Source organism: Patiria miniata, unplaced genomic scaffold (assembly GCF_015706575.1).
Source record: "Patiria miniata isolate m_02_andy unplaced genomic scaffold, ASM1570657v1 HiC_scaffold_2, whole genome shotgun sequence".
In the NCBI taxonomy this organism is placed as follows: domain Eukaryota; kingdom Metazoa; phylum Echinodermata; class Asteroidea; order Valvatida; family Asterinidae; genus Patiria; species Patiria miniata.
This window is the reverse complement of record NW_024037058.1, coordinates 6,452,303-6,510,935: the sequence shown is the minus strand read 5'-3', so window position 1 is coordinate 6,510,935 and position 58,633 is coordinate 6,452,303. Positions and strand designations below refer to the sequence as shown.

Genomic DNA, 58,633 nt, shown 5'->3' with positions numbered 1-58,633 from the left:
ATCCCCTCTAGAAGGACCAAGACCGCGTGGTCAGCTACACCCGAGATGTGACACATGATGCTCACCAGACCGGCCAAGGTTGGTGCTTATTGGGTCAGTCACTACCGAACACCATTACCACACTGCAAAAACAGATAGACAAGCAAGACCCTGTGGAGGAATTCAAGCTGACTTTGGGGTAAAAGTTTGGCTCAGTGATATTTCAAGAACTCACAACTTTAAAAGTCTCAAAAAATTGCATGAATTTCTGTAGTCTCTTGGAGGAAGAGTACACATTTAAAGGAATGCATCTTCTATTACAAACTCGTAGATGCCAGATATATAGGGACAGGAAAAAGTGGACCCCAAATTCATAGAATGTTCCAAAATGCATCTTGTAATGTTAGTAAATAAACAATCACATATGAGAAGGCAGAAAAAAAAATTCAATTTACAAATGTACATCCATCATACTAACAACATTTACAAACATCCATGTATCATTGCATTATAAAGTACAAGGTTTCCATTTTCAACTGGGTTGTAGATGTAATGAAACTGACATTTATTTGATGAGGCACTCAGAAAGCACTGTGAAAGAGACAACCAAGGGATTGCATATGATTTACTATCACACATATTATCCAGTTGCTTTTGAGTATTTACTTTTGTCTCGTGTTCACGTAGGGGCAAAATCTTTCTCAAAAATTCATTTAAATGTAACAATTTTTCCAATAATTGTAAAATTGAAAACAAATTTAAGGGAATGTTTACATTTTATATAGTAGTAGGGTTATCATGCAATAAATTCAGAATATGAGTTAAACAAACTTTGGCATATCTCTTTTCTGGACAGACTGTTTCGTACCATAAGGCACTCATCAGCAGGGTTATTTATATATATAAGAGAGAGATTTACTCGGCCTCCGAGACGATGTTTGCTCCTGAAAGGATCCGAGACTGCGGGCTCCCGCGGCGCCAAAATCGCATCACGTCCGTGGAAAAATACAGAGGGTGTCTGCCGCCGCTACCGGGTCGGACACTTCGGGTCGTCCTCATTTTCCGGTACGGACCGGCGATTCGTTTCGCACAGGAATTTGCCGTCGTGTGCGCTTTCACCTTGACTGCCTGGCTGCCCCCTGTGCTGGCTTTTCTGCAAGTCTAGACTGAGCGAAGTCAACGTAGGGGTTTCCGTTCACGTGTTCTACTCGGCCGTTCTGCAAATGGGTTCACCAAACGGTAGTATGGGGTGACCTTGGCAAAATATTTTTTCTCCATGGTGTGTGCCACCAAGTGTCCCTATTCTTTCCTGTGCTTTGCTTGCCGCCCTTGCGCCGAGTGCAATGAATACTCAGAAGGACTACACATTAGTATGCCTTGCGTGGTCTGACCAATCGAAAGTCTACACTGCGTAGTACTTCCCGGCTATGCGTAAAACTACACTGCGTAGTACTTCCTGGCTATGCGTAAAACCGTCGATGGCAACGCGTACTGCAGCCTGCTCCATACCCTGGAAACAAGGTTGGGTCTACGGTGCTTGCTATTTGAAGCGCAAGCATGTGACGTGATATAGTGCCCTGTTGCTTTCATCATGTCCATCATGTGTTTATAGCTCCTTGTTCCACCAAGGCTGAGCGTTGTGAGTTCACTGCCCGCCACGTATAATTCAGTGTCGTGTTATAATTTCGGAGGCCTGTTTGGGATCAACGAAGGATCGATGCATTGCTTCAAATATCGCGATCTTAAAACGCAGTCACAAAAAAATCGACGCAAAAGTGTCCGACCTGGCGGAAGACAGCCTCCACATTATTCCACGGACGTGGAGCCATTTTGGCGTCACAGGAGACCGCGATCTCGGATCCTTTCAGGAGCAAACATTTCTGGGAGGCCGAGTACTTGAACTTTCTCAATGGTTGAACAAACTTGAATAAAAGTTGAATCAACTTTTTCCTTGCAGACAGTCTCGAAAATTGTAAGAAGTTCAAGTTTACGTTTGTTGAAGAGTCCAATACTTAAACTTAATTATGACCTTCGTCCATACTAATTCAGACCGTTTGTAATTTTATGGTAACACTCAACATTTTCATTTCAAATGACACCTTCACGTTTTATTGCATTATGATTTATAGCCACAATTGTACAATCAGTTTTGACAATCAATGAAGCGGGGGACATTGTTTAGTCCCCCACACTTTTTCTTCCCCGAATAAAAATTGTAGCCTACAATAATGATCCTATTGCTCAGAATACATGTAGCTGATTCAATTACTCCAAACTCAAAACTTTAACAGATGATCTTTTGCTGAAATTGGTTTTAGTGGTCAGAAATTGCCTCAGATCACACCACAGAAATTGCTTTTCTATAACTGCATGTCTCCTCAACTAGATCCCCCATTTACATTTAACTCCCCACATTTTCATCCCCAACACTACGCCCTACCCGATCTATGATCGGGTGAATCAGCTTGTATCTTACACTTGGAAAACACATCATGCATTGACTTTACATTTACTGAGATGAATCTGAGAAAATTGAATTGCCCTCTTTTGGTAATACTTTCCCTCGCATTTGTAATGTTTTTAAAATGTGCACTCTGCGCTATTTGCAAACAATGTGAAGGGTCATTCCCTTGCTGTCATTATTTGGCCACCAGATCTGTGATTTTATAGGAAGTAGCAAGTGGAGTTGGTGTTGAAGTCCAAGATTTTCCCGAGGGGAAGTGGTTGAGGTATTAGAGCCAACACATACACAGACCAAAGACCTTAGCAATAAACCAAATATGCAGTATTGTAGAATGTTTTTTGAGGGAATGAACTTTCAAGTTTTTTGTCAGTGATAACAATGTTCAATGTCTGATGGAAGTGGTTGGTGGATACACCGGATAGCCCCAGTTGAATTAATCTGTCCTTACACTCGATGATGGACCATTACAGACTGTCCTGCAGCCACTACCAGATCACCACCTGATGTGAATGTGATGCCATGTGGATCACCACATCCCTTGATCACACATCCAATGTACTTGCCATCAGGACTGTAATGCAGAACTTCACCTTTTGGGTGCACAACAACATAGATGCTGCAATCACTGTCACAGCACACACCAGCAGGGCCCCAAACCAGGTGTATTTTGCTGGTCATGTCTACTAAGAATACACTGGCACCATAGTAGTCTACACATACCAACCTTTTGTTCCTGCCTGTTGTGTAGATAAGGAGATGATTGTACATTGTCAGATAACCTGCAATCATTGGAGCAGGCAGTCTCCTGAAGAGGGATCCATTTAGGTTGTGTAGAGATATCTCATCATCACCTTCATAACCCACTGCTATCATATTGCTGTCATCCACTGCAAGGCATGCTGGTCGGCTGTCTGACCCTCTACCTGGTGTGAACTGATGGAGGAGCTGATGTTGCTTGTTGAAGACCTTGACTACTTGACCATCTAGGACAAGGAGCTTGTCATCCTTGCTCACTGCAATACACCTTACATCATCAGTGAGGCCATTGATTTGTAGCCTTTGTGGGATAGGAGGTGGCCCATGTTGACTATTGGTCAGTGATACTGTGAATAGTGTTTCACATTTTCCAAGAAATGTTTTGGATAGTGCAAGTATTATATTGTTAGAGAGTGCTGCAATATTAAGTGATATGAATGATAATGCACTTAATCCAAAGTTCTTGATTTCAGTCTTCAGTTCCCATTTCTCCTTCACACATGATCTTGCAGGTCTTGGTGATTGCGTTGCTGCAGCCTTTGGCTCTTCCTCCAGAATGAGTCTCCCAAGTGACCTGTCACCTTCTTCAAAGTCCATGAAAGTCAACTTGTCAGGAACTTGCTGTGGCTGTTTACCTGTCAATTCATTGAGGTTATGCAAAAGCTTCTGCTGAAGTTCAAGAATCTCATAGCAACCTGTTTGATTCATAAGTTGTTTGACCTCCTCCAGCTTGTGCTCTGTCTGTGTCACCTCTTTGCTGTTGTTTACTTGTGCAGCTTCAAACGTTGTGACTCTCTCTTTATAAATCCTGTCAGTCTCTTTTAACAGTTTCTGCTCCTCCTGTCGGATCATGGCAACCTCTTGGTCAGCTTTTTCTGAGATTTTCTTCTTGGTGTTTGCAAACATGGTGTCAAGTTTCTTGCGAGTTGTGCAAGTCTTCTCTATGGTGGTGTTCAGTTCTGTTTTACTCTTACTAACTTTCGAGACAAGTTCTTCAACTTTTTTCTTAAACTTTCCAAAAGCCTCAGATAGGCCGATGAGGGAATGTTTTGGATTCCCATGATCAAGAACAGTACACATGAGGCATATGACTTGCTCACATGTGTCGCAGTAGACATTGAGATTCTGATCTGGATGCTTGCCACATTTGGGAACTTCTTCTCTTAGTTTACTCTTGTAGACAATCTCTCCTGATCGAAGTTGGGCCAGTGTGTAGATTTTGTGAGATTTCATTAGGGTTAGACGTTCATGAGCCTTTTGACATTCTTGACAGAGGAAATGATCACAGTCCGTGCATCTTGACACAGCCTGATTCTCCTCATCACAGGCTTGGCATTTGATCTTTGACCCTTGACCTTCCAGTAGCTTTTCCTGCATTGTAACTTCCTCCACCAGAGCACTGAATGCAAAGTTATTAGGGAGATCAGCAACCCCAGACCCTTTCAACATGGTTTCACGTCTGCACAGAGGACATGTCAGCTTTGTACCACTAGGATCTTGGCTCTGTCTGAGCTCTTGAAGGCATTGCAGGCAAAAACTATGCAAACAGTCCAGCAGTTTGGGCTGCCTGAAACGGTTGGTGCAGATGGAGCATTCCAGATGATCCACACTAATCTTCTCCAACACTGATTGAGCTGTAACATTAGATGCCATCTTCACTGTTGGGATTGGTGTGATAGTATGACCTTTAACCTACAAATGAAGCATATTAAGTAAAAGGTTTTGGAATTACATGTATTTCAAATGATCATTTGGTTGAAATATGCTACATGTAAAGTTTAAAACATTTTGTCAAGTACAGTATTCATAAACTTGAAGGTTTATTCACATACTATGCGCTTGATTCAAAGCTGATGTTACATGTAGTTATTTTTTTTCAAAAGAAAATAGCAATTTGTATAATAGGGTGGCCATGTTTATGAAAGAGCATACTTTGTCCTGAAAATGTAACATTAAAGAATTCCTTTCAGCTGTTATCTGGGACAATTTCTGCACCTAATGTAAGTTGTAATAAAGTTCATAACAAGTCCAAACAAAAGTAGGTCGCAAGTAAAAAGGTTTTCAATGGCAAAAAAATGCTTTTGGCACAGTTTGTTTTATGAATAGTTTGTGAGTTGACCTGACAAAGAATGACTTTTCATTGACTTGATGAGGACGTGGCTACAGGTCTGAATGAAACTTTCACAACAAAATTGAAATTTTTTCTAACACTGGGTTTTGCCCTAAAAACTGTGTACTCAGTGTAAAAAGTTTGTAAAAATAGCAGTCGCACATCCCTCTGTAAAAATGACCTCCATAAAATAGAAAATTAAGGTTAAGGGTGCTTTTCAAACTGCATGATCATAGACAATTATGTGGCACTTTTCAGGGTGGAACAATTGGCGATGGTCGCGCGAAATTCCAAAAAGGGCACTCATAAAAGGCCGCTGGTAACAAAAAGGGCACTTGTTTTAAAGAAAAGGGCACTCTTTACAAATACGGGGGGGGGGGGGGGGTAAACGCTGGTGTAAAACGGGGGATTGTATACAAAAGGGCACTCTTATTGTTACTCAGGTGGGACTCGAACCCAGTACCTCCTGTTTAGTGCAGGCGTTTTATCACTCCACCTCTAAGCTTGCTTGGGTCAGCTGGGTGGTTTGAGTACTCTAGGTAGCAGGAGTTAATGCAACCAAATATAGTCTGCACCAAAGAAAAAAAATTTCAAATACTTTAACTGGCTCATATTTCAAATCATAGACTCAAAGTCCACTTTCCTCAAAGAAATTTCATAAAAAATACATTTACCTTCACATCGGTTTATATATTTTTCTGTTTTATTATTATTTTGTGATTGACTAAGCTACGTCTGTGACGAATCTTCTTGGAGGTCTAACACTTGTTTGTAAAACAACAGGTAAGTACAAACAATGCATGTCACTTATTTCCGTCGTGAATATAAGGAGATTCATGTATTCCACATGTCTATTCTAACAGGTTTGATTGATCCATCTTATATGAGATAATGTGATGCTGCTGATTTATATCAGATGTACAGACAGACTTACAGGTAGACCCACTAAATAAAACTCTTACCTTCAGGTACACATGAAATGAGCCACTGCTATCTTCCCATTCTGATGTCACTTACGGCAATGGTAGAAATGAACAAAGATGGCGATCTATGTATACGCCCCTCTGTATCAACACGGACCATGTCACATGATTTTGAGTTCAGTTATTTGCAGTCCCTGGATTCCACTTGTGTATTAAATTTTTTTTTTTGGGGGGGGGGGTAAACACTGATGTAAAAAGGGCACTTGTATATGAAAGGGCAGTCTTACTGTTACTCAGGTGGGGCTCCAACCCAGTAGCTCCAGTTTAGTGTACAGACGTCTTATCACTCAACCTCTGAACTTGCCTGGGTCAGCTGGGTGGTTTGACTCGAGGTGAGCAGGAGTCTGCAACCAAATATTGTGTGCACCGAAGAAAAAAATATTTAAGTACTTTAACTGGCCAATATTTTAATGCATAGACTTGTCCCAAAAAGTCCACTTTTATTTAGGAAAAGTGCCCTAATTTCATAAAAAAGACTTAAGGCCTATCTTCACATCAGTTTTACCTTTTGCTGTTTTAGTATTATTATTTTGTGATTCACTAAGGCCAAAAAAAAAAAAATGGTGTGTTTACGGTAACGGTCTGAAAAAAATCCAGGTAGGTAGGTAGGGAAATAATTTTATTTTCTAATTTTTTGTTATTTCAGTTCTGCATGCTCATGTGTATTCTTTCCGAAAATATTTCTATAAAAACATTATTCAAGTATTCAAGATATTTGAATACCCCTATTTTTGTAATTAAAGAAAAAAAAATCAAAATTGTTAACTTTAATAAAAAATCTACATTGCACAAACTGTGTTAAAGCTTCCCGTGAACTAGAAAAGTATAGATTACATTTACAAGTAAGTTTCAAATTAAGAAATTAAGGTGAAGAAAAAAATCTTTTTGCTTCCAATTACATGCCTTTCAAAATAGCATCAATAGGTCGGAAAACTTATTTCGCCAATTTTTTTTGAGTGCTGATTAATGGAGCGTCATAATAATATTAGTATAGAGCAAGGAATCATGTTTATTTTGTGCCTGGATTATTTTCATTTGCACCATGAAAATGATCAAGACCGGCCATCAAAAGTGATTAAAACTTGCCTCAAATAATTAAAAATATTTTTGAGGTGGGTGATTCTACGCTTAATCACGGCCGCTGGCGCCGCCGACTTTCAGTCTGGCCGGCCGTACATCGCGCCGTGCTCACAGCGTAGTATTACATGCATTACTGCTCTGTGTACGGCCCATCCCACGTGGCCAAAAATCTTGCCCTACTGCAGAAACACGCTATGATGTTACGTCACAAGTTCAAGCTTTGCAGTCTCGTCATTTTATTGGAAAACACATACACAGAAAATAAAGATCACGTTCTTAGAATTAATTTGCAGAAATTCTCTTTCTCCATCGATGTTTGTTTGGTATTTTTACGATCCAACTTCGGTCGATGGCACTACATCATCATCATGCATGGTATCGGTACGACGTTTGTATAGGCAGTAGTCACTGGTTCTGGTCCTTCATCATAGCATTGATTCCGTTAGCACGCGAAGGGAACCAGTGTACCATGCTGTATGCGCTGCATGCCTGTCAGCTGGCGGTCGACAGAACCCGTCATCGTGTGCATTTTGATCACACATGCATCAGAAAAACAGGATTTTGTCAAGATTTGCATGTAAAGATGAAACAATGGCGTACTTAAAGATTATATTGTGCATTTTAATGGTGTGTATAATAATTGTATTGTGTGTATCGGGGGCTGAAAAATGAGACCGTCATTTTTGTCGGGCCGATTTGCAGTACGCACGTTTGTACGTGGGGAGAACCTTGCCGGCCATCGGCCAGGTGTACCAGTTCACCCCGATGCGTTTGTGCAAAAGTAATCGTACTTCATGTAAGTTGAGAATTCAAGTTTGAGATCGTCGCGATTCGATTTACGCACGTTTAACACAGGTATGTTTGTGTCAAATCATGGTCAGTTCCAAGTGTGGAAAATGGGTTATGTTCGTGGCAAATAATTAAAAGTACTTGAAATGTTTGAAATTTGTTCATTTAAAATGATCAATATCAACCTTCAAAATGGCAATAAAAAGTTTGAGGTCGGCAATTTGGCCGAAAAAATTCCAGGTCGGTCGAGTTACCGTAAACACACCATTTTTTTTGGTTTGGCCAAAGCTATACCTGTGTAGAATCTTCTTAAAGGTCTAACACTTGTTTTGTAAGACTACATGTAAACTTGAACAAGCAATGCGCATCACTTATTTCTGTCGTGAATTCAAGAAGGCTTTAGGCCTATGTATTCCACAACACATTTGACGGATCCACCTGAATTTCCAGTAAATATGTGCACTTGTAATTGGCAAATACTGAGTTTGCATGTACATAGATGTACTTCATACGAGATAATGTGATGCTGTTGATTTGTAACAAATAGACTTACAGGTAGACCCATTAAAAATCTTACCTACGGCAATGGTTGAAATGAACAAAGATGGCGATCTACTGTACATATACGCCCCTCTGTATCAACACGGACCATGTCACATGATTTTGAGTTCAGTCATTTGCAGTCCCTGGATTCCACTTATGTAGCGCTTTGGTACGTGCTGTACGAGTAAAATCAAACACAGCATGCGACTGTTTTCTACATCTAACGGATCCAAAGGTCTATACGCTGTTAATATTAACAATTTGACACTGTTTTTGCATAGTTTATCTAAGTTATATTCATCATGACTAATTTTTTTATTTCTTTCAGTGTTTCAGCATCTGTGCTTCGTTACAAAATTTCCAAAACTCGCATTTTTAAAGCTTTCTCTTTTATCAATAAGCTACATGCATCCCAATTATTAAGTTCATGCAGCACTAAATATAATATTTATTCATATATTTTGCCTTCCCATAGGCTGATTGGTCCATTGCTGAGATGAATGCTGAGATTGGGGATATCGAGCCACGCCCACCTCTACACATCACAGACTGATGAACAGGTAACACAACATCAATGTGGTGTCAGTCTATTTGAAATCTGTATATGGTTGCTCAAGATGGGCAGGGCGTTCATGCCAGTTTTCAGGATATAGCCTGAAGTCAGGCTTTTTGCATATTTTGGAAAAACAAACTCAGGCAATCCGTCCCTTCACAGGCCAGAAAAAAAAATCATCAATGCCATGCTATAGCTCGATACATGATTGTATGAATTGTAAGTTCAAAGTAGACATACATATCATGTACACATGTGTGGTATTGCAATGTGTTTACAATGTGTTGGCATTCCTTTGTTATTGTTCAACCCCTGTTACCTGTGACTGAACTTGTAAAGGGACTTGTGATTTACTAATAAAAGGACATGTGATCTTGCTTGTAATCTTGCTTGTAATTGAGGGTCGAGTTGAAGCCTTGGGCTTATATGACCCATCGAATCTTGGTCAGAACTAATTTGATCTGAGCTTAAAGAGGGCCTGTGGTTGCAGAATAGAAATAACACAAACGAATAGCACTTGATGAGATATAATCAATGATAAATATCTTGGAGTGAGTTTGCACTTGTGGAACTTCCAAACATTATTGAGATTTGCTTAAAAAAGAACTTGTTCCCATTTTCTCGTCATCCTCCATTTTTTCTCTCTCTATATACACAACATAAACAGTTTACTGTTTAGATGTTTTCAATGCCCCAGTGTTCCCCCTAAACTACTGTAAATCTGAGTGTGTCTTGGCCTTTTCAACTCAAGAAAACGCCGATGACATTCCATTTTCATTGTTTGCACCTTTTCAATAGAAAGTACTACCGGTATTCCAAAGTCTATGAAAAATGAAATTATCCTCGTACTTACAAAAACCTTCCATCCCTAGTTGTGCCGCTGGTACCTTTAGAAAGTTGCAGATGCTGATTGGTAAAATAACAGACTTTGGATCTTTGCTGAAATGGCTTTGTTGTCATGGAAGCTGCGTTCTCTTGGAGAGATATTCTGTAATTAAAGCAAATGCTCATTGCTTCATTTTGACTCTTTGGTCTATCAATTTCACTATACCAGTTTTGATCATGTTTTGATCGAACTAATACATTTGTATCATAAAAAAATATTGACACCCCTATTCCTATAAATGTAACTGTTTGTTGATCATGTCATAGACTAAGCCAGCAGTACACACTTCAGACGTCCAATTTTTGGATATCTAATTTATTAACGTTTGCTCAAAGAATGAAGGGGACACATGGTTATGCCAGTCTAAGTTACAAAGAAGTGAAGACAAAATAGTTTTGCTTTTACATCGTGAATAAGGACCAGAGACTAATGCATTAAAATATATATGTGTAATGCGTTCAAGCTACATGAGTCCGTTGTCGACCCTGGTCAATTTTCAGAGTAGAAAAGGGCACAATCTCAGCATTACTGCTGTGAAAACCGCATGCTGATACCATCTTTAGTTAAAAAAATAACGAAGTTGGAACACCAAGAGGTGTGACCAAGAGATGTGATGAAGTGGCCCTATTTTGGCCTGTATCACCCAATAAAAATTCCCTACAAATGACTCATTTAGCTTGATCGCATCACATGTGATGATGGAATGATGATTTTTTAGAAACAACAAATTATATGCACATACGAAAACCATTGTCTTTCAAACTGTATGAAATTAGCAAACTCTTCTGAAGTTTTTGGAAAACAAAAACTTTATCAAGAATAACCTTTACGCTGTTAAATTAGCAAAACTAACTAAAGTCTCTTAAGTCATGAAGATGGCTGTTCTATTTCACTAAAAAAATTAGAGCAGCAAAAAATGTTCCACAATAATTAGTATATACAGTATGCTTGAGCTACTTCCATTTCTCTCTATAAACATTCTAAGCTTCTCTGTCAATTGAGATGGGTCCCTTTGATTGGCCGAGCCAAATGCCAAAATATAACTAGCCTTTGATCCAAGTTGAAATTAAGAATATACTAACAGAATTCTAAGACAATGAATAATTTCCCTTGATTTCAGAAATTACCAAAAAAGTTGTTTTAGCTTTAATTACGAGATACTAAAATGTGCAGGGTTTGCTGCACCTTTTTAATGAAATTGGTTACTGTAAGGCAATATAGTCACATCAATTTCTTCGCCTATATCCAAAATCGAATAAGTATTTACATTTGGTAGAAACGTAATAAACAAGTAAAATGATAATGATATTAGCAAGCTCTAAGAATACAAACATTCACCCACATTGATATGCATATACTTTTAACACACTGTTGCATCTAAGAAGTTCTGCAGAATTTTTAAATTGCCTGACCGACCAAAAAAGAAATGTGTTTGGCAAGTAAACACAATCCTAAACACTTTCTTGCTATCAGTTTGTAAATATGTTTACATGCTAAACATTTTAGCACGAGGTTATAACAAGAAAGCATTTGGAATTGTGCTAACTCGCTTAAGACATTGTTTGTAGGCCTGGCAAAATATCCACACAGAGGCAGTTATGTTACCTTTGTCCCAATGCCTGAAAGTGAAATGTTGGTCCCACGGTCAATTTGACCTCTCTTGGAAAATTACTCATAACTCTGTCAAAATTATCAGATTTGGACGTTTTATGTCTCATTTTAAAGTGTAAATGCGTATCTTTCAAACTATACCCATATTATCTATGTTGGTTACACATTCTACGTCTGGTATATTTTGTTTGCATTTATTTTGATACACACTGCACATTTCTCCCCTAAAATTGAAAAGTATATATATATACATATGTAACTGATGCAATAGACCATTAGTGAAATATCCAAACAGTTGTCTCTGTTTTTATAAAAGTATAATCAGGAGACATAAAAGATGTTCATCACTTATTCAAAACGGAAATGTTACTTGATCATATGTACATGTACACACATTGTGTTTGTACACATATCTGTCGTGTGCATGAGTACAAAAGTTATATACTTTCAAAGGCAGATTTCTCACTTTATCAAAATGCAAATTGTACAGGCTTCATACATTTAAAAATTGTACACGTGTAAGATCACTGAGACTCAGTGACAAATAGAGATTTGTCACTTCGTCAAAAACGAAAATAAAATGAAGTTGTCACACATTCACCCTGTGGTGTAATTAGTCTTAATATTATGAACGATACAATTGTGTGTCTCAAAATTTTGGAATTACGTAGAGTTGTATCATAAAATGTTAGAAAATCAAAAAATCTGATATTCCTTAAAATCTGGGTTTCAGTGGATTTATCACATTGACAAAATGGTGACGATATGTTCAGATAAATTAGTTCACAGTGTTACTGCATCCAAATCAACAACAGCTTGATTTTTTCTTTCCCTAAAAGAAAGCTGTGACTGTCTTTACAGGGAGAGTACAAAAAAAATCTATGAAATACTTTTTTTTACAAAGCCTTTATGCAAGATTGGTGGACCAGTGATAATCAGTTATCAAATTATTTCAAATAAATCTGTGATTTGATTGATTCTTAAATTCAAAAGTTCAGTAATTAAATCAAATAAATTTGACAACTACCATGCTCTGTACATACATGTAATGTACATCCTTTCTATTTTTGAGATTGCTATCACTGTTTGATTCTCGAAATTGAGAATATTCTACCTAATATTTATTGGTTTTATTACACTTTTTTGTGTAAACTTGGGCATGAAAAATGGTAGTCAGTGATGGTTGGTTACAAGTGTTATACATTGTAAGTGGATTATGTATAATTGTACAATGAGATTTGACCTGACTTTCAACATGGGTGCTGCAATTTATGGCACTGGCAACTAACTATGGAAGTCTATGCGATTAGTTTCGATTGACTGTTTGTGCTGAACAGCGTTTACATGTTATTGTATTCCTGCACTCTTCTGCACTGACACCAAGTAATAAGAACAGAATCCTTCAATTATCAGCAACAATGAAATCATTTTTATGTGTGAGCTAATATGCAGGGGAATATTTGTCAATTTCAGTCCTGTTTGTGATGATGATGTAAAAGGATGTTTCCAGTATTTAGGATAACCCCCTGTGAACAAAGCATGCATGAGTATCACTGATTACTTTGTTTCTGACTTTGTTTCTGACAAAGTCCTTTCTCAAGAGAACTGAAAAGCATGATGCATTGAAACTTTGTATGTTCATACATAGGGATGTGTTATATACAACCCAGGGCTATATACAAAAGTTGAGGTGACGTCAAGAATGATGTCATCATGTAATTTTATATAAACATACATTTAAAGCTTTGATGATGAATGTCACATATAATGAACGGCATATGCCGTTCATTATATGTGAAAACAAATAACGTAAATACAAGTCTGACCCCAGATGTGTTCTCTCAATATACATTGCACACTGGCTTTCAATAGGCCATGTGCCAACCTCATAATATATTCCTTCCATTTTCTCAAACTTTGTTCACCAAGCCAGCCAGGCCAAGAGAGAAGGTAACTTGGTCTTTCAACATTTAGCAATCCGATACCAATACATGTACTTATTCAAGATGGAAAACAATTTGGTCATTCTATACATTTGGAGTCCAAATAATGACATATTTTTCTGTCCTTGTAACATCTTTCATTCAAGTGGCATACAAAAATTACTTCCAAATAATTGTATTTGTTTGGACAGGTTATTTGCTTCACATTATTACTCTTGAAGAGAAGAGATCTTACATTATTAAGGATTGCATCCCCAATTACAAAATAACAGGTGACAGATGTATGGGCCAGGCAAAAAGTGGACCCCGAATATATAGAATGATCCAAATGCATCATCTGTTGTCTTATCATTCCACAAAAAGAAGAATATAGATTTACAAATTTACAACACTATTACTAAGTAACATTTGCATTCATCCATGTATAACTAAAAGTTTTATACAAGTTCTATTTCAATACGAATAGTTTACATTGCTACAGAGATGTTAATGTATGATACATTAATTTGATGAGACACTCAGAAAAAAATGTGTGAAAGAAACAACCAAGGGATTGCATATGATTTGTTATTAAACTTGATTATACATAATCTTTCATCCAAATACTTCTTGGTAATTACTTTTGTCTCGTGTAGGTACAAAATCTTTCTTATTTGAAATAAAAGTTACATGCAGTCATTTGAACGTGTTTGCTGAGGTTCTGAGAATATTAATTTGCCTTCTTGTGGCAATTACTTTCCAAGTGGAATAGAAATGGTGAAATAAACTTTTATACACATCTACACATTTCAGGGACCAACAAAGTGCCTGCTTTTAATGTACATTTTGCAACAAGTTTGCCAACTTTGAAATGGGGTAGAAACCAAACAAAAATATTATTCCCCCAATTTTTGTAGATTTTTTATAGAAAAACATGCATGTTGGGGTATAATTTTCATCCACGTTCATCTCAAGGTCTACTCAAGATCAAAGTAATGGTCAAAAGTTCATCTTAATACTTTAAATTGCTCCGAAGTGAAAAATAATGTTAAGTTTGGTTTCTTATTATGTAACCTTTACAAAATAACCAAGATTAACAAAATGTACTCAAAGGTTATGAGGATATCGACGGTGTTTTCACGAAATGACCAAAACCTCAATATCCTGCAAAAGGGTCATCCCAATATAATCATACTAAGAGTTAATCCTTTTTTCAAAACACATTTTCATCTAGTTTGTAGTTATAGATTTGGGAAATGTTTGCATTGTCAAGTAACGTATGCTTTGTTCTTTGCTAATTCAAAGTTGTTTGTTAAAAGTCTCTCTTAAGTCTCTCTTAATTTAACATTCATAAATACCTAAGACAGTTTACCCATTCCTATTGGTCGAGAGCCCGTCACGTGGTTGGTCTTAAACGGATGATAACGACATGGCTAGCTGGTCTTAAACACTTTTCCATAGCCACATGAAAATTTGACTCCTAAATATCCAGTGCCTCTTACCGTTTTATTGGTTGAAAGTTCACAATCCTCACGTAGGCATGCGCAATACTACTAGTGAGTCAGAATTTTATTCACAACGCAACACCCCAGGTGCATTCTGCACGATATTGTGCAGAACGCGCAATGCGTGCGCCAATCGCCATAAAAGTAGTCAATTACATCTTACTCGCAGCTAATCGAACACTCCATTATTTAACTAGAGGGGTGTTTAAAAAAATATGAAGTGAACTTGTTGAACAAAATCGGGTTTTTGACCGAAAAGGCATTTATGAATGGGAATAATATGTGCTCGGTCGGTATTAATCACTCTGTTTAAGACCGCTTGGAGTCTGGGTGCTGATAATTACCCTTACCTTCGGCTCGAGTAATTATTAGCACCCAGACTCCAAGTGGTCTTAAACAGTTTTTGTCACTTCGTGAAAACAGAAAAACACGGATTTCAGGCTTTTTGTCAAATATTTGTTTACAATAATTACAAAAATAAACAATATTTTGCTTTGAAAATTGGTCAAATTCTACTTTTTGTCAAGTGCAATAAATTGGCCAGCAAAACTCGAAATCAAAAATTTATCAATTTTCCAGGTTTTGATCACTTCGTGAAAACATCGTCGATATGGTCATTTGAAAATTGGTGGTCATGCCCATTTTGGCCAAAAGTGACAAAATATGGCGGCCAGTAGCATGAAAACTGTTGTCGGATGGCGCTAAGACTTAATGTGAACTAATTTGAGGTGGGGTTTACTTTCATTTGGGGGGGGGGGGGTGATTTGACATGGCATGACCCTATGGCAGTTTTTCTTCTGGGTGTAATTATGTCCTCAAAAACGATGATAGATCTGTACAGACTTTTCTGCAGCCACTACCAGATCACCATTTGATGTGATGGTAATGCCACGTGGACAATCACATCCCTTGATCACACATCCAATGTACTTGCCATCAGGACTGTAATGTAGAATATCACATGCTGGTTGACTTTTCACAGCAACATAGATGCTGCCATCATTGTCACTGCACACACCAATAGACTCCCCTTCCGTGTCTACTGAGAATACACTGGCACCATTGTAGTCTACAGATACCAACCCTTTGTGGTAGCCTGTTGTGTAGATAATGCAGTGGTTGCAGATTGTCAGACAATCATCAATATTTGGAGCAGGCAGTCTCCTGATGAGGGATCCATCTGGGTTGTGTAGAGATATCTCATCAATGTGTTTATAACCAACTGCTATCAGATTGCTGTCATCCACTGCCAGGCACGTCGGTCGACTGTCTGACCCTTGACGTGGTATGAAGTGACGAAGGATAGTATGTTTGTTGTTGAAGACCTGGACTGTTTGACCATCTAGAACGTGGAGCTCTTCATCCTTGCTCACTGCAATGCACTTTTTACTTGGTAAATTTAAAAATTGGGAGTAGGGGCTAGTACCATCTTCCTATGAGGGCACTGTTCAAACCAGACGATCATGGATAATATGTGGCAATTGTCAGGACGGCACAATCGCCGATGGTTGCGCAACATTTCAAAAAGGGCACTCGTAAAAGGCCGCTGGTAACAAAAGGGGCACTGGTTTAAAAAAAAAAAAATTTACAAATGGGGGGGGGGGGGGGTGGTAAATGCTGGTGTAAAAGGGGCACTTGTAAACAAAAGGTAAGTCTTACTGTTACTCAGGTGGGGCTCGAACCAAGTACCCCCTGTTTAGTAATGCAGTCGTCTTATCACTCCACCTCTGAGCTTGCCTGGGTCAGTTGGGTGGTTTGAGTCAAGGTGGGCAGGAGTTACTGCGATCGTAAAGTGTAGGGCCTGGTTCCTGCAAGGGAACAAAATCCACTTTAAAATTATTGGACCTACCAAACTAGTTGGCGACATTCTCAATGAACAGGTATGTCATGGATAGAGGACAGGGTTTTGATTTTTTGAGTGAAATTAGGGGGTGAAATGATGATGAAAGAGCGGCGACAACACGCAACCCCAAAATTAAAGATGGTGATCACCGCGCAACGTACCGTGAGCATGCATGGCGCGCCGAATCTCAAGGCACGAATCACACAGGAAAGCCGAGATTTCTACCCCAAGAATCTGTTTGAAACTATCCTTCTTGAAGATGGCGCACAACGTAGGCAACGTTGTTTGATGTGTATACAATACACTGTACATGTACATGAATGCTTAAATACGATTGCACACAGTGCGTAAATTCCCAGTTCTATATTTAGAACCTATTGGACTGAGTCCACTTGTACATACTTTGCGGATTTTTATGCACACATTAATGCAGGTTTCTGTGCATAAATAGCAGTCAGTGTTTCCATGACCCTGGTGCCCCAGCCCACACAAATGGAGTCAGAAGTCACCAATGCTATTTTGGGACTAAGCAGCCCTGGTTATTTTCCAATTTCTGCCTGAAAAAAAATGTTTTCAATTTTTTTTTCCTGTACAGCAATCTTTTGTTCACTTTTGAATAAAGCACTGCCCTCAAAAATTGACAAACTTTATTATTATTAATTATGTATTATATTTTTTAATCATTTGTCACCCAACAGTGATTCAGGTTCGTGAGAGCATGGAAGAATGTATATTTTATTTTTCTATTATGAGAGCTACCAAAGTAATCCAAAGTAAAACTTGTCTTAGGAGGGTTGCAGATGCAAAATAAAAGGTGTTTTTTTTGGGGGGGGGCAGTGTGGGAGTAAGAATACAATAGACTAAATTGGAATTTGTCAGGAAAACAAAATATTAAATTTTCTTAAATGCCCAGGGTAACCCTTACAGAAATTCTGGCAAGCTTGCCACAAGCTTGCTCATGTCAAGCTTGCAGACAAGCTGGCGGACAAGCTTGTCTGCAAGCTTGCAACAAGCTTGCAAGGTACCAAAAATGCAAATTAGGGCAAGCTTGTCTGCAAGCTTGCAGCAAGCCGCAAGCTTGCAGTAGGCTTTCTGTGACTAAAAGCTTGCAAGGAACTGATGATTGCATGATGCTTGTTGCAAGCTTGCCTGCTAGCTTGCAGCCTGCAGTAAGCTTGCCTGCCAGCTTGTCTGCTACCTTGCCTGCTAGCTCGCAGAAAGCTTACCTGCTAGCTCACACAGGTTTTTAGCTTGCAGGCAAGCGTGCAGGCAAGCTGGCAGGCTACAAAATTCTAAACTGACATTTACTGTTCCTTTTTTACCAGGTACTTGCATAAAATGGCAGGGCATGAAGTCATTTCACAAGTTAAAACTCAAATTAATTAGACTAAAAAATCTAACTTTCAGTCGGAATCAATAAGGTGCCATACCTTGCAGGAACTTGATGTATTTAAACTATTTTTGAACGGCAAAAAATCAAAATGGTTAAAACCTATTCTTTCCAGAAGATGTCTTGTCAAAAAATTCCAGGCAAATTGTGGTCGACTTTCTATTGATGATGAAGCATGCCCTTAATTTATACTTAATTTTGATTGCACAGGGTAATTTCTGTTTTTGAACTTAAAGCAGAAAAATCAGTATAGGTTGGGGTTGTATTCTGTCACATCACTTATAGGCCCTACTGCCCCAAATTTTTACTTTATCATGTTTAAGAATAGATAACTGATGGAGAGATCTCTGTAATCTGTCAATAATGCAATTGCACTTTGCCAGACTGCAATAACATAATGTCTTAATTCATTGTAATTGTCAGGAAATACATGTAACTGTTTTACAATTAAGTAACTTCATGCATGCTAAGACAAATTATACCAGCAGCATTTGATGTACATGTACATGTACATGGTTATATACTACACTACACTACATATGTACACTAATGACCTACATGTAGGTTTGTGCAATGCTGTAGTACTGCATATCCATTATGTCCATATTTTTCCCAATTTCTAAGTTCATGGTTGAATTTTATGTTATAATATACAGCAAGACATGAACTTTCAGACAATATTATTATTATTAATGATTTTGAATCATTAACTACCAACACTGACCAATATGTCTGTCCTCTTGCAAGCACGTCCCTGCTGCTTCCATGGTGTCCAACCGACTAAATTCAAAACTTGCCGCGTACACAGTTTTCTGACTGTTCACAGTCACCCAGGTCATAGGTCATATGAGTAGCTGTCTTGGAATGTAGGTCACTTGTTCACAGTGACTTGCCCCATGCATGCACTGTACATGTGTACAATATACAGTGTACACATGTACATGTAGACCTGGTGTTAGCCTACAGTTGGTTGTCCTCCTGGTAATGTACATTTATAAGATGGAATTTGCGTGGGGGTGATTTAAATTTAATATTAGGTTTTGCCCCTCACTGACATATAAACACTGTATACTCACTCTGGAGGTAACACACTGAGTATTCAGTGTAACACACTAAGTATTCAGTGTTTATTTGTAGATGCAGGGCAAATCCTAATATAAAAATAACCTAATATTTACTTGTACATTTGTACATTTGCAACTGGACTTATACACTTCTTGTGTGGGGGCATAAAATGTACATGTGCAATTTTCTTTTGTTCAAGAGCAGATCTAGGAATTAAAGGTCAATAAGAGGCAGTTACTAAATTAAAACTATTAGATATGATTTGTTTGAAACTTTGTGAGCCTGAACATCAAAGTACTATATGGAGTTTTTACTTAGGAAAATGGTTGTTACATTTGTACACTAGCTGTGACTTGTAGGTACATGTACTTGCAGTATAAGCACAAGCAGTCCATCCACATATTGCTATACACACTTAAAGCCACATTGCTTTAATGAAAACCATGTAATCTGGATGCATTGCTTGGTGCTATCGCGATTTTACATCAACCATGCAGCTATAAAAGTAAGCCAGCATGTGGAAAGCCTGCTGCAAGCTTGCGGGCTATCACGCAAGCTTGCAGGCTATCAAGCAAGTTTGCAGGCTATTATGCAAGCTTGCAGGCTTTCATGCAAGCTTACCACAAGCTTGCAGGATATCACCCAAGCTTACGGCAAGCTTGCGGCAAGCTTGAATCTAAGTAGCAAGCTTGCAGGCTATCATGCAAGCTTGCTGGCTATCATGCAAGCTTGCTGGCTATCACGCAAGCTTGCAGGCTATCATGCAAGCTTGCAGGCTTTCATGCAAGCTTACCGCAAGCTTGCAGGATATCACCCAAGCTTACGGCAAGCTTGCGGCAAGCTTGAATCTAAGTAGCAAGCTTGCAGGCTATCATGCAAGCTTGCTGGCTATCATGCAAGCTTGCAACGAGCTTGTACTTTGCTTGTAGAATTAGTCGCAAACTTAGTTTAGCTTGTCGCGAGCTGGATAAGATTGTGGCAAGCTCCCTGCAAGCTTGCGGCAAGCTTGCCGCAAGCTAAATTTTCTGTAAGGGTGCTTTTACATTGTGAATTGTGTCAGCAAAAATAGGCTGTGTCACACTGCCTGTTATGGTATGTTACCAGTGGCGTCACCAGACTTTTCAGTCTGGGGGGGGCACAGGGGGGGCACCAGCATTTGATGGGGGGGGGGGCACTTAGGTGGATACGGATTGCCGTCCTGGGGGAGGGGTCTAAGGGGAGGGGGTGCCCCCCTCCCCTTTGGAAAATTTTCGCATACGGAGGATGGGCTAGATGCAAAATGGTGCCACATTTGATGCTAAATTCGATCTGAAGATATCTCCAGAAATTGCTATTTTCGAGGTAATGATTTTAACAACTCGCAGAATTTTTTTTTACCAACCCAAATCTCAGATGGGGGGGCACTCGGGGGGGCACTAGGTTTTCCAGGGGGGGCACGTGCCCCCCCTGGCCCCCCCTTGGTGACGCCACTGTATGTTACGTGATGCGCGAGTGTGACCTTGAATCATCATCACATCATATTTTAAATAACGCGCGTAATGAGAATGCCGTCTGGCACGTTCACGTCTCACCCACGTCTCCCCCACAATGAGCATTCGCGTATGCTAACAGTTTTGAAAGCCAATGTCGGGTTTTATTGGATCTCTATGTCCATTGTTGTATTACAAAAACATGGCATCAAAACTGACCAATGAACAGCTTAGTCCAGATTTCAGAATAATGTCATGTTGACTCCAATTGGCTGGCGAACGGGGTCGCATACATTTGCATGCTTAGAGATATATCAGACGTTGGACCAGAGACAGAGAGGGTGATACAACGGGTGATACTCAGACTAGTGTTAAGGCTTCATTCCTACAAAACCGTTTTGTATTTCAATTTATTAAAAAAGGAGTGGACTGCAACATTAGGCAATTAAATGGGGTTGATACCATTCAAACCTTTTATTGGTTCGTAACTAGTGTTAATTGTAACTATGAAAGGGACCTTTAAACTGGATGGGATGTTAGAATTCTTATTTCTTGATACCTTTCATTGGTGTAACTATGGGGCACATGTCTCTCCCCCCCCCATTCCATTTGAAATCTTGAATTGCACACAAATAATGTATATGTTACCTTCCTTTGCCCCCCCCCCCTTCAAAAAATTGGTGAACCCCCAGGTGCCCCCTAGAAGCTTAACCCTAGTTATGCCGTTGGTACCTTTAGGAAGTTCCAGATCGCGTACATTTCACTCCCATAGAATGTGTGATATTTATAAGTTATCTATAGGTGTGGTGGGTACTTGACTGCACCCTCGGCAACCATACGATATCAGTTCTTCCACTTGTTAGATGTCAAGTTTAGTTGTTTTTACGCCCGTAAGTTAAAGAAATATTTACTTTCAATATTCTTTTTGTATAAGCATGCCCCATTCATTTTCGAAAAACAATTCCACGTTCTGATTTTTCCCTTGTAAAGTGGTTGCTAAGGTGTCGACAAATTTTTATCATTCATGTGTCACTTTTTCGCTTAAGATTTCTAGACATTTATAGTTTCACAGGGTAATATAATACTGAACATAAAACCCCAGCAGGCGATCTTTAACATACAAAAGATTTCTTTTTGCTACATTTTGTTTTGATAAAAAAGAAAATTTTTCAAAGCTGACTATAAAGCAGTGTTGTTGTAGTGTTTGCTTGTTTGTTTTTTTGCTCGCAATACGTGGTACTAGACCTCAACAAGCATGACTAATTTTCTAAGATCATAGTTACATTCTCAATATATTTTGAGAGCATGTTGACAATGTCCAAATGTGGTCAATCAGGAGATAAAAAAATCAAGAGAAAATCTGTTCACAAATCTGATTACTTGATGATCCCCTCTACAATTATGATTATGTACAAGTATAAATGTTGGGGAAACCACTGATGTTATGTTTTTTTTCAAAAACAAAATGGTCCTAAATGTAAACAAATGACAACTGAGAAAAGACGGTTGTTTCATGAAATCATTGTTGCTATGTTCTCAACAAACGTTTTTAAAAATGTCTTTGACAAAATATACAGTGAATGAACTAACTAGTGATACAATAACAACGGCTTCCAAATTAAGTGGTCTATAAATGATAAAATACAAATATATATTTTTGAGTCGCATCATCGATGTAAAATAGGCAGCCTTCATTACGTATGCAAATAATAATAGGAGTCGCACATGCCCAGTGGAAAATGCAGCTGAAATGTATGTGAGATGCTGATTGGTAAAATAACAGACTTTGGATCTTTGCTGAAATGCCATTGTTGTCATGGAAGCTGTGTTCTCTGGGAGAAATATTCTGTAATTAAAGCAAATGCTCATTGCTTCATTTAGACTTCTTGGTCTATCAGCATTTAGCAAACCAATACTTATTCAAAGTAGCAAAAGCCTCAATCTTTTATGGAATAAACTAAACTATTATTGTAATGATACGGAACCTCTCACAAGTAGGTCATTCTATACATTTAGGGTCCAAAGTCGGACATTTTTCCTGTCCTTGTTGTAATGTCCAATGCTTTATAATAATCCGATTTCAGACTGAATAAAACACAGACACGATTTCTGCTGTTCTGATGCATATGTGCCATGTTGGATGCATAATACAACACATGTGAGCTTGCTGTGATTGAAGCATTTAACTAGAATAATAGTGGCTCATCATTGAAGCCTTTAAATAATATAATGAGGGTTATTACACTTCTCCTTTTCTTTGAAGAACTTAGCTCTGAAAGTTTAAGTGAGATTGTTTGATCTCGTTTGCTATAAGGAAAACAATCCTAGTGTTCATTTCTCCAGTCTCAGTTTCTTGCAAATATTTTTCTTTTCGCTCTCATCTGAATTTGTCTTAATATCTTTTTTTTCTAATAAAATTCCTTAGTACTTCTGAAGGAATATCAAAATGAACTGAAACTTAATTATAATGAACAATTTCCAATCGAAACTATTTTGTTTTCTTTCTCCATCTCTTTTTGGAAAATATCTGAACAAATCCTTAATTTCGTTTTTTTTTTTTTTTTTCTTTCTTTGAAACTGATTCGTTTCCTTTCTTTTCCTTTTTTTTTTTTTTTTTCTGGTTTTTTTTCTTTTCTAGTCAACATAGTCTCTCAAGTAGGTTGGTCGTTGGCGGTTCCTTCTTGGCCTAGTGTGTGGTTCTGGTGATGTCTGCGTAGATGGTTTTGCTTCTGGCGGTGTGAAGACAGATCTGGATGTAGATTCTTTGTTTGAAGAGAGATCTGGTTGTGTAGGACTGGTTTCATCTGGCTGGGTTTCAGGGTTCGATTGAAGAAGAATGCCTTCTCTCCAGTCGTCCTCGGATTCTGCATCATCCTGATGCATGGTTACGTCATCTGTGTTGCGCACTACGCTGTTGACAAGTTTAAAGTGGCTGGCATCTCGATAAATGTCTCGCCCGTCGGTGACTCTTCTGGCTGCTATGGATGAGTTATCGATGCGGTATATGATGTAGAATGCCGGTTCATATGCTGTGCTCCATTTGTTCTTCTTGGTCTGTTTGAGAAGGACGTAGTCTCCAACTACAAAGTTGTGTTGTTTTGTATTCCTGTTTTCAGCATTCTGTTTCAGCCTTTCCTTGTACTGTTTGTCGTTTTCGTCAATGATGCTGTCCTTGATGTTTTGAGTGTGTTTTCCGGGTTGGTGGTCAAGCTTTGTTCTCACCGGTCTGTTCATCAGTGCTTCGTATGGTGTGATGTTAGTTGCTGGGTGTGGCGTTGAGCGGTATCCAGTGAGCATCTCCTGGATGATGATGTTTCTGTTCTTCTTCTGAAGATGGGCAATTTGCTCTGCTCGGTTCAGCAACTTCATGAAACTCTCGGCTTCTCCGTTAGCTCTGGCATGGTCTGGTGTGACTTTATGGTGGTGGAGTCCCTCTCGCTTGGCGAATTCAGTGAATTCCTTGGAGTTGAAAGGGGGCCCATTGTCGCTTTCTAGTCGTCGCGGTGTCCCGTGTGCAGCGAACATCTCCTTCAATTTCTCCATTGTCGGTTTGAACGCCGTTGAGTGGGTAGTCTTGACTTCTGGGTATCTGGTACGTTTATCTACAGCGACTAGGTTGTAGTGACCATCTGGGTACGGTCCTCCGAAGTCTACAGCGATAACTTCCCATGGTTTCTCTGGTATGGGTGTCATCTTGATTGGTTGCTGCTTATGGTCTTTTGTAGTTACCTGGCATTCGTAGCATTGTCCGATGATCTGCTCCACCATACTGTTCATCATTGGAAACCAGTATTTCTCTCGGAGCATCTGCTTGGTCTTCGTCATCCCGAGATGTCCTAAACTGTGTGCTGCCTTGATGACTTTGTGCTGCAGGCAGTTGGGTATGACGATGCGGTTAAGTCGGAACATCAGGCCGTCTGCTTCGTACAGCTCCTGTCGGATTGAATAGAAAGGTGTGATGTCTGGGTCCTTTCTGTGACTTTCCCAGTCTTCCGCACGGATTCTCTTGTGTAGTTTCTGGAGCTGTTTGTCATGTTGGGTTTCATCTCTGATTCGGTCGATGATAACTGCATGGTCTGCTTCTATGACTTGTTTTATCATCTTCTCGGTGCTATCCGTTCCAGTCTCCGGCAGGGGGTGTCTGGAAAGGAAGTCTAGCGGGTCTGCTTCGTCCTTGCCTGGTTCATAGACAAGTTCAAAGTCGACGTCTTGCATGTTCATCACCCATTTCTCAATTCTTGGAGGGAGCTTGGCTGTCGTCTTGTTGAACATGGGTATCAGAGGTTTGTGAGCGGTGATGATGCGGAATTTGGGTGCACCGTGAAGATAGATGCGAAATCTGTTTTTCGCCCACTGGACAGCTAGAGCATCTTTCTCAGTCTGGCTGTATCTCTTCTCTGCTTGTGTCATGGTGCGGCTGATGAAGTGTACTGGTTGAAGTCCTTTGGGAGTCTCTTGGAAGAGTCCAGCTGATAGACCTTGATGATAGCTTGCTTCAGCTCGCACTGTGATTGGCAGTTTTGGGTTGAAGTACGCCATGGTATCTTCATTGGTGATACTGTCCTTCAGCTTCTCGAAGGCTGCGTTCTCTTCTGGTCCCCATTTGAACTTGCTGTCTTTGTGTGTCAGCTCTCTCAGCGGTGCTGTCAGTGATGTATATCTAGGGATGAATTTGGAGAGATATCCAATCATGCCTAGGAAACTTCTCACAGCTTCTTTGGACTCTGGGGCCTTGCTCTCTTTGATTGCTCGAACTTTGTCGGGAGTCGGCTTGAGTCCATCCTCTGTGAACTTGTAGCCATAGAACTCAATCTCCTCAACTCCGAACTGGCATTTGTCAAGGTTGAAGGTAATGCCAAAGTCAGCTGCTCTTTGCAAGACTGCTTGCAACGCTTTGTCGTGTTCTTCGATGTTACGCCCTCCCAAGAGAATGTCGTCTCGCTGGTTGAGGCTCTTTGGGATGTCCCCAAATATTTTGAAGATAGTCTCATCGAAGAGATCTTGGGATGCTTTGGCACCGAAGACTAATCGTCTTGGACGCAGATTGCCCCAAGGTGTGCTGAAGGTTGCTATGCCTCTCGATTCTGGGTCTAGTAGGAGCTGGTGATAGCCCTGTTTCATGTCAAGTTTAGAGAAGACTTTGCAGTCATGGAACTTGTACATGAAATCTTCAACCACAGGCCCTTGTGTGATCCTGTTCCTCTCCATGAATTTGTTTGGGACGCGTAGATCGACACTGGCTCTGATCATGTGTGGTTGTAGCTCATCTCTCGGCGTCTGTCCGAATCGTGGCTTTGGTTACACCACGAGTGGGGAACACCATGTCACTGGCTCGCCTGGGGGAACTTCCTCAAAGATGCCTTCCTTGATGCACTGGTCTAACCATTCTTTTAATGGTTTCTGGAGGTAGTATGCTACAGGTCTCGGTTTCTGGGCTACTGGTGCTGCTTCTGGCTTCATGTTGAATTTTGCGAAGATGTCTGTGTCGCTCTTGACATCTCGGATCAGGCCGATACCCTGAAATACCCTTTTGTATTTTTCGACGATTTTCTGTGTCTGCTGGCGAGCTGTGGTAGTGTTGCTGATTGATTTGACAGTCTGGGTGTTCTCTGGAATTCGAAGGTCGTTTATTTCTGCAAGGGAGCCGTCTGGTTGGAGTTTCATCATCCCCAGTTCAATGAGGGTGTTTTTGCTGATAAGTGGAGGTGAGTTAATTCTGCCTTTGACAACAACAAACTTTGTTGCTGCTCCACGTGTGTCATTTCTGACGATCGTCCGAAACTCCCCTTTTACAGGTAAGTCACTCTGCAAGGTGTGTAGTTTGATATGGCTTGCCTGTAGTGATTGTGGATTGCTCGATCTGTGCTGCAGTGCCTTGTGTTGGTGTTCATCCATGATGTTTACCTCTGCTCCGCTGTCTGGCTCAATCCGTACATCAACGTCGTCAATGCGGACTGTGACTGTGCTGTCGTCATGGACGGTTTTTGCGATTCTCCGCACTTGCTTCAGGTGTTTGACTGCCTGGTCAAAGAATTCGTCATCAGAAGAAGTTTGATCGTCTTCTTCCATGCTCGTCTTCTTTACGTGATTCCCACGCTGCTTGGGTTTGGCATATTTTGGGGGGACAGGCTGACTGGGCGGGCCTCTGCTTTCTGCACGGAGTCGGTCGGCTCGGCAAACGGATGCAAAGTGATTCCACTTCTGGCATTTGTTGCATTTCTTGCCGTAGGCCGGGCAGTTTTTGCCTTGTGGGTGGGTGCCGGTCAGTCCACAGTATGCGCACGGTGGTGATTTATGGAATTTGGGCTTTCCATAATGCCCACCGGTGGATTTCTTCTGTCGTGATGATTGCTGATATCCCACCTTGGCCACATTGCTTGCTCCGTCATCAGGGGGTCTCATGCTGCTTATCTGCAAGGACGTATCCTCTATCTGTGCGGCCTCTGTTAACATTTGTGTCAGCGACCACTTCTTGTTAATGGCTTTCTGGATGAGGGATTTGCTTGTTATGGTTTGGATCAGGTGCTCTAGAATTCGGTCATCACGAGTGTCTCCAAACTCACATTGAATGGCCTTTTCCCTTAGCCTAGCTGCATAAGCCATGGTGGTTTCTTGGGGTGTGGGTCTCATCTTCAGGAACAGGTATCTGGCATGATGTTTATTTTTCTTTGGGGTATAGTAACTGTTTAGTTTTGTCTTCAGTTTCTCATAAACATCATCCACATCCCCTGGATTGGGTAAGCTTTTCTCCAGTCTGGCGATTTCTTTGCCACCATAAATGATCAGGGCGTCCTTTTTGTCGATGGGGCTGCTAATTTTGAAGTAGCGAAATTCTCTCTCTATGCCCTCTAGCCATTCTTCCCAAGCGTTTCCAGTTGATATTTGGTCATCAGGGTGAGTAAATGGTTGACTCTTCAAGTTTCTGGTTTCAGTTACAACAGTTATCGGTACAGGTTGCTGTCCTGATCCCGTGGCCATGCTGTTACTACACCAAAAGTACACGATGTCAATGTCAATTTTCGCCACAAATTCACTCCTTTTTCTGCATAAGTTTCTGCTTTACTAGGTATTCAGTTGCTTACCCAGACATCAGAGGTTTTTTCTGTTTATCCTCGTCGCCAATGTAATGTCCAATGCTTATAATAATCCGATTTCAGACTGAATAAAACACAGACACGATTTCTGCTGTTCTGATGCATATGTGCCATGTTGGATGCATAATACAACACATGTGAGCTTGCTGTGATTGAAGCATTTAACTAGAATAATAGTGGCTCATCATTGAAGCCTTTAAATAATATAATGAGGGTTATTACACTTGTAACCTCTGAAATTGATCATTTGCCATTCAAGTGGCATTAAAACTGACGTCAAACTAATTAATATTTGTTGGGTAGGTCATTTGATTCGCAGAAGCATTCTTGGAGGAAGAGTACACACATAAAGGAGTGCATCTTCTTTTACAAAATCGTACATGTCAGACGTATAGGGACAGGAAAAACTGAACCCCAAATTCATAGAATGTTCCAAATGCATCTTCTATTGTAGTATTTTAGAAAAATCACATTTAAGAAAGGCAAATAAACAAGATTTCAGTTTACAAATGTACATCCATCATACTAACCAGATTTACAAACATCCATGTATCATTGCAGTAGAATGCACAAGGTTTTCATTTTCAACTTGGTTGTAAATGTAATGTAACTGATATTAATTTGATGAGGCACTCAGAAAGCACTGTGAAAGAGACAACCAACGGATTGCATATGATTTAGTTTTAAACTATCGCTTGAGTTCAAAATCACACGTATTTCATCCAGTTGCTTTTGAGTACATGGAGGTGCAAAATCTTTTTCATTCAAAAATAAGTTGCATTAATTTAAACTCAACAATTTTCCCAATAATTGAAAAATCGAAAAACAAAATTTAAGGAAATATTTACATTTTTTACAGGAGTAGGGTTATATTTTATACTTGGAAAACACATCATGCATTGACTTCGTATTTGCTGAGACAAATCTGAGAAAATTGAACTAAATTGCCTTTCGTGGTAATACTTTCCCTCTCATTGATAATACTTTAAAAATGTACACTGCGCTATTTGCAAACAATGTGAAGGGTCATTCCTTTGATCTCATTATTGGGCCACCAGATCTACATGTAGCATTTTATTGGAAGTAGATTTAAAGTATAAGAGTCGACACATACAAACACCAAAGACCTTAGAAATAAACCATATATACAGTATTATCGAAAGTTTTATTGAGGGAATGAACTTTAATGTTCCTTTTCAGAACAATGTTCGATGTCTGATGGAAGTGTTTGGTGGATACACTGGATAGCCCCAGTTTAATTAATCTGTCCTTACACTCGGTGATAGATCTGTACAGACTGTCCTGAAGCCACTACCAGATCACCACCTGATGTGAATGTGATGTCACTTGGAGGACCACATCCCTTGATCACACATCCAATGTACTTGCCATCAGGACTGTAATACAGAATATCACCTGTTGAACGTCCGCACACAGCAACATAGATGCTGCCATCACTGTCACAGCACACACAAGTAGGGCCCCAACACCCCTGCATGTTGCTGGTAATGTCAACTGAGAATACACTGGCACCATAGTAGTCTACACATACCAACCTTTTGGTCATGCCTGTTGTGTAGATCAGGCGGTGATTGTGCATTGTCAGATAACCTCTAATCATTGATGCAAGCAGTCTCCTGATGAGGGATCCACCTGGGTTGTGTAGAGATATCTCATTCTTGCCTCCATAACCCACTGCTATCAGATTGCTGTCATCCACTGCAAGGCATGTTGGTTTTCTGTACCCTCTACCTGGTGTGAACTGATGGAGGAGCTGATGTTGCTTGTTGAAGACCTTGACTACTGGAATATCTAGAGCAAGGAGCTTGTCATCCTTGCTCACTGCAATACACCTGACACCAGTGAGGCCATTGATTTGTAGCCTTTGTGGGATAGGAGATGGTGTATGTTGACTATTGGTCAGTGATACTGTGAATAGTGTTTTATTCCAATTGTTTAATACTATGTTATTGTCAGAGAGTGCTGACACATGTCGTATCTGTGTATTTCCTAATTTCAAGCTCTTGAATTCAGTCTTCAGTTCCCATTTCTCCTTCACACATGATCTTCCAGGTCTTGGTAATTGCCTTTCTGCAGCCTGTGGCTCTTCCTCCAGAATGAGTCTCCCAAGTGACCTCTCATCTTCTTCAAAGTCCAGGAAGGTCAACTTGTCAGGAACTTGCTGTGGCTGTTTCCCTGTCAATTCACTGAGGTTATGCAAGAGCTTCTGCTGAAGTTCAAGAATCTCACAGCAACTTGCTTGATTCATGAGTTGTTTGACCTCCTCCAGCTTGTGCTCTGTCTGTGTCACCTCTTTCCTGTTATTGGCTTGAGCAGCTTCAAATGTTGTGACTCTTTCTTGATAAATTCTTTCAGTCTCTTTTAACAGTTTGTGCTCTTCTTGTCGGGTCTTGGCAACCTCTTGGTCAGCTTTTTCTGACATTTTCTTCTTGGTGGTTGCAAACATGATGTCAAGTTTCTTGCGAGATATGCAAGTTTTCTCTATGGTGGTGTTCAGTTCTGTTTTACTGTTACTAACTTTTGAGACAAGTTCTTCAACTTTTTTCTTACACTTTTCAAAAGCCTCAGATAGGCCGATGAGGGAATGTTTTGGATTCCCATGATCGAGAACAGTACACGTGAGACATATGACTTGCTCACATGTGTCGCAGTAGACATTGAGATTCTGATCTGGATGCTTGCCACATTTGGGAACTTCTTCTCTTAGTTTACTCTTGTAGACAATCTCTCCTGATCGAAGTTGAGCAAGTGTGTAGATTTTATGAGATTTCATCAAAGTCATACGTCCATGAGCCTTTTGACATTCTTGACAGAGGAAATGATCACAGTCAATGCATCTTGATATAGCCTTATTCTCCTCATCACAGGCTTGACATTTGATCTCTGACCCTTTACCTTCCAGTAGCTTTTCCTGCATTGTAACTTCCTCCACCAGGGCGCTGAATGCAAAGTTATTAGGGAGATCAGCAACCCCAGACCCTTTTAACGTGGTTTCACATCTGCACAGAGGACATGTCAGCTTTGTAGCACTAGGATCTTGGCTCTGTCTGAGGTCGTGGAGGCATTGCAGGCAAAAACTATGCAAACAGTCCAGCAGTTTGGGCTGCCTGAAACGGTTGGTGCAGATGGAGCATTCCAGATGATCCACACTAATCTTCTCCAACACTGATTGAACTGTAACATTAGATGCCATCTTCACTAGTTGATTTGATGTGATACGGGTAGGCCTACATGTAGATAAAACTTGAACCTGCAAATAAAGCACATGAAGTAAAAGATTTTGGAATTACATGAATTCTAACTTCAAATGATGACAATGTGACGTGGCGTACCAGCTGTTCTCCTTCATCTTGCTGGATAATTTGGTAGCGCCTCGATGGTGTCGTACCCTTATAGTGGTGGGCCTTAGCACCGGCACTAGCTCCCCTTTCTCGGTGGAATAGCTGAGGAACAGTAGACTTAAGTAGAGCCATTGGAATACACAGCTGAATGGGTTGTGGAATCAGAATAAGAATCAGACTGGTAAGAGTCGGAATGTGGAGGCAGAATCTGGGTGGAGTAGTTTGTGGGGGGAGTTGGAATGTGGGTGGAGCATCTTATTTCTTAAAGGGCCGGGCTAGTTTGATCATCTCTCAACCGGGGGGGGGGGGGGGATTCCCCTCAAATTTTGGCCATCGAGAGACGAACAATTTTGAAACTCAATACATGCATAGAACAACTCTGCATGAGCATACCCAAGAAATTTCATGACTATAGGTCAAAGGGTTTTGGAATTGTGGCTAATTAATTATTCATATGCATGAATGGTAATGCTGCTCTGTGTACATTATCTATGGGGAAATTCAGTTTTCATGGCGCATAGCGCCGGGAAATTTTTCGTTGCACAGCAACCTGTTGTCGGATTTTTATGTTTTTTGTATGAAAAGATGCACAAGGCTCGGCTTATAAGTCAGAACAGCTCGGGTTGCATCATGAAAAAAGTTGAGGGGGAGCGGATTCTGCACTCCCCCCCCTCCCCCGGCCTCTTTAGGGTTAAGGTTTGAGTAACTTCTTTCCCATGGGATTTTGCTCTTTAATCCTTTAATCCTAAGTAGATTCAACCCTAGAAAATAGACTTATAATTGGTGATCGGAGACATATCAAGAACAGTGGTCGTGCACTTAATCATGCATTCATCCGTCATCATCTGTCATGTCATTCCATCATTATCAAGAGCCTCCTAATCAAGCAATCAACTGCCTAAATCCTAGTCCTGCAATGCCTTTTAATACACTTTGAGCCCCATATGTTAAGTACAACTTCTCTTTGCCATCACTGCCAACCTAGTTGACCAATCAGATACCAGGAATCCCCAATATGCAAAGTGTGGGTTACTCACATGTTGATACTCAAAACATACAGTTGGTAACTTTATATTTCCTGTTCTATCACAGTATGCTTGTAAAATTGTCAAAATGAGTATTTAGAAATTTGAAAGATTATTCCCCTACTATAAGCATGATTCAAGCCTGGTGTTTAATATTTTTTTCACAAGAAAAGAGCAATTAGTAGGGTTTACACTAAAGAGCAGTTGTATTCTGAAAAATGCAATATATTTCAGCTGTGACATGTATGTGACATTTTCCACTCCTTAGTAAGGGGAGTTCTAGTAATCATTACGAATTTCTCCCATTTAAAATTCTCTCAAAATTCCACATCCTTTTCAAAGAGAAGATTAATGGGAACATGTCTCCTATGGGGATAAGTATCAGTCTAATCACTCAACGCCTCTTAAAACTTGCCAATTGTGATATGTCCACAGTCAACCTAGGTCACCAACAGATGGTCTGGGGGCATCCCAGTGGGCAAAATACGTTGAAATAACGTTGAAACAACGTCAGTTTCCGACGTTGAACTAACGTTGAATAATGATTGAATTTGAAAGTTTTTCTGACGTTGAAATGCCGACGTTGAATCAACGTCAACATTTCAACGTTGATTTTATGTTGAAAATTCTACGTTGATTCAACGTTGATTAATGATTGAATTTGCAAGTTGATCTGACGTTGTTTTGCTGACGTTAAACCAACGTGGAAAGCACAACGTTGAATCAACGTAAATATTTCAACGTTGATTTAATGTCGGACATTCTACGTTGATTCAACGTTGATTAATGATTGAATTTGCAAGTTGATCTGACGTTATTATGCTGACGTTAAACCAACGTGGAAAGCATGACGTTGAATCAACGTAGATATGTCAACGTTGATTTAATGTCGGAGATTCTACGTTGATTCAGCGTTGATTAATGATTGAATTTGCAAATTGAAGCGACGTGGAAATGTCGACATTGAAACAACGTTAAGATCACAACGTTGAGTTAACGTAGACATTTCAACATTGATTTAACGTCGACATCTCTACATTAAAATAGCACTGACATGATGTTCAATCAACGTATAAATAATCAACATTAAATGACATCCTATTCTTAGAAATATCACAGTTAAATAAATGCAATTCTTGAATCAAAATATTTTAAGGTTTGTGTTAAGATTTAAAGCCAGAATGTACTGATAATGGTGGATGTTGGCATTTTTCCAATCGTTCTATGTTAAATAAATTTGCAAGCTGAGGAGTGTTGTTAAATCCATGTCGAAATTGAATAACTTTAAATTTAAATGAAATTCTTTATCAATCACTTTAATTTTTTCCATAAAAAAATGTGTGTATTTATTAATTAACTTCCAACCTTATCAGCTTATACAACACCTTTTAGGTTTCAACAAAGTAGTAATTAATCCATACATAGTAAAATTCAGAATTAGATTGACTTGTTCCAACAGCATTATAGCCTAAACGAGGGTACTAGTCTCTAAAAAGATACATGATAATGAATTTGATTCTTTTTTCAAAGAAATGCAGCACTGCCCAGTGCATTTACATCAGAAATATAACACGAATTAACAAGCATACAGGTACAATTTTTAAACGTCTAAATTCACTTTTTTTTTTCATTTGCATACAATTCATATTAGTTTTCCAAATTTACCTGCAGCACTATTCTATCATATCTATGAATTTTCTTGTGAAATATTGCAAGAGGTTATGCGGCAGACTTGGGCAAGAGCATTAGAAACTATCAAATAGAAAATAATAAAACAAACAGCATCATTCATACAAAATTAATCTAAATGATTCAATTGAACATTTGAACAGGTCAACCAAGAATCAACAGTAATAACTAAATAATGCACAATACATGTACTGTATATAATTATTATAACAGTCCCCCACTTCTCGAACGTGGAAGTTTCAAGATGAAAAGTACAAGATGCGGCAGAGGTTGAATTTCCATCACTTAAAGAGCCTTTACCTGTTACACTTACGGAAAGATACCAGCCACTCCAGAGCAACTTACTGTATTTGAACAATTACTATTAATCAACTGTTCCAATATTGAAATATTCAACACAGTCCAAAGGTACGACTGAATGTGAAGGTGCATGGGCCCTCAGTGTGTCCCTCCATCACCTCTTCTTTCAGGCGCAAACTTGACAGGAGATGAAAAACTCAACAAGCAGCAACATCCATCACCTTGCCCGATTACGAAGTTACTAGACCTCGCTAGAAAAGACAAATAAAAGATAGTGTAATATTTTAGAATTGCAAGCTTCCTCCCCAACCATCTCTTTATTCATTGACACAACCAAATCACCCTCAAAAACGAAAATGTTACAAACACAAACAAAGAGAAATACATACATAAACCATATTAGTTTCAACAAAGCGACAACACGTTTGGTCATCATTTTATGTGCTGACATTGTGTACAAAAAATCAACAGAATGATTCCTTTTATTAAACTTGCACTTATAAAAACTACCACTTGTATTTCCTGACACTTCAGCAATTATCAACCATACAACCAAGTACCACACAATGAGATTTTAACCAAGATCAATAATTGGTCAAAATAAATTAAATCTGGCGAAGAAAATTAAATTACCTGCGAAACTGAAAAGGTCGTCTCCTCATCTGCTTTTTTTCAGTTCCACTCTGCCCATCATTGTTGAACTGTCTTCAATCACTTGGTCATGCACCTGTTGGATGAGAAAAAAAACAACGCTCAGAGACAAAAGCAAAGACCCATCAGGAAAAAAGATAACGGAAGAGTGTAAACAAACACAAGTTATTATACAATGCACTGTGACGAAACTTCTGCCAACACTCAATTAAGATATAGCCACAAATCTGTTTTCATTTTTGCGTTTTGTTAACGTTTTGAATGAACTGGCCATTGTGTCTGTTGTTCGCACAAGTAGAAATGGATTTGAATACCACTTTTTTATGTGCGATGACTGCAATCAGAGCTACATCTCTGCAAGTGTTATTGACTTAAGAATAAAATAATCGGTTTTTGCCATAAAACTTAGCCCTGAATTTTTTTTTTGTCGGCATATACATACCAGCTACGGCACTGCGAGTACTGTCCGAAAGATTTCAAACTGAAGCATCTTCGAAAGTCATACATAACTCCTCCATACTGGTTCGACAATGCATGCTGACTTTGGCTCCTCCTCAATTCCTGTATGAATCATTGCTGAGTGGGGTTTCGTCATCTGTGAGGTCTTGTAAACTCTTCTGGAATTTTGAAAAGGATTTTTTTCTTCAGAAGCTGAAAAAGTGAGATTAACTACCCTACCTGTCCTACCTGCCAAACTTAGACTCTGCATACTCCCCAAAAAATATGCAAACCATGTCTAGTATCTACACAAAACAAAAACAAGTTTATGTAGAAATACCACCTGCCTATGCAATGATTGATTACTTAGGCCAATACATTTACGTAATTACTCACTCCCTGCACCGTGAGTCCATTTTGTTATTGCACCATTCACAGCACAGGCTACAAACAGCGGTATAATTATCCATGCTTGCATTTACCTAAAGTTTTGATACAGAAATTTGTGTTATGCATTCTCACTATTGTCACAGCAACTTTTAGTTTTACACAAAGGATCAAGGAACTACCCAGCAACTTCCTCCGTTTTGTGACTTGTACATGTACAAGAGCACCGGGGTGGTGATAGCAACATGTGAAATCGAAATCGGGAGTGTTTATCCCCCACTTGATAGGCCTATTCCCTATGGAAGATAACCCACCTGGTTTAATAATCAGGGGAAGTAAAACGGTATAATGTACATGACCCACGACCTATCACCGCTGTGTAGCTGTACGAAGAAATCCAGTATGGCAGTAATTGACCTCGAGAAAATATACTGCATTCCATTCTACAATCACTTTTGGACGATCCATTTTTACTTTTTAGCCTGAAAATTACATGAAAACTGAAACTCTACAGTGCAGAAAATCGAATTATATTTTTCCTGGTTATTATTTTTTTTAACCAGGTAGGCTTAAGTACATTTCATCATCATGCATTTCATGTCCATAAGGTCTACCAAGTGAAAAAAAAATGCAATTTCTATTTCCTCAGAAACAACTTTTCAATACAAAGGAAATCCAGTAATTGAGCCACATTTATTCATGGTAACAATATCGTCCCGGAAAGTTTAAGTCACACGTCCATTATACTGTACAGTTCAAAACGCCAATGGAGGATTATTTCTCAGGATTTCTCTCACTACTTTCCCATTGAACCCGTTTTAGTACAGCTCAGCAATACACTGTTCCGAGTGCCGGGATGCATGCGGTCGACCTGGTTCCCATACGTACCGGACGCCGGTATCATCAGTGACCATGCATGCCAGTGTCCCCGACCCCAGTGATGTGTCAATATTTGTTTATCGTTTTGGGGAGAAATTGGTTGCAATTAATAAGTAAGTGCTTCGAATAAACGTCAGGTATGTCTAAGCAACATCATAACAATAACTACGAATTTTGATGGCAAAATTCTTACCTGTTATTTGAGTAAAATGATGTCGGCTGCACGCTACACGTCCACACAACTGCAGTATGATGTCGAAATATGTAACGGTCATATGCTTGCGCGCCATATCGTGATTCAAAGAGAGTACATGAAAACTGATTGGCCAGCGTCACAACCTTGGAATGTAGAACAAATTACGCGCCGTGTGATTGGCTAGCGTCACAGCTTTGGCGTGCTGACAAATAATATGTTTTCATAAAAAAGGCCACAAAGTTCAATTAAGTTGGCTATTTTGTTTATATTTCTTGACATAATATTTTGCACTTTGATAGTTAAAATTATACGTTAATTGATACAGCAGGACTGACGTTGAAGTAACCGCGAGGATACTCAATTTCAAAGCAATGCAATATGTTTGATTGCGACGCACTTAATTTCGACATTTTTTCAACTTTGGACTAATTAAAATCCGTATGTTAAACAAAGTTTACCAAACCGACGTTGGTACATTTAGGTCGTTATCACGACGCAATTTTAAGCATTTATCCAACATCAGAATAATGTCAAAATACGTTGGAACAATTACAAAACTGACGATTGATAGACATTGAATTTAACATTGTTAATATCGTGACGCAATTTAAACGCATATTCAACGTCAGATTAATGTTGAAATCTGTACGTTGGAACAACGTTACCAAACTGACGTTGAATAGACATGGAATTTCGGTTGTCAATATCGTGACGCAATTTAAACTTTTATTCGACGTCAGATTAATGTCGAAATCTGTACGTTGGAACAACGTTACCAAACCGACGTCAGAGAGACGTTAATTTTAGGTTGTTAATATCGCGACGCAATTTTAACATTTATCCAACGTTAGATTAATGTCGAAATATGTACGTTGGAACAACGTTACCAAACCGACGTTGAATAGACATTGAGTTTTGGTTAATAATATCGCGACGCAATTTCAACCAACATTTAACGTTGGATTAATGTCGAAATATGGACGTTGAAACAACGTTACAAAACCGACGTTGGCTAGACATTGAATTTAGGTTGATAATATCGCGACGCAATTTCAACCAACATTCAATGTTGGATTAATGTCGAAATATGGACGTTGGAACAACGTTACAAAACCGACGTTGGATAGACATTGAATTTAGGTTGATAATATCGCGACGCAATTTCAACATTTATTCGACGTTGAAACAACGTCAAACTGTAACATAAAATCAACGTCGCAAAAGTGACGTTGAAATAACGTTGTTTTACGGTATTTCGACGTCGTGACGTCATTTCAACCAACATTCAACGTTGAAACAACGTCATGTGCCCACTGGGATGGTAATGCCCAACTGACCATGCACTAACTCTGGGTCAGCTAAGTTCAAGCTACACAGATTAGCACTCCTCTGAGAGTTTCCACACCAACTGGAGGGCAAATTATTATAATAAGTGGCCCACACTGTACACAAGGTAGTATGCGCAGATACAGATACAATGTAGGATTTGTGTATACACAAATTGTTCGTAGTATTTGATGCAGGTTTCCCTTCATTGTATACATACATACAGTACTCAATCTAGATTCAGAATATGAACTCAAAAAATTTGCTGGAAACGTTTTAACTTCAGGGTTTCTTAACACATTGAAATGAATGCTAAAAGTAAAAAAAAAAAATAGGCCTATTTTATACAAGTTCAATCATTTACAATTTAATACTGCAGAGTCATCATCAAAATTAAACACTTAGAAGTTGGCCCAATCGTAGGCAGGTCCGAAGAAGAGGGGGTATCCTCCAAGGGGTAAACGTATGCCCCTTTGTTTCCCAAAATTTAACAATCTTCATTGATCCATTTTGATGACAGGTACAGCATTCTTCGAAATAGACATCAAGGTATATTTGACTCCATAAAAAAACAACAAATAATGATGTACAACTGATTAAAGTGCTAAAACATTAACATTTATAAACAAATATTTTGTTCCCATTCAACTGAATGTTTAATGAAGTTTTTGTATTTGCAAAGAATAAACTGTTGGCGCACTATGATATAAAATCATAGATGTGGCACATTTTATTATGCAAGTACTACATACACAAAGCAGTTTTGCTAACATGCACAACCGTACCGAAGAAGTGCTGTAAGGCAATACTACAAATCAAAACTTGCACAATAACTTAAACTTAGGTATTTACAATAGGGACCCAGGTCACTGATGATGGTTTAAAAAAATGTAGCTTCACGTGTTGTTCAGTTTATTTTCAAAAAAAGCAAAGCCTCACAACAGTTTGTGGAGGTCTTAAACAGTAGAGTAAAATAAAATAAAGGAACCCAAAACATGGAGAACCACAACACGTATGCAAATAAAATGGACAATGATGAATTAGTGGAAACCAACTGTACAAAGATGCTTTTCTATTTTTTCTTTATGTGAAATTTCAAAGAGTATGTTGTTTTAAATTTAATCGAACAAATTAACTTGTTTACATTTGTAATTTCTAAAACCACATATTAAGTCTAGTTGTGCTTTAATTGGAGCTGGAGTTCATGTGCATTGAGCCATGTTAATATCCAAAATGAATTCTATGTTTTTACAAAAAAAACAATTCAGCAAATTGTTCAAAATTAAATGTTGCAGCATGGAAAAGGATTATTAGTTGCACATAAAGAAGGAAGAGACACAAGGAAGAGACACAAGAGCATAATTAAAAAGAATTATTGTAACATAAATAATAAATGTACACGCAAGACACGCTTGAAATCTCTTAACCCTAAGAGGGCCGGGGGCGGAATCCGCCCCCCCCCCTCAACATTTTCCGCGATAGCCTCAACAAATTTGTTTTCGCAACCCGAGCTGTTATGACTTTTTAGCCTCGAGCTTTGCGTATCTTTTGATACCAAAAACATAAAAAATCAGACCACGGATTGCCGCGTAGCGAAAAACTTTCCGGCGCTAGGCGCCGTGAAAACTTAATTTTCCGATATAGTTTATTACGTCATGTACACAGAGCACAATTTCCATTCGTACATAAGAATAATTAATTAGCCATAATTCCAAAACTTAGCAACCTATAGTCATGAAATTTCTTGGGTATGTTTAGGAAGAGTTTCTCTATGCATGTACTGAGTTTCAAAACATGTTGTCACTCGATGGCTGAGATCTTTGGGGGGGGGGGCGGATTCCGCCCCCGGCTGAGATATGGTCAAAATAACCCGGCCCTTTTATGGGTTAAATCTACAGCAACTTAGGCTATATGACGCTATGATGACTAAGTGTCTGAGCTACATGGGGAAAAGACAATCACCAGATTCTCTGTATATAATGAAAATTATATACAAAATATAATGTTCAGAAAATTAATTGTAAAGATACTCTAAAACAAAGTACATCAATTCAAGAAAAATAAATTGATTCATAAAACTTCCAAGCCCAAGCAATATAAATCACTGACTTAAGAGTCTTGCATTTGTGAAATACTTCGCTAGAATGAGTACAATCAACGGTACGATTCAAAAGGGCCTTTTCTGTAGAACAAGAAGTCTGTATAAACAATTTACACTTGCACTACCCCAAGCAACAAAATCATAATTATTGCATTTTAAATATCCTGCGAAATTTCAAACGGAAAATCTCTTTGGATAAGTACATGTATAAGGCACATGTTAATTCCATGACAGCTAGCCCTGAAACTCAGAAAGTAATACCATCTGTAGACTGTTGATTAATCGGTGTTATAAAAAAAAATACTTGGTTGGAACTGACCTATATGATTTTTGTTTAAAGATGCATTCCGATCTCTGTCCTTTTCAAAAGATCAGGCTTTATGACGTATAATTCCAAATGTTAATTACAATGAAACTATTCGTTGTTCAGAATTTTAAATTAAAGAGTTTTGTATAAATGAGCAACAGCAGAGTTGTAATCGTCCACTGTAGTTGTTTGCTTTTTCTGTTCGATGCTCAGCCACTTCTTCGCTTTCCACATTTCCAGATATTTGTGTTCTTCAATATTAGACAGCCCTAAATACTCTTTGCAGAAATAACTTTGCTTGTTCAGGGAATGAAACCTTGTGAGTACTTAAATGATGTTTTCTTTTTGAATTTGCGTAAAATAAAATACTTTTTTACATTAAGATTGTAAGCCTTACAATCTTAATGTTGAAAAAAAATATTTTATTTTACGCAAATTTAAAACAGTCTGAGACTGTTTTAATTTACATGTACTTTCTTTGGTTTTTTTTAATGAGACTTATCATACGTGTTTTCTTACAGATATGTTTGTCACGAAGTGTTGGTTGCTGATTAATTTTTCCTTAGTACTTTGTTAGGTCCGGCATGCAATCGTTTGCTTTCAATAATGCATCAAGGATGAATTTGTTTTCTGCAACCGAATATCTTACAATATCTGGAAATTTCTTGGAATTGATTTTTGCTTGCTCATTGACAAGGACATGCATGGTACATTTTTGTTGACTGTCCCAATAGTGTTGCCTTAAAAATCTGTATACCATGTAACAATCACTCAATTAATCATTACTGTTACAGAGTCAACTTGCCATTAGTTTACTGTCTCTTGATTCATTACAAAAATTGGTCTGAGTAATCTTTACCTAGCAATGAAATGTTATCAAGGCTTACTGCAGCTCCGTCTTGCAGGAAAATAAGCTATTTGAGGGGATCCACTGTTTGAATATTGCCATTCCTCAAAACATCCTGCCATCAACTGTTTCAACCAGATCGTCTTGCTGGCACTCTCTCAAAAACTGCAATTGTTTCCTCTTAGTCTTACACTGTCTTCTTTTGGTGGAGGCTTGCCTGCAGCTTTCTGTAATGATGATAATTATTGACATCAGGATAACATTCACCCAAAAGCAAAATATTCAAACGTAAAGCTGTATGTTCACCGAATAGTAGGGGTGTATGTTTTTTTTGTATTTATTGGGGAATATTGGTGTACATGTATTCATGCACTGAGATGTTTGGTTAACCTTGTTCTGCCAGAAAGGTCTAGATACAAACATAAAATGTCATATTATTGTTAACCTTGCTTCAAAATGGCATTTTGTGATATTCATGTACATGATCATAATTGACCAATACGGGACAACTTCCAATATTTTTCTATTAGGTTTATTGGGGTTTCATAGCCTATATGTTGTTCTGATAAAGAAAATACATGTAATAATTCTGTATCACAACAAATTTCACAGGAAATATTTATCCATTATGCAAAATGTTGCTTAGGCCTACTAGTAAATAAATAAAATGATGCCATTGTACTGATCCTAACAAATTGGTTTTTTCTTTTGGTACGGTACATATAAGATCGTTCATCGTGAACTCTGCGACAGATGTTAATTGTTGGTATTCACGAATTTCAAGTATCCTTTTGTTGATTAGATATTTATTTTCCAATCAAGTTGATTGAGTATATGAGAAGGGGTGAAATATCCACTCATTTTCAGTTTGTTGATATGCCTACAACTAATTAATGTATGGGATGTTATTTTTCAACATGTTACTTACGTCTCTGTTGCTCTTCATAGTGAAGTATTGGATGTCTAATCGAATCTTCATCCACCCAGATATCCTCTCCAGGATATATCCCGTAAAACTCACAAGATGACCCCTATCATTATCATCTCTGACAATGTACCTTAGCAGCACACCATCTTTCTAACTCATCAATCGCCTGAACCCGACTTCCAACAGAGAATTTTCTTGCCCGTTTTGTCTTCAAGGTTTTCTAGTCAATTTTTATAATCCTACACATAAAAGCTGGTGGTTTGCTGTAGTGACCACTACCATTAGTGGATGAAACAAATCAGTCAATTACTCGTTACCCACGTGGCATAATGATGTACCTATAGAGGTCAATAGGCCATATATTCTTGGGCTGACCGCCACAAGGGGGTATTAAATTTATGTCCATTGGGGGGAGCTGTCACTTAGGAATGGATGTTTTCTTTCCGAGTTAGAAAGGTCTAACTCGGATTCGTTTAAATGGGAGAAATTCGTAATGTATTTATTACAAGTCAGTGCCACTTAGGGTGACAAGTAACAGGTTTTCATTGACAAAGAATGTCTGTGACATAGTTTAATTAGTTTATGATTTTCCCTAACAACGAATGACTTGTGATTGACTTCATGAGGACTACAGCTCTGAATGAAACAGATCGGAACAGACAGTTCACATAACATAAAATAATGTCTTAGGTATTTTAACTGGCCTGTATTTGAAATCGTACAGTTGCTAGAAAAATACCTTATTCTTTGAAAGAAAACGTTTACTATTTTGTTTTAAAAAAATCATCATCAATTCACTTTTGATTTTTTTTGTCAGTAAAGAAACCCTGTGCCAATCTTAGATTGTTCTTGTAACAGTAAGTTCAAACAATGAGCCACTTATTTCTGTTATGAGTACAATTAGGTTATCCATCACACTATATGATTCTGACATTACAGATCCGCCTTAATTTCCAATACTTTACATACGTGTAACCTGGAAAAATGGCACACTATGGGGGAACTTGCAAAAACTAAAGATTCAATGGGGATTAACTAATGAAACTAAACTAAACTCAGGATCTTTGAAAGGAAAAGTCGCGAGGAAATTGATTTGATAGAGACAGGAGACAAATTCTAGATTTCAAACCAAAAAGGACAACAAGAATTTATTTACAAGAAATTCCAAAGAAAACCAAAATGACCACTTAATTATAAAACCAAAAACCACAAAAATCAAGACTAAAACCTGAAAAAAACTCAAATAAACCTACAAACCAAGTTAAAACCTAAAATCAAGAAACTGAGACTTAAAACTAAAAATCAACTTAAGACTAAAACCTAAAATCAAAGACCAAGACTAAAACCTGTGAAACCAACACAGTGAAAATAATGGATCTTTATAAAGACACTTTTAGCAGAAAATCAAATGACTTCAAGCAGACTAAGTAAGACACAAGCAGGACCCACCACTCCAGTTTGGAGGAACATATACACTGTATATATATAAACAAGTTACACTTATATATGAACTGAAAAATAGGACTTATCCATTGATACTGTAGTTCAGTTTTCTCATTTTGTGCTTTCATGAACTTCTTCAGACTGGTTTAACAAACTGCTCATGGTGCATCACAGAAGGAAACTGAAGTACAAATTGCTAGTCAAATGTCTGCACAGATTCCTATGTCAATTGTGGGTACATTTGTCAAGCTTATTCTCAACTAAACATACCTGAATGATGTCAGAAGATATTTCTGCAATCAATTTGGCTGTTTGATGAAGAAACTGGTGGACTATTTGGTGGATTCTCACTCTCAGGATTGACTGGAATGTCTGTAGGGTGTGGCATTGCTCACTGCCTGTAAATTCCCAATTCTATAAATACACCAGACTGCAGTGGATCACAGGTCACACAGTTGAACTTGCATTGCCTAGTCAACAGGTATTGTTATTTTGTGAACCCTTTCAAAGGCCCAGTTTCTGGTAACAATAGATTTACCAAGGGCCTGTTCCAGTCATTGTGTTACACTGAAGCGGAAGGGGAAGATATCGGCAACCTTCTCGTGGTCTTCTCTGTAATCCTGAACTTGTTTCTGGAGACTAATGCCGATGACACGAAACCAAACCAAACGTAGGATGGAAACTCAGGTCCGCGGCCCCGAGCGGGCGGCAGCAGTCGTCGAAGGCGAGGGTGCCGCAATACTGCAGTTGAACGTCGAGGGTCTCACCACCGCCAAACTTACCATCATTGAACAGCTTGCATATACCAACAAAGCCTCTGTTATTTTGCTGCAAGAAACACACTGTGAAATGACGGAGAAACTAACAATTCCCGAATTCACACTAGCTGCACACATCTTGAACAAACACCACGGCCTGGCCACCTTTGTCAGACAGGACACAGAGTGGTCCCTGGAGGCACAGTCCGCAGATGACTCCGAACTGGAATGGCTGGCCGTGAAGGCTCAGGATGTAACTATCATTAACGTGTACAAGCCACCCCCAACACGCCTGACCAAAGCATCCCTACCAGCCGTCACTCACCCCTGCATCTGCGCCGGCGATTTCAACTGCCACCACACTGAATGGGGCTACTCCAGATCCAACAATGACGGAACTTGTCTTGTAGAATGGGCATCTGCCAACAACCTGACTCTCCTATACAACCCAAAGGAGCCCGCTAGCTTCCACTCTGCCCGGTGGAATTCAGGTTCGAACCCAGACCTAGCTTTTGCTAGCAGCACAAAAGTCCAACCACCCCTGGTTCGCCGAGTGCTGGAGAAATTCCCAAGGTCCCAACACCGACCATCACTCGTCACACCGGTACCACTCGTTGCTCCTACCTCAAGCAAACCAGTGAGACGATGGAACTTTCGAAAAGCTGACTGGGACAGGTTCAAATTGCTCACCAACCAAGCCAACCAGAACCTCCCACCACCGGACAGCACAGACCTGGATACCTCATACAAGGCATACTGTAACATGCTCACCAACGCAGCCAAGCAGTCAGTCCCCCGTGGATACCAGAGGAACTACATCCCATGCTGGGACGAAGAATGCCAGAAGCTGTACGAAGATCACACAGCTGCTACATCCAAAGAGGGATCTGATGCCAAAGCCAACATCCTGATGAAGCGCCTGGATGAGAAACGCCAAGATCGTTGGACAGAGACAGTTGAATCCATTGACATCACACACTCCAGCCGAAAAGCCTGGCACACCATCAACCGCCTCACAGGAAGGAACACATCTAAACCTGACAAATGCCCCGTGAGTGCTAATGCAATTGCATCGCAACTACTTCAGAATGGTCGTTTTACCAACCCAGACCGAAACTTCTCAAGACAGGTCAGAAAGGAAGTTGCTGAGCTATGGAAGGTTGACGGTGGGGACGTGAACATCACCAACCCCTTCACCACAGAAGAACTGGTCGAAGCACTGAAGTCAATGAAGGCGGGTAAGGCCCCAGGACCAGACGATATCCACCCAGAGTTCCTCTTACATGCAGGAGATGCTGCAACCGAGTGGTTACGTCGATACTTGTCCACCTCGATGGAAAGATGCAAAATCCCCAAAATCTGGCGCAAGGCAACTGTCATCGCCCTCCCAAAACCTAACAAGCCCAGGGACGACCCTAAAAGCTACAGGCCTATTTCACTCCTGTGTGTTCCATACAAGCTGCTTGAAAGGATGATTCACGGACGCATCAATCCCATCATTGATCCCCAGCTGCCCCGAGAACAGGCTGGCTTCCGCAAAGGACGATCCACCGTGGATCAGGTAACCCTGCTCACCCAGGACATCGAGGATTGCTTCGAGGCCAAAGAGACAGCTGGGGCTGTACTCATAGACCTGACCGCCGCGTATGACACTGTATGGCACCGTGGGTTGACTTTAAAACTTCTACGGATGCTGCCAGACAGACAGATGGTACACTTTATTGTGGAGCTGATCTCAAACCGCAGCTTCGTGCTCAAGACCAGCGACGGGCAACAAAGTAGACCACGCCGGCTCAAAAATGGCGTTCCACAGGGATCCGTCCTGGCTCCAATGCTGTTCAACGTGTACATCCATGACCTCCCTGATACAATCTCTAAGAAGTACGGATATGCCGACGACCTGGCCATCCTGACAACACACAGAGAGCGGAAGATGATTGAAAGCATCCTGAGCCAGGACATGAGCACCTTGGCCCTATACCTGAGACAGTGGCGACTGAAGCTGAGTGAGGGTAAGACAGTCTCTACAGCCTTCCATCTGAACAACAAGGAAGCAAAACGTGAGCTGGATGTGTACATCAACAAGAGGCGCTTGGACTTCCAGACAACAACCACATATCTTGGTGTCAAGCTGGATAGGACACTCTCCTACCGACAACATCTTGCCGGACTCCGAGACAAGGTCATGGCACGCAGTGCTCTCATCCGTAAACTCGTGGGCACAGGATGGGGAGCAAGTCCATCAACACTCCGCACCTCTGCCCTGGCACTTGTGTACGCGCCGGCTGAGTATTGTGCACCAGCATGGAGTAGGAGCAGACACACCAGCCTGGTAGATGTGAGCCTTAGCTGCACCCTGCGCACAATCACTGGATGCTTACAACCTACACCAGTTGAGCAGCTCCCTGTGCTTGCAGGCATCCCACCAGCTGAGCTCCGTAGGCATGCAGCAAGCATGGCGCTGGCCCGACGCGCCATGGATCCAGATCACCTCCTCCACCAAGCTATCAGCAGGGAACAGACACAACCCAGACTCAAATCCCGGCGCCCCTTTGCCTCAAGTGGAAAGGATCTATTGTCAACTTTCCAACCCACTGAGTCAAAGGCCCACTGGATGGCCAGGATGTGGACACAGAAGTGGCAGTCATCCCCTAACCATCTGCATAGATACATTCCTGTACCATCCAGAAGTTGCCCAGGATCTGATCTCCCACGACAGGCATGGGTTAAACTAAACAGGCTCCGCACCGGAGTCGGGCGTTTCAATGCTGACATGTGGAGGTGGGGCCTATCCCAGAGCCCAGCCTGCGAATGTGGAGCGGAGCAGCAGACTGCTGACCACATCATCTCCGAGTGCCCCCTCTATCGCCCCCCAAATGAGTACCAAGGCCTGATCGATGTTGATGTTGATGCAGCAACCCGAGAGTGGCTTCTCAGCAAGCACCCAGAGATCTAACTACCTCTTTGTTTTGGTTTTCACACGCAAGAAGAAGACTGAAGCGGAAATATGAATTCAACACATATGTGATATGTTGAACTGTATAGGCCTACATGTACATGTTTGTACATTTGTATGAAATTTATATAGCAAAGGGAATATATGCCAATGTATGTATGACACCATTACAATACAACATATAGAACATTATAAGTTAGTTATTCCTGTCAGTCCCATTTGGAAATCTTTAAACCTAAATACAGCATTGTATGGTATCTTATACACATAATGTTCTTTTCACATTTCTAAAGGAATTTTCATGATTATTTGAAGACTGTAAACAGTGTCTATACTGTGCATAAATAATTACAATTCAGACATTTGATATGGGATCGCAATTTGAGATATTTGTGATGACTTTAGATAAGTTAAAAAAAAAAATGCTTTTAAAGTAACAGATATTCCCAAAGAAGCATTGTTTCTTTTGGTGTCAACCTTGCAAAGTAAACAAAAACATGTAAATAATCCTTTTAAAGGTTTCTCACATCGAAAGTTAGTTCATTATGGGTGATGTGTGTACTGCACATCAATTGCAAAATGCAGCCTGTGCCCCAGTGTGTAATGTGTTGGCCATACATGTACATAGCACCCGAAGCAAAATGCAGCCCTTGGGTGTTAAAAACGTCATATCCCACACAGTGGCGTGTCCAGCATTTGATGTCATCTGGATGCTTGCCACATTTTGGAATGTCTTCTCTTAGTTTACTCTTGTAGACAATCTCTCCTGATCGAAGTTGAGCCAGTGTGTAGATTTTATGAGATTTCATGAAAGTCATACGTTCATGAGCCTTTTGACATTCTTGACAGAGGAAATGGTCACAGTCCATGCATCTTGAAATAGCCTGATTCTCCTCATCACAGGCTTGACATTTGATGTCTGAGCCTTGACCTTCCAGTAGCTTTTCCTGCATTGTAACTTCCTCCACAAGGGCACTGAATGCAAAGTTATTAGGGAGATCAGCAACCCCAGACCCTTTCAACATGGTTTCACACATGCACAGAGGACATGTCAGCTTTGTGCCACTAGGATCTTGGCTCTGTCTGAGCTCTTGAAGGCATTGCAGGCAAAAACTATGCAAACAGTCCAGCAGTTTGGGTTGCCTGAAATGGTTGGTACAGATGGAGCATTCCAGATGATCCACACTAATCTTCTCCAACACTGATTGAGCTGTAACATTAGATGCCATCTTCACCATTTGGGCTTGATGTGATAGGAGTAGACAGACCTTTAACCTGAAAATGAAGCACATTAATTGAAAGCTTTAGGATTTGCATGTATTCAAACTTCAAATGATGATATGGTTGTAATAAGCATTCATAGGTTACAAAACTGCACCTGCGCAAACCGGTAAAATCAAACTTGATAGTGAAATTCCAACTCATGTTTCTTCTCAAAAATCCTCTGGGGCACAAACTTCACAAAGAAAATGTTTTTTCTTGAACTAAGAAATATAAAGAGAAAAATATACAGAAGTCGTCCGATCTTGAACGGGTTGCGATCAGGATAAACGTGCAATATCCGCGTCACCGGGCACAGTTTTGTTCCGTATTGCTACATTGTAGCCACGGAAGTTGCCAATGTGCCTGCTGTATTTCTAGAAAAACGCGGACATTGTGTGGATGGAGAAACTTTTAATAGAGAAACTGACGGTTTTCAGGCTGTGTAGTGATATTGTAAATGGTCAATTTCATACTCTTTTTCAACAATGCTAATTGCTTTATATCATGTTGGTGGAAATATAAAATTAAAAATTGGCTAAACATTGTATAATTTGTTTTTTTCAATTGGCAAAGAATTTTTTTTTTAAATCAGTGGATCTGTAATCCAAAATGTAAAAAAAAGTGGCCTAAAGTGTTAGTTGTTTACGTATGATGAACTGAAAAATAGGACTTATCCATTGATAGCGTGGTTTGTACATGTAGGTTCATATGCATGAATTCAAGATTCTGCATTGCGTGCTTTCATGAACTTCTTCAGACTGGTTTAACACACTGCTCATGGTGCATCAGAGAAGGAAAACTGATGTACAAATTGGTAGTCAAATGTCTGCACAGTTTCCTATGCCAATTGTGGTTACATTTGTCAAGCTTATTCTCAACTAAACATACCTGAATGATGTCAGAAGATATTTTTGCAATCAATTTGGCAGTTTGATGAAGAAACTGATGGACTATTTGGTGGATTCTCACTCTCTGGATTGACTTGAATGTCTGTAGGGTGTGGCATTGCTCACTGCCTGTACATTCCCAATTCTATAAATACACCAGACTGCAATGGATCACAGGTCACACAGTTGAACTTGTATTGCCTAGTCAACAGGTATTGTTATTTTGTAAACCCTTTCAAAGGCCCAGTTTCTGGTAAAAATAGATTTACCAAGGGCCTGTTCCAGTCACTGTGTTACACTGAAGCGGAAATGTGAATTTAACACATACATGTATGTAATATGTTGAACTGTAGGCCTATGTACATGTTTGTACATTTGTATGAAATTGATGTAGCGAAGGGAATACATGCAAATGTATGCATGACACCCACTAGAATACAATACAACATATAGAACATAATAAGTTAGTTATTCCTGTCAGTCCCATTTTGAAATCTTTAAACAAAAATACAGCATTGTATGGTATCTTACATACATATTTATTTTCCAATTTGTAAAGCAATTTTCATGATTATTCGCAGACCATAAATAGTGTTTATACTGTTCACAAATGTTTCCAATGCAGAAATCTGATATGAGATCACAATAATAATAATAATGGAGTCTTATATAGCGCATGTATCTACCAACTATTAGGTACTCAAGGCGCTGGAGATATGTCTATTATTAAAGAAAGGTAAATCAAGTTTATGAGAGATATGAGTGATGATTGAGTTAAGTTAAAACAGATTCTCCCAAAGGAGCATTGTTTCTTGGTGTCAGCCTACAAAAATATTCAACTTACTGTGTGCACAGAGTACACATGTCATTTTGCCTCAAATTCAGTTTCCCGGCATATTAACTCGGAAATTGCTATATAGCACTGTTGGGCATTTTTCCAGAGATTGTGTCCATAAAGGGTTTTATGACTCCAAATTGACATTCATTCATTGAGATTTAATTCTGGTGATCCAGCATTCCATACTGATAACATGCATTTTTCAAAGCAGTAGGCCTGAGGAATGTCCAGAAAGGGAGTAAAATATCAGCAGATATTACCTACCATATGCCACCTGACTTGAATAACATGATTTAAAAACACAGTTATTGTTTTTGATTTGGCTGATTATTATGAACTTCACTTCTTGTACATCCTATGAGAATCAACAGAAATAATTTGAAATTCTAGGTATTTTGATAATTTTACTACACCAGTTGTGTTCATATGGCCACCAACGAATCCAATACATTTGAATCATGAAAAATGTTTACACCCCTATTTCTACAAATTTAACCATTCATTAATTATTTGATGTCATAGACTAGGCCAGCATTACACATTTCAGATATTAATTTTTTGGATATTTAATTTTATTCACGTTTGCTCCATGAATGAAGGGGAAACATGATTAGTCAGTCTAAATAACAAATAATGTGAAGACAAAATCATTTTTATTTCTCATCATGAAAATCTGATCAATGACTAGTACATTATAGTTTATAAGGTGATAATATGATTATTTCTTAAAAACAATCAATATGCACTGATGAAGACCATTGTCTGTCACACTGTTTGAAATGGTGAACTCTTCTGAAGGTTCTGAATGAAAAATTGTTTCTGCTAAGAAGATTTATAACCTGTAGGCCTATGTTGTGAAATTATTCAGATTGGCATGTCTTAACTAAAACCTCATAAATCATTGAGATGGTTTTTTTATTACAATCTCCTGTAAAATGAGAGCAACTATAAATACATCCTGTACACAATAATCAGGCTTTAGAGTATTCTCTTGCTACATTGATAGGCTCTCTATAAACAATATAAACTTCCCTGTCAATGGAGACTGATATCCTGTTGATCGGCCTAGCCACATGTCAAAATTCAATTATCCTTGGATCCCAGTTGTTACTTAGATTATATGAATAAAATTATAAGATTATGACTGACTTCTTATGATGCACATTGCTAAATCTAAGGCAATTCTAAGTTGTTGCTTTATACCAAATTTGACAAAGTTTTTTTATTTTTTAATTTTTTGTATTAAGCTCTGGCAGGAGCTAGCTTCTACATGTCATTTGGTGGTCGGTCGATCTGTCTGTCCCCGAAAAAATTATAAAAATAAGCCCTTAAAGGAATGTACAACATTTGCTTTTGCTGCAATTTTCAGAAATAAATGGATTTGGAGGATTAGTATGTTATATAAAATATTGTTAAACTGACTTGTTTCATGTTTTGAGCTTGTAGATACTGGAAAAACCAAGAAAACCTATCATGTTCTTGTAGTCTGGTTCCCTGACCCCACTTAAGATGAAACGAAGCAATTAATACACTTTGGGGAATTGTAAGGTCAGAGAAGCAGTCTAGCAGGCTTGTACCCCTTCACAGGTGCTTGATCAATTGCAAAGAAAAGTCAAAATAACTAAATATGAAAAATTAAGAAAAGTTTTTGAAAAGATGCCAGTTTTCTCCAACGCTGGTCAGCCGACCAGCATTGGAAAAATACAGTTTTTCTTGAAAATGTCAGCCTACCAGGAGCCACGATTTTAAAGGACTGAAACAAGTCAGTAAGGTATTTCGTGGTAATTTGATCATTTCATTTTTTGATGTTTGCAAATGTTGTATTTTCCCTTTAGGTTTCCTACAAAATATAACCTATAATTTATAATACTATAAATACTATAATATAACCTATATAAATTTTACATTGATGAAATTGCAAACAAAACAAATTAAATACTTAAAGAAATTGTTTGTAACAGTTTAGAAAGATGTTTATGTTAAGTTTGTAAATGGAGGCAAAATAATTATGTGCTGTATTTATTACAAATTGCCATCAATCTACCATCCTGGCCTAAACTCGCTGGGCCCCCAACTCCCCGGCCTTCGCTCAATGCTGTCTCTCATTGCGCGGTGTGTGCTCCATCTGCTGGAATGAACAACATTGAGCGGGGGAGCGGGGGAGTGGGTGACCCTTGGAGGCTAAGGTTATTTCCAAGTGTCCCAACCTATTGGCCGGGATTGTAGGTATATCTCTGCTCTGGCAGGGATCATTTTGATAGATTTCATGCAAGACTTTCATATAAGACGGCCCAAGCTTAATGTGCACTAGCACTTGTTTATGAAATCAATCACTTTAAGGCAACTAACTTAAATTCTCACTGGATAAGATAGTGGCATCATTTTCTTGGACTAAATTTAAAAAAATAGGATTATTCTTTTGTAGAAATTTGATAGCAAACAAAAGAATGATGTTGAGAAGCTCTAGGAATACAAAGATTCAGCCAAATTTGTTTAAACACTGGGTTGCTTCCCAGTGAGTCCTGGAATATTGTATTTACACATTTTAAGTTAATTGCTACTAAAAGGTTTTCATTTTGACCATTTCAGGTTTTCATCTCCACCACTCGACCCTGCTTGCTTTGATTGGATACCTTGCTGCACAATTTTTTGCATTCAAATCAACAAGAGCTTGACTTGTTTCATTTGTACAAAATAAATTGTGAGAATTATGTACAAAAACCAGTGATAACGAGTATTTTGAAAAAAAATCTAAGAAATCTGCAGTTTCAATAATTTTGAAAGATATACCTGTTTCAAGTAATAAAATCAAAGTTTGGATGTATAATAGCAAAATTTGCCAAGCTTTTAGTTGCATCAAACTAGCTTCAAGTTCCTACCCCTTAGATACAGTGGCACACCCAGGATTTGGCTTTTTTGGGGGGAGCTCACATTTGTTTTTATCAAATGTGTTTGGCCGCAGAAAAAATGGAGCTTTTTTGGGGGGGGGCTGACAATTTTTACATTGGTGGCGCCAATTGCACCCCTATTATACTACTCTAAAATAGGCCACATACAGGTCAAATCGAGGGACTTAAAAAAAAAATTGGGCCCCCTCCCCCCCAAAAAATGGCAACCTCTGGGGGGCTGTTGGGGCTCAAGCTCCCGAGGCCTTCCCCATCCCTTGAGTGCACCACTGCTTAGATAGAGTAAGATCATCATTTTTACTTGTTATAAAAACCTGGGGTGTGAATTATAACAAGATTATGGTTAACAAGATGGTTATAACAATATTATGTACGTACAAGGATTTGCCCTGTCTTCCAAGATTAGGGCCCACGATTTTATCTAACTCGCAACTAGTCACTTCAGTCTATGATGTTATGATTACAATCTGTGCTAAATGGTATTATAGCCAAGAAATGCTTTACAAACCAAGTAATTACCACAGAATCCTTCACTCATCAGCAACTATATAAACACACCACTTTTTTAATGTATGCTTATATGCAGGGGAATACCTATACATTTCCCAATTTCAGTTCTGTTTAGTGATGTGAAAGGAGTTTTTCAATATTTTGGATAAACTCCCTGGGAATTTGAGTTTGAACAAAGCATGCATGAGTATCACTATTTCTTGTTACTTTTTCTTAGGAAAGGTTATTTTTCTATTCCCTTGGTGTAATTATTCTGTCCTTACACTCGGTGATAGACCTGTACAGACTCTCCTGCAGCCACTACCAGATCACCACTTGATGTGAATGTGATGCCACGTGGATAACCACATCCCTTGATCACACATCCAATGTACTTGCCATCAGGACTGTAATGCAGAATATCACCTGTTTGATATCTGCCCACAGCAACATAGATGCTGTCATCACTGTCACAGCTCACACCAGTAGGGCAACCCCCCTGCATGTTCCTGGTCATGTCTACTGAGAATAGACTGGCACCATAAAAGCCTACACATACCAATCTTTCCTTAGGCCAATTTGTGTAGATGAGGTGGTGATTATGCATTGTTAGATAATCCTCAATCATTTGAGCAGGCAGTCTCCTGATGAGGGATCCATCTGGGTTGTTTATAGATATCTCATCCTCGTCTCTGTAACCCACTGCTATCAGATTACAGTCATCCACTGCAAGGCATGTTGGTTGGCTGTCTGACCCTCTACCTGGTGTGAACTGATGGAGGAGCTGATGTTGCTTGTTGAAGACCTTGACTACTCGACCATCTAGAGCAAGGAGTTTGCCATCCTTCCTCACTGCAATACACCTTACATCATCAGTGAGGCCATTGATTTGTGGGATAGGCAATTGTTCCTGGTGACTATTGGGAATTGAAGCTGTTAATAGTACACCACTGTTTCCAGAATAATTTTTAGATAGTACAAGTATTTTATTGTTAGAGAGTGCTGCAACATGTGATATATATGTATGTGTTACTCCAATGTTCATGGCTTCACTCTTCAGTTCCCATTTCTCCTTCACACATGATCTTGGAGGTCTTGGCATTGGCTTTTCTGCAGCCTGTGGCTCTTCCTCCAGAATGAGTCTCCCAAGTGACCTGTCACCATCTTCAAAATCCATGAAGGTCAACTTGTCAGGAACTTGTTGTGGCTGTTTCCCTGTCAATTCACTGAGGTTATGCAAGAGCTTCTGCTGAAGTTCAAGAATCTCATAGCAACTTGCTTGATTCATGAGTTGGTTCACCTCCTCCAGCTTGTGCTCTGTCTGTGTCAACTCTTTCCTGTTGATTGCTTGAACAGCTTCAAAAGCTTTGAGTTTGTCTTTATAAATCGTGCTGGTCTCTTTCAACAATTTCTGTTCTTCCTTTTTGATCTTTGCAACCTCCTGTTTGAGCTTTGTAATCTCCTGTTGAGCCTTTTTGGAGATTTTCTTTTGAGTGTTGGCAAACATGGTGTCCAGATCCTTGCGAGATTTTAACATCTCTTCAATGGTGGTGCTCAATTCTGTTTTTCTCCTCTCACTGTTTTGGACCATTTCTGTGACCTCCTTCTTACATTTCTCTACTGCCTCAGGTAATCCAGTGAGTGAGTGTTTTGCATGATCAAGTACAGAGCAAGTTGTGCATAAGACTTGCTCACATGAGTTGCAGTAGACATTGAGATTCTGATCTGGATGCTCGTCACATTTGGGAACTTCTTCTCTTAGTTTACTCTTGTAGACAATCTCTCCTGATCGAAGTTGAGCCAGTGTGTAGATTTTGTGAGATTTCATCATCAAATTCATTCGTCCATGTGCCTTTTGACATTCTTGGCAGAGGAAATGATCACAGTCCATGCATCTTGAAATAGCCTGATTCTCCTCATCACAGGCTTGACATTTGATGTCTGACCCTTGACCTTCCAGTAGCTTTTCCTGCATTGTAACTTCCTCCACCATGGCACTGAAGGCAAAGTTATTAGGGAGATCAGCAATCCCAGACCCTTTCAACATGGTTTCACGTCTGCACAAAGGACATGTCAGCTTTGTACCAGTACCACTAGAATGTTGGCTCTGTCTCAGATCGTGGAGGCATTGCAGGCAAAAACTATGCAAACAGTCCAGCAGTTTGGGCTGCCTGAAACGGTTGGTGCAGATGGAGCATTCCAGATGATCCACACTAGTCTTCTCCAACACTGATTGAGCTGTAACACTAGATGCCATCTTGACTTCTTGAAAATCAAGTTTTGTGTTGAACCTAAGAATGAATAAAAGTGTCAAAGGTTGACTTTAATATATAAAATGATTATATTAATCATCTCCAACGATGTCAACATGTTTTGTTTCCTCAGTTCATGGGTATCAATTCATCACCGTGTTTACGAAGATCGAGCCAAGACAGTGTGTTTTCGAGATATTCACAAAATACAACATATGATTCTATGAAAGCTTAATTTTTATGTGAACTCAGTTTGTAAAACAGTTGTTAATTAGTGAAAATTAATTAGTGAAGATGTGTGGCTCTTTGTGAAAATGAAAGTCTCAGTTAACCCATCTTTATACCTATCAGTGCAATAGGTTTTGTACGCATTCAAGGGGCCAAAATTTGGCTCTTCATGAAAATGCAAAATGCATTTATTAAGTTCTGCCCCTTGCAACATTAATGTAACTTGGAAATTAATGATGTTTTGCTTATACAAACATGTCACATTGGTTAAGTACAATGTTTTAAAACAAACTAGTGAAAAAAATGAAAATCGAAAAAATTGTAATTTTTGACATCTGTGGCTCTTCATGCAAACGGTGATGAATTGTAATGTGTAATTAATTCAGTTGATTGACATAACTCCAATGTGCAGAGAGGCACTTGCAATTGGACGGCCCCTCTCTTTAAACCCCCCCCCCCCACCCAACAACAAAAAATATATTGAGCTACTCTTAGTTACTACTGTATTAGAAAAAAAATGATGTAAAATGCTTTTTGCTTAGGCTTATATTTTATTAATTCAAAGCATTGACATGATGAGCTCCAATGTACAGGGAGGCTTTTGGGCAGTCCCACTCTCTGGAGGGGAAGCTAATTGTAGTTTTTAATCTCCCCCCCCCCCACCCCCAATTTTGTGTTGCATTAAGGGAGCGCGGGCTGACTGAGGTGCATGGCCCGCCCTCCCCCTTTTTTGGTTCCATTGAATACAATATTTTACATTTATATCTAGTCAGCCACAACCAAAATACAATGCATTGAGGAAAATCACGATAAAGCATTTATAGGGGAAGAAACAGATAAGAAAAACACCAAAAAAGCAGTGCTAACGTGACTTTGGGCATGATCCCCAGCTGCATGGCATAAACACATTCACAGCTTCTGTCTAGTGCCCCTTGAACAAAGACAATGTCAAACTGGGGAACCGCCAACATAGGGCTGGTCCGGAATAGCTCAGTTGAGTGTTATACAAGTAATCTGCAGATGATAGGTTCAAACCCCACTTGATCAAGTTCTTTGTTCAACTTTTATTTGAGGTTCAAATGAAGGATCAAGGATATGTTAAGTCCTCTCAAGCCAGTAGACTAAACAGGGACATTTTTGTCAAGAGTATTGTATTTGAGCATTGACTACTCCCTCTTGTAAGACCAATGCTGCACATACCGGTACTGGCAATTATTCCAAGATTCTTGACAAATGCCATGTAAGATGGGTACAACCACAGTACAACATCAAGTATCTTACCTGAATTGAAGTCTTTTTGTTAGTTTTAGAAGAAGATTTGAAACTATCCTTCTGGAAGATGGCGCACAACATAGGCAATTTACAACTTTGATGTGTATACAATACACTGTACATGTTCATGAATGCATATGATTGCACATAGTGCGTAAATTCCTAGTTCTATTTTTAGAAGCTATTGGAGTCCATGTATATACATGTACATGTACTGTACCGGGTACTCTCTGCTCACATCAATGCAGGTTCCTGTGCAAATGGCAGTCAGTGTTTCCATGACCCTGGTGCCCCAGCCCACAAAAATGGAATCAGACGTCACCAATGCTATTTTGGGACTAAACAGCCCTGGTGATTTTCATATTTCAGCCTGAAAAAAAATGTACAGCATTTTTTTTTGTTCACTTTTGAATAAAGTTTGGCTCATTTTGTTATTAATTATATATTATATTTTTCAATTATTTGTCGCCCAATGGTGATTCGGGTTCATGAGAGGATGGAAGAATGTATATTTTATTTTTCTATTATGAGAGCTACCAAAGTAATCCAAAGTAAAACTTTTCCGAGGAGGGTTACAGATGCAAAATAAAAGGTGTTTTTTTTGGGGGGGGGGCAGTGTGGGAGGAAGAATACAAAAGACAAAATTGGAATTTGTCAGGAAAACAAAATATCAAATTTTCTTAAATGCCCAGGGCAAGGAGCCTTCAAATCAGATTACTGCTCGTATATTAAGGCTGGTCGGGCTATTTTCATTTGGATATTTCTTTTGATAACACCTCACCCACAGATTCTGTATCTTAATTGGCCGAGAGCGGGTCACACGGTACTTCCTATTTTTTGCTATCTCTAAAATACTATACCCG

At 39.3% G+C, this 58,633-nt stretch overlaps 1 protein-coding gene and 1 long non-coding RNA gene across 2 annotated transcripts; both read right to left on the bottom strand.

The window, feature by feature from the left end:
- Positions 1 to 26,246: 26,246 nt before the first annotated feature.
- LOC119726895 lies at positions 26,247 to 27,926 on the bottom strand. Its single transcript, XM_038198745.1, has one exon. The coding sequence runs from the start codon at positions 27,924 to 27,926 to the stop codon at positions 26,247 to 26,249; it is 1,680 nt and encodes a 559-aa protein (XP_038054673.1).
- Positions 27,927 to 35,069: 7,143 nt separating this feature from the next.
- Positions 35,070 to 38,067, bottom strand: LOC119726189. The gene is made up of 3 exons (XR_005270798.1): positions 36,967 to 38,067; positions 35,512 to 35,686; positions 35,070 to 35,145 (listed from the first exon to the last, which is right to left on the bottom strand). It is a non-coding gene; the product is annotated as an uncharacterized LOC119726189 (long non-coding RNA).
- Positions 38,068 to 58,633: the final 20,566 nt, after the last annotated feature.

Bases quoted from the DNA above. Each gene is read 5' to 3' on its own strand.
- LOC119726895 (XM_038198745.1), bottom strand. From the start codon at position 27,926: ATGGCCACGGGATCAGGACAGCAACCTGTACCGATAACTGTTGTAACT.